This window comes from Camellia sinensis, chromosome 11 (assembly GCF_055761805.1).
Source record: "Camellia sinensis isolate YWXY chromosome 11, ASM5576180v1, whole genome shotgun sequence".
NCBI lineage: Eukaryota > Viridiplantae > Streptophyta > Magnoliopsida > Ericales > Theaceae > Camellia > Camellia sinensis.
This window is the reverse complement of record NC_138971.1, coordinates 176,838,191-176,910,279: the sequence shown is the minus strand read 5'-3', so window position 1 is coordinate 176,910,279 and position 72,089 is coordinate 176,838,191. Positions and strand designations below refer to the sequence as shown.

General features: G+C 35.0%; 4 protein-coding genes, 1 long non-coding RNA gene and 1 pseudogene across 5 annotated transcripts; 4 read left to right on the top strand and 2 right to left on the bottom strand.

The window, feature by feature from the left end:
* Nucleotides 1–31,480: 31,480 nt before the first annotated feature.
* On the top strand, nucleotides 31,481–36,272 carry LOC114283712 (beta-amylase 3, chloroplastic). Its single transcript, XM_028226594.2, has 4 exons — nucleotides 31,481–32,301; nucleotides 34,650–34,860; nucleotides 34,957–35,073; nucleotides 35,245–36,272. The coding sequence occupies exons 1-4, from the start codon at nucleotides 31,772–31,774 to the stop codon at nucleotides 36,034–36,036; spliced, it is 1,650 nt and encodes a 549-aa protein (XP_028082395.2). The 5' UTR covers nucleotides 31,481–31,771; the 3' UTR covers nucleotides 36,037–36,272.
* Nucleotides 36,273–38,047: 1,775 nt separating this feature from the next.
* KLCR1 (Tetratricopeptide repeat (TPR)-like superfamily protein) lies at nucleotides 38,048–42,338 on the top strand. The gene is made up of 3 exons (XM_028226593.2): nucleotides 38,048–39,105; nucleotides 40,200–41,108; nucleotides 41,820–42,338. The coding sequence occupies exons 1-3, from the start codon at nucleotides 38,435–38,437 to the stop codon at nucleotides 42,052–42,054; spliced, it is 1,815 nt and encodes a 604-aa protein (XP_028082394.1). The 5' UTR covers nucleotides 38,048–38,434; the 3' UTR covers nucleotides 42,055–42,338.
* Nucleotides 42,339–50,465: 8,127 nt separating this feature from the next.
* LOC114283682 (bidirectional sugar transporter SWEET4) lies at nucleotides 50,466–54,731 on the top strand. The gene is made up of 5 exons (XM_028226560.2): nucleotides 50,466–50,552; nucleotides 50,728–50,764; nucleotides 51,928–52,306; nucleotides 53,409–53,528; nucleotides 54,451–54,731. Exons 1-5 carry the CDS (start codon nucleotides 50,510–50,512, stop codon nucleotides 54,640–54,642), a joined length of 771 nt encoding a protein of 256 aa, XP_028082361.2. The 5' UTR covers nucleotides 50,466–50,509; the 3' UTR covers nucleotides 54,643–54,731.
* A 915-nt stretch (nucleotides 54,732–55,646) lies between these two features.
* On the bottom strand, nucleotides 55,647–61,245 carry LOC114283710 (protein NLP6). Its single transcript, XM_028226591.2, has 5 exons — nucleotides 60,783–61,245; nucleotides 59,664–60,238; nucleotides 58,552–58,599; nucleotides 57,509–58,460; nucleotides 55,647–57,395 (listed from the first exon to the last, which is right to left on the bottom strand). Exons 1-5 carry the CDS (start codon nucleotides 61,018–61,020, stop codon nucleotides 56,269–56,271), a joined length of 2,940 nt encoding a protein of 979 aa, XP_028082392.2. The 5' UTR covers nucleotides 61,021–61,245; the 3' UTR covers nucleotides 55,647–56,268.
* Nucleotides 61,246–65,802: 4,557 nt separating this feature from the next.
* On the top strand, nucleotides 65,803–68,007 carry LOC145803021 (uncharacterized). The gene is made up of 2 exons (XR_014345046.1): nucleotides 65,803–66,073; nucleotides 67,522–68,007. It is a non-coding gene; the product is annotated as an uncharacterized LOC145803021 (long non-coding RNA).
* Nucleotides 68,008–70,978: 2,971 nt separating this feature from the next.
* LOC145802892 (protein FAR1-RELATED SEQUENCE 5 pseudogene) lies at nucleotides 70,979–71,698 on the bottom strand (annotated as a pseudogene).
* Nucleotides 71,699–72,089: the final 391 nt, after the last annotated feature.

Below are 72,089 nucleotides of genomic sequence, written 5' to 3'. Positions count from 1 at the left end.
TGATGTTGTCAGATAAATGTGTGAACCTATGGCTCAGGGGATTCAAACTCCTGTGTTTAAGAAGCCATACCCAGAATGGGTGGATAGGGTGCATGAATACTCAAAGGGGTTTAGAATACTAGAATTTGCTTTTTTTTATGGGAATGGAAACCAGTCAACAATAAAACACATCGTTAGGTTCGCAGCGCAACGTGGTGAATTTACCAATAATGATTACATGAAATTAAGACTTTTTCCAAATTCTCTAACTAGGGCAACTTTTTTATGGTATATTAACTTTATACCTGGCTCTATCCAAACTTGGCAATAAATGGAGGAGGCATTTCATGCCCAATTCTTCCAAACAGAGCCAGAAGTTTCCATGGCAGACTTGGCAAGATTGAGTCAAAGGCTTGATGAGAAGGCTGTTCAATTTATTGCCAAATTCAAAAGAGCACAAAACAAGTGTAAGGTCATTCTACCAGAGCCTAAATTTGTGAGATTGGCTCAAAATGATTTAGAGTTTAGGCTTCGAAAGAAGTTTGACTCAACTGAGTTTCGAGACTTAGTGGAATTAACCTATAAGGTGTCTAGATATGAATCATTACTTGAGGAATAACAAGATCGAAGTAATGCATCATACAAGACTTATTATAGAGACCCTAATTACGAGATTAATGCAGCAGAGATCGTAGGAAAAGAGCCTGTGATCTGTGGGGCATTAATTCATAAGGACACTACAATAGACCAGCAGTTTAAAAAGAAAGACCTTCATAGGAAATACTCTTTTGATTTAATAAAGTCAGATGACATTTTTGATCATTTGCTTGCAGCAAATTTCCTAAAGTTATCAAAGGGACTTAACATTCATTCCCCAAAAGAACTTAAAGGGAAAATGTATTGTAAATGGCACAATTCTTGGTCTCATTCAACTAAAAACTGTATTATTTTTCAAGACAGGATCCAAGAACATATTCGAAAGGGGAGTTTAAAATTCCCAACTAAAGCAGAGAAAGCTATGGGGATTGACACTAATCCATTCATAGAGATTGGAGAAGTTACAGCCAATGTTGTTGTGCTAAACTTCCAGAACCTATCCTTGAAAGAATTGGAAGAAGTTAATGTGCAGATGCATGTTGCCAGCCAGACTACTGTTAAGAAAGATACTAGAAGTTCACCAACAAATAGGCAGAGCTTTGCAGGCCAAATGGAGGATTCTAGTGAGGAGGCACTGGATGATGACTTCCTAGAGGCAGCTGTCATGCAAAGGATGTGTCCCAAATACAGGTTAAGTTACAAATGGTTGAGAGGACTCCCAATTAATGGGAAAGAGTATTACAAGGATTTGCAGAGACGTCTTAAACTAACTAGTACCTACAACAAGAGGCCATACCCAATTGGTCCCAGACAGCAGCCATTCTTGGCTGAACCATCAACCACTAAAGTGCATTCCAAGGGCAAGAGACCTCTACATGAGTTTAGACCACCAAACTATTATAGGATGGAAGGCAATTATCCTGAGATGAGGCCTGAAGTGGGCTCAAGTTATGGAATCAGAGCCAAAGATTGGCCTCCAATATCAGCCTCAAACAAAATGCAAGGTAATTACCCTGACAGAAGGCCTAAATTAGGCTCAAGACAGGGGATCAGGGCCAAGCAGTGGCCTCCATAGGCAGCTTCGAAGCTGGCTTCAAAGGCAGAAAGATCTAGTTCAACAACTGAACTAGTAAGTTCATGGATACCTGGGGTTCCAGATTGGTTTTGTTATGCAGAATAAGCCTAAAGAATTCCTTGCCCAAAGAGGTGTTTTTGGAGAACAAGGTAGAATGGTTAAACCTTCCTTGGTGGCTCTAAATAATTGAGTGTTACTAAAGCACCCAAAAACAAAGGAACCAAATATGGTTCCAGTAATTTCTAGGTCTCAAAGGAGGAAGATCCAGCGAAGGTAAAGGATCTGAAGGAAAGTGTAGAGAGTTCTTCATTGACCTAGCCAAAAGGCCAGACAGAGGAAAGAGAAAATCCAAAATTTGATCATAGTCCAAAATTGGCTCCTCAGAATAAAAGAAGTTTCAATAAAGAACAGTTGGCTAAAGTTCACACTGAACTGAAAGCCAAGGAAAGGTCCAGCTTAGCAGGTCTTGAAAAGGCCTTGATAGAAATCAACAGTGAGACAGAAGGAGAAATGAAACTAGGTCAAAGGAAAGAAATGGCTGAGGATGAGATGTTTGAAGCCTTCATGGCTGAACAAAAATTTTTGGTCGAAAAACCAGCAAGGGCAGACCATTCGAAGGAAGTCACTAGCACTGAAGTACCAGAGTGCAATATGGAAGATGCTTCTGAAATAACTAAACAAGTTATCCTGGAAAAGAAACAAGTGCAGCCAGCAGTTGTCACGACCCAGAACCGCCCCTATGGGTTTAGCATCGTAACCGACCAGTAATCCTTGGATTATCGAAGGCCTCTGAACAGAATAATATATATAACAGGGGCTACAGAAACAAATATATAAACCTACATAGTCCATAGAGTTGTGTAGACATACATGGGACAGAGAATTTAAATTTTTCATATACATACATACATACATACATACATACAGATGTGGCGTTGTAAATACAGTAGTCTTACAACACTCAAGCCACTTACACAAGATTTCAAACGTGTTCAGACCAGACATAAACAATTAGAAGGTACAAAAGTCCCAAGGACACAAAAACTTGGGTAGATCCCAAAAAGGAACCTCCATGGGAGACGTGATGGCTGGCTGACACCAAAACTCGCCAGGCAACATCTCAGGCCTGGTCACGTGCCTGCTCACCTACAGACATACAAATAATACAGTGAGCTAGAGCCCAGTGAATAATAAGTAGGTAAAGGGTTTTAATGAATGATGTCCAACATAGAGTTAGAAATCAGAGTTTATATCAGAAACATATTCTTATCGAAAACATAGTCTTATGCATATTCAGATTTCAAATCAGAAATAGATTCAGATACATATTCATGTTCGTATTCATATTCAGATTTTACATAAGATCATACGTGGTACACCCCTTAGCTATCATATCAACTTGGTCCTGAGACCCACATATATAGTCAGTACCGGTGACCACAAAGGTCCATATCTTACACGCAAGTAGCCATGGTATTGTTACCCCCACGCAAGAGCCACGTGAACATAGGCCTCGGTATTATTACCCCAGGCAAGGGCCACGTGAATATAAGCCACAGTATTGTTACCCTTGGGCGAGGGCCACGTACATATTGGTCACGGTATTCTTACCCCCGGGCAAGGGCGTGAACTAAGAATGCTACAAATATGTTTCAGTAAAAATGGACATTTATTCATAATTCATAAATAGCATTTCAGAAAACAGATCGTATCATATCAGTTAGAAAATACTTATAATTAAACATAACTTTACAGAGTTATTACTCACAGTTAACAAATGGCTCCAAGTAAACAAGTAGAGTAGGAAACTCACTAATCCTGAGGCGCGTGACCTACATAACATGACAGTGACATACATTGAAACACACGTTCGAATTGCACATAACACATGTTCTTGTCCTAAGTGTGTTCCTAGCCTTTATCCTCATTATAGTGTGTTAATCATATTATTTAATTTTGATGATGTCTAAATATTATTTGTAAAAATCTAGATTTTTTAATATACATATTATTTGACACAAAATATCATCTGTTTAAAATATATATATATTTGTTAAATATTATTTAATTAAAAATATTTTTGAAAACTCTACTATTCACTTTTTGAAAAATTAGGCTGATCACTATTTACTTTTTGACAAAATTAAAATTGATTAATTAGATTGATTGATTAGTTGTATTATTTTGACAAATTTGATATTAATGGGTTGTCTTCTTTTGACAAAATTGATATAGAGTGGAAGGCTATATTTAATTTAAATTCTCTACAACATATACAGAAAAATAGTATATATGATCAGATCTATTATAAATATTACTTAAAGGGATTTTACTATATATGCAAATATTTGATTAGAATATTATATAGAATGCATATAATATAAATAGAATACATCACGTGAGCAATTAAATTTTTTACACTGCATTGATTATATCATATTATAATAAAACAAGAAGAAAAAGATGGAGTTATATATTATAATAAAACAAGATAGAGCAAATCATTTGCATGTTTGAAAGTGATGAACTTTGTATTAAATTGTCTACAAAAACGGTGGCTCCATGCTTGAAAAAACAAAAAAACAAAAAACAAAAAAAAAAAGAAAAAATTAGTCTTACTTTTATCTTTTTAATTATTAACATTTGCTGACTATTTAAAATCAAGGAGCGTGCTTATGTAAGCCATGACGTCAGCAAGGAGCGTTCAAAATGTATATTTTTGTGTATAAATAGAAGTGTTGGGTGTGGAGAAAAATCAAGAACTTGAAAAGAAAATTTTCTGTGAGCTCCAAAATTCTGAGTGTAATAACCCGACGCTTGTGCATGTTTTCTGATATACTTTCAGACCCTATTTTGTGTTTTGAATGCTTATTGTGAAAGCCTATGAGAAATTAAGGTTATGTAAGTGAACTCCATGTTTAAGGTTGTCTATCTGTTTAATAAGAAAAGTATCTGTTACATTAGAATGTTTGAATCATAAATTGGAAGCCTTAGGGGCTTAATTATCTGAAATTGATTTTAAATATGTGATCAGCATAATTTTTAGGTAATGTTAAGCATTTCTGGGAAATTTCAATTTCGGATGTTTAAATGATTGATTTTTGTCTTTATTCACCTATATCTATATATGTATGCTCCCTCCCTAGACAATTATTTAGCCCTAGTTATCATCTCAAATATTGTTTAAGTGGAGGAAACTAGAGAGGAAGGGGAAGTCATCAAGAAGAAAGATTGGAACCTTGTGAGGGATTGCAGAATTCAGGATCCAAGGTATGTGTGTTGCTTGAATTATGCTCTCTTGTTAAGTTCTCTTTTGAATAACTTCCTTGAAGGATTATGTAAGTTAGAGTGTGTGGGGATTTAATGAAAAGAAAATATGTTTTCTCAATATGTGATGTTGAAGTAAGTTGCTTATGCATGTATGTGAAGAGACTAGCTTTTATGTCTTATTTTCTCATGAAAGTTATGAAGGGTATATATATATATAGCTATGATGTTATATGATGTTGGATGCAAAAGAAAACTAGATTGTGGGTAAGAATTAGCTACTTCTAACTAGATTAATGTATGTATTGGAAGCTTTTATTAGCATGAGTTTTAAGTTATGGACTCCCAATTGAACATGCTAAATTGAGCCTTGTGAAGATGTACCAAAAGATGTGTTTTTGTTGCAAATTTCGGACCAAAACAGGGGAATCGCCGCACGTGCGGGAGTCACTGTCGCACATGCGGCATATGCTGAATTTTGAGGGTTTGGTTCTGCTTAAAAGGCACGTGCGGGGGAATTTTGCCGCACGTGCAAAGGAGTTTGTCGTACGTGCGGGGCTCACAGCCGCATGTGCGGCCCATGCTGAAAAACAGGGGTTGCTCCATTTTGCGTGTAGGACCCTCTAATATTGTCGGAATATATATTTGATGCCTTTTCGATGTGTATTAATTCCTTTGAAGTAAAGCGAAACAGGAAGTAATTTGATATGAAAGCTGAACTAAATTGTAAGTTTTGAATGTGTGCAGGGCACACTCCGGGAGGAACAAGCACGTCATCACAACACTGTGAGTAGTAGTACGCTTCACATATAGCTAATGATTGTCATTAGCATTCTATTCATGCATGACTATTATGTATGTAATTATGTGAATGAAGCCAAGCATGAAAAGAAATAAAGGAAAGAATGAAATACTTTCACATGACTTTAAGTATTTGTAAGACTCGAGGCCTATGGCCATTCCGTATAAGTTGTTACGATATGAAACAAAGTGCTACACGGAACTAAGTGCTACGAAGTGAGTCACCTCTAGAATCCGTGTGAGACACCTCTTGAGTTCATACAAGCATGTTCAAGGGCTTAATGCCAAATGATTCAAGGGCTTAATGCCAACTTATTGAAGGGCCTCGTGCCACCATGTTCAAGGGCTTAACGCCACCATGTTTAAGGGCCTTGTGCCACTACGTTTAAGGGCTTATAGCCATCATGTTTCAAGATATTGTGTTTCAAGCCTTTACGTTTCAAGAATGGGCCTAAGGCCGTTATGAAATTAGTACAGAATTAGACTAACTATGTGTTCATCATCTTACGCTTTGATGTATTATATTTCAAGCTAAGCATCGTTTTATTTAAGTATTACTATTCACTGAGCCTGGCTCACTCTGTGTTATGTCTGTTTCTGTAGGTAACCAACCAGGTGGTCAGTCCTAGCCATGACGCTTGTTTTTCTTTTGTCAACCTTCGTGTGTCCAGACACTGTGCAAGGCCATTTATTTTGTGAAGTCTGTTAAGATGTTGGCTTACTTTTTGATTGCCCATCTAAGGTCGAATGTATATAACTTCAATGGTTTTTGTGTATGCCCAATTATAGGGCTGGGACTGTAATTGGGCATGTATATAACCGATGCTCTGTGATATAGTTTGGGACTTTATCTATCTACTATGGTACATGTGATGTATGGGATCCTGGCATGTAGAAGTATCTCAATGGAGTTTATATGTTCCATTATTTTCATATTACGTGCTTCCGATAAGACCCCGTATGTTATGTACATCAGGTTACATGTCCATTTCTGAACGGGTCATGCCCAAACTTTTAGGGGCGGGTTTGAGGGCGTGACACTGAGTATATTTTATTCTGCTCTTTCACTTTCAAATCTAAGTCTAGCCTTTGTTCTTACACTTTCATATCTACTCTTTGTGAGAAAATTATTGTAAAAGAGGGTTTAAGTGCCACTTATTCTTATTCCTTATTTTTGTGAGAGATTTTATAAGGGTAAGACATTTATTGTTGAGTGAGACTCAATAGATAAGAGTAAGTCCTGTGCCAAATTCACAAGCTTGGTGGTGTATTTATTCAATTGATAGTAAAGAAATTCTCAAGGAGGTTCCTTGGGGAGTGGACGTAAGCCTGGCATGCCGAACCACTATAAATCTCCGTGTTTGATTTTCTCTCCCTATCTCTCTTACTTTTATATTGATAATTATTATTCTGTTTTTTTTTTATTAAAATTCTGAATATTGTGTTAATTTTAATATTGTGAAATTTTCAATAACCCAATTCACCTCCATTCTTGGGTTGCCTACCTAGGATAACAATTGGTATCAGAGCCTAAACTCTAGTTTGTGTGACTTAACCGTCTTAGAGTAGATCATGGAAACCCCTAGTTATTCTTTACCCGAGGGACAAGCATCCAATAGGCCACCACTATTTAGCGGCACAAATTTTAGCTATTGAAAAATTAGGATGACCATACATATTCAATCTAATGATTATGAATGCTGAAAAATTATTTGCAACGGTCCAAAAATTCCTACTAAAACCGTAAATGGACTTAGGGTACCAAAACCTGAAGATGAGTGGGATGAATCAGATACTAGAATGGCCCAAATTAATATCAAAACTACAAACATGTTGTAATGCGCCTTAGATGCCAACGAGTTTAACAGAATTTCCACATGTAAAATCGCAAAAGAAATTTGGGACAAGCTTATAGTAACTCATGAGAGAACCAAACAAGTTAAAGAATCTAGAGTCAGTTTGCTAGTCCATAATTATGAACTCTTTAAAATGAAGCCTGATGAGACTATACTCACTTTACTGGTATTATTAATAGTTTAACTTCTCTTGGAAAAATATATACTAATGTTGAAATTGTAAGAAAACTGCTTAGGTCATTGCCAAAAAGTTAGGAGACAAAAGTCATTGCCATTATCGAAGCCAAAAATTTATCAAAGGTAAGTCTAGATGAGTTAATTGGATCTCTCTTAACTCATGAGCTCATAATGCAAGAAGGAAAGGAAGAGGAGGACAACAACAAGATGAAATGAATAGCCTTTAAATCCACCTCGAAACATCAAGAGGATAAGGAAGATGATTTAGATGAAGATGAGGAAATGGCATTCATCACTAGAAAGTTCTAAAGGTTTGTGAGAAAGAAACAAGGCGTACGAAATTTTTTCAGAAAAGACTTCAACAACAGGGATTTTCAAAGAGGAGAAAATCACAAAAATCTGAAGTAACCTGCTACGAATGCAACAAACCTAGACACTACAAATCAGAATGTCCAGAACTTAAGAAAAAATTCAAGAAAGACAAGAAGAAAGCTATGATTGTAGCATGGAGAGAAGATAGTGATGAAAGCGACATAGAAACTGAAGTTTGCAAAAATGAGGTTGCTAACCTATGCTTAATGGCACTTGAAAACGAAAATGAGGTAAATGACGAATCATTTACATTTGATGAATTACAATTAGCTTTTGATAAATTACATGCTGAATTTAAGAAACTTAGTTTGAAAAGTAATTGTCAAAATAAAGTTATTTCAAGTTTATCAAAAGAAAATGAATCATTGACTTCCAAGATAAATGTTTTAGAAAATGAAGCTATGAAAATGAAAAAGGAAAATGAGATTTTAACTCGAAAAGAGTCTTCAATTTCTGAAAAACATTTAGTTATATTATATTGCAAAAAGAAAACGAGTCTTTAAAAAAGAAGCAAATTATTTTGAAAGAAAATATTGAAGACTTGAAAAATACTCTTTCAAAATTCACTCAAGGTAGAGAAATTTAGATAAAATTCTTAAAAATCAAAATCGTACTTTTGGTAAAGCCGGAATTGGATATAAACCTTTTTCAAAAGTAAAAATTATCAAAAATGGCTTTGTGTATGCATCTTCTAATCACTCTTATCTCACATGTCATTTTTGTGGTATAAAAGGTCATATTTCACCTTCATGTCCTGTTAAAAGAAATAATTTTACTAAAATAAAAAAAATGTGGGTCCCTAAAGACATTTCAAGAGTATCAAATCCTAACTTTTATGGACCCAAAAAAAAATGGGTACCAATAGAAAAATCAAATTTTTGTAGGTATATTTCAAAACAAAATCCAGTAACGATAGATGGTATCTCGACAATGCATGTTCGAGGCATATGACTGGAAATAAAGCTATGTTCGCCACACTTCAACCAAAGGATGGCAGATATGTGACTTTTAGCGATAATAGCAAGGATAAAATCATTGGTGTAGGAAGTATTGGTAAAAATCTCTCTCCTATTACTGAAAATATTTTATTTGTTAAAGGTTTAAAACATAACTTGCTTAGCATTAGTCAATTATGTGATAAAGGTTATAGAGTTATTTTTGAGAAAACTCATTGCACTATTAAAAACACCCTAGAAAGCAAAACTTTATTTGTAGATTATAGACATGAGAATGTATATGTGTTTGATTTACATGATTTATCTTCTCATTTTAATATTAAATGTTTATCTGCTATAAATGATAATGGTTGGCTTTGACATAGAAGATTAGGACATGTTCATTTTGATTTAATTTCCAAACTTTCAAAAAATGAGTTAGTCATAGGTTTACCAAAAATTATTTTTGAAAAATATAAACTTTGTGGTGCATGTCAATTTAGAAAACAAACTAGAATTTCTTTTAAATCCAAAAATATCATTTCAACTACTGGACTGCTTCAACTCTTGTATATTGATCTATTCGGACCATCTAGAACATTAAGTTTAGGAGGAAAATCTTATGCCCTTGTTTGTGTTGATGATTATACTAAATATACATGGGTATTATTTTTAGCACACAAAAATGAAGCTTGTTATAATTTCTCAAAACTTCGTAAAAGAATTCAAAATGAGAAAAATCTTAATATTTGTAGTATTAGAAGTGGCCATGGTATAGAATTTGAAAATGATGATTTTATTATGTTTTGTGATGACTTAGGAATAGATCATAATTTCTCAGCCCCTAGGACTCCTCAACAAAATGGTGTAGTTGAAAGAAAAAATAGAACTCTTGAAGAAATGGCCCGTACTATGCTTTGTGAAAATAATTTGCCTAAATATTTTTGGGCGGAAACTATTAACACTGCATGCTATATTATAAACCGCGCCATGATTAGACCTATTCTTAAGAAAACCCCTTATGAACTTTGGAAAGGTAGAAAACCTAATATTAGTCACTTGCATGCTTTTAGTTGTAAATGTTTTGTATTAAATAACAATAAAGATAACTTAGGAAAATTTGATACTAAATCGGATGAATCTATATTTCTTGGTTATTCTATGTCCAGTAAAGCTTATAGAGTATTCAATAAAAGAACTTTACTTGTTGAAGAATCTGTGCATGTTGTTTTTGATGAATCTAACGACATTATTTCCAAGAATCTTGTAAGTAATGATATTGTAGAAAATCAACTAAGCATGGAGAGCATTTACAAAAAGAAAAATGAAGAAAATCTATTACGCGAACATGAAGAAGAAATGACAATGGAGAAACTTCAAGAAATATATGTTCTTCCAGAAAGTGACTCAAATCTACCAAAAGAATGGAAGTATGCTCATGGCCACCCCAAAGACCTCATCATAGGTGATGTGGCGGAAGGTATAAAAACTCGTTCCTCTGTTAGAAATATTTGTGGTAACTTAGCGTTTGTTTCACAAATTGAACCAAAATCATTTTTAGAAGCTGAAAATGATGAAAAATGGATTTTAGCAATGCAAGAAGAATTAAATCAATTTAAAAGACATGAAGTTTGGTTTTTGACCCCTCGACCTAAGGATCATCCCGTTATTGGTACAAAATGGGTTTTTCAAAATAAAATGGACGAATCTGAAGTTGTTACTAGAAATAAAGCTAGATTAATAGCTCAAGGCTATAATCAAGAAGAGGGAATTGATTTTGATGAAAATTTTACATCAGTTGCTAGACTTGAAGTTATTAGAATGTTACTTGCTTTTATGTGTTTTAAAGATTTTAAATTATATCAAATGGATGTTAAAAGTGTTTTTTTAAATGGGTACATTTCGGAGAAAGTCTATGTTGAACAACCTCCCGGTTTTGAAAATCATAAATACCCGGATCATGTTTTCAAACTTTCAAAAGCCTTATATGGCTTAAAACAAGCTTCTAGAGCATGGTATGAAAGATTGAGTAATTTTCTACTTGACAAAGGTTTTTGTAGAGAAAAAATTGATACAATACTTTTTATAAAAATCAAAAAGAAAGATATGCTAATTGTTCAAATTTATGTTGATGATATCATTTTTTGTGCTACTAATGAAAATTTGTGCAAAGAATTTGCTAAAGATATGCAGGGTGAATTTGAAATGAATATGATGGGGGAGTTAAATTACTTCTTTGGTCTACAAATTAAACAAACTAATGATGGAATTCATTTAAATCAAACGAAATATATCAAGGATCTACTCAAAAGGTTTGAAATTGAATCATCAAAGCCTGCAGCAACTTCAATGAGCACATCGATAAAAATCGACAAAGATGAGCAAGGAAAACCTGTAGATGAAAAGAAATATCGAGGTATGATTGGTTCTTTACTCTACCTTACTGCAAGTAGACCCGACATAATGTTTAGTGTTTGTATGTGTGCACGTTTTCAATCCGCACCGAAAGAGTCACATATCACCGCAGTCAAACATATTTTCAGATATCTTGTCGGCCCTCCAAATTTGGGATTATGGTATCCTAAGGGAACCACCTTTGAACTTTTTGGTTACTCAAATGCCGACTTTGTGGGATGTAGACTTGACCGAAAAAGCACTAGTGGCACTTGTCATTTTCTTAGACACTCTCTCACTTCTTGGTTTTGCAAAAAACAAAACTCAGTGGCTTTGTCAACTGCTGAAACAGAATACATTACCGCCACTGAGTGTTGTGCACAATTGCTTTGGATGAAACAACAACTTCAAGATTTTGGACTTCAATATGATCATATTCCTATAAAATGTGACAACACAAGTGCCATTAACCTTTCAAAAAATCCTATTAAGCACTCATGCACTAAACACATTGAAATAAGACATCATTTTCTAAGAGATCATGTACTCAAAGGTGACATTGAACTCAAATTTGTGCCTACAAATCGTCAATTAGCTGACATATTTACCAAGCCTCTAAATGAAGAACAATTTTGTTATATTAGAACAGAACTTGGTATGATGAATTCTCCAATATAATGTTTATATTAAAAATAATTTTTTTAAATAAATAATTAAATAAAATATTTCTAATAATAATTATAAATAATAATAAAAATAAAAAATAATAATAATAAAATTATATACATATATTTTCTCTCTCTCACCCATTCTCTCATTTACTCTCTCTTTTTCTCTTTCTCTTGCTCTCTCGCTCTCTCCTTCTTCCTCATACGCTCAGTTGACTCCATCTTCACCTTCACCATAGCCTACAACCAACTCTACCATCCACCATCCCCAGAATCATCCATCACTTTCATCACTACCATCATCCACCCAAATCCCTCACCAATCTTCCGAACTCCATCACTTCTCTACCCAAAATCTACATCACCATCTTTACCGATTCATCAAGTTCTATCACCGAGCCATCAAGTTCTGTGAATGATCCATCAAGATCCGTGACTGATCCATCAAGATCCATTGCCGATCTACACTAATTCATCACCTATCTACCCAATCTTCTCCATTTCTTCCGATCATCAAGGTCTTCACCGATCAACATGTTAAAATTCTTTTTGCACTGTGTTATATTTTTGTACTTGTTGTATGTGCTCCAAACTCTCTTGGATTTAATAATGGTTGCTTCGACCTTGTTTGAAGAAATTGTTTTTATTTTTATTTTCTCCTTTTATGCTAGTGCACTTGGTGCAGTTGTTTATGGCCGGATCTTAATGACCTTTAGTATTATAGATTGGTAATTTGTTTCTTCAAATTTATATAATTTTTAATGCATTAATTTAGGGGAGGCTCATATATTTTGAGATTAACACTTATTATAAAAATATAAAAAATAAATAAATAAATAAATAATAAATAAATAAAATATAAAAAATATAAATAAATAAATAAATAAATAAAGGGGCGTGTGTACATTTTGTGCATAATTTTAGGGGGAGTATATATACATTTTTTTTTTACTCCTTATTTGCAATACTTCTTATCTCCACCAACAAACGATTTTTTTTTTTTGTGCAAAGACAGAATTTAAAAAAGATAAAATAATAACAAATAAATAAATAAGAAATGCTTGCAATTTTATTTCAGAAGAATAAAATATTACTCGATTACATGTAAATTTTCAAAAGGCTTCATAGATTTTTTTCGTTTCGCTTCTCTCAACAATTTTTCATGAGCCTCTTTTACATGCTTCTCTCTATTTTCGACTTCTGTGAGTCTCGGCATTATAACCGTTGCATAATATTGCACCACATTCTCTAACTGTGCATTTTTCCCTTTTACCTATTTCTTCTCCTTACACATATTAACCAGTTGTTATTTTAACAAGCACACATCATCTCTTCATTGCTGATTTTCTTGTACTCTTACTTATAATCGTTGCGCCATATTGGACACTGTAGTCATTGCCTGTGTACTAAGAGCCATAGTGTTATTAATAGTATCGATATCATTTCGATTACCAACAACGCTAGGACCCTCATTTACAGACATAGCATGTGCCTGCACCACTGGTATCCTCTCATTTGCTTGCATTACAGGCACTTCATGCAGGTCCGAACCATTGATGGCTAAGGTAAGGAATGACATGATTACACAAGAAGGTAAAACAATTTTTTCTCTCCAACACTTGATATTTTCGTCTCTTTGTCTATCATCCTTGTCACTTTTTATACACTCCATCGATCCAATCATCGATGCATATCTACTCAAATATTTTGTTTGTCAACATTTTGTGTGCTCAAGATGCTCCAAAATTCCACAATAATCTCGACAAGACCTATGGACCATTATTATATTTTTGGCATCTCAGATTATTTTACCAAATATGTTTGTTTCCTATCATCATATTTTATTTTAATTTTATTTTGTGTCAAATCCATACAAATATTGCCATCATCAAAAAGGGGGAGATTGTTAATCATATTATTTAATTTTGATGATATCTAAAGTATTATTTGCAAAAATCTGGATTTTTTAATATACATATTATTTTACACAAAATATTATCTGTTTAAAATATATATATTTGTTAAATATTATTTAAATAAAAATATTTTTGAAAATTTTACTATTCACTTTTTGAAAAATTAGGTTGATCACTATTTACTTTTTGACAAAATTAAAATTGATTAATTATATTGATTGATTGGTTGTATTATTTGGACAAATTTGGTATTAATGGGTTGTCTTTTTTTTGATAAAATTGATATGGAATGGAAGGCTATATTTAATTTAAATTCTCTACAACATATACAGAAAAATAGTATATATGATCAGATCTATTATAAATATTACCTAAAGAGATTTTACTATATATGCAAATATTTGATTAGAATATTATATAGAATGACTATAATATAAATAGAATACATCACGTGAACAATTAAATTTTTTACACTACATTGATTATATCATATTATAATAAAACAAGAAAAAAAAGATGGAGTTATATATTATAATAAAACAAGATAGAGCAAATCATTTGCATGTTTGAAAGTTGTGAACTTTGTATTAAATTGTCTACAAAAACGGTGGCTCCATGCTTGAAAAAACAAAAAAAAAAAAGAAAAGAAAAGAAAAAATTAGTCTTACTTTTATCTTTTTAATTATTAACATTTGCTGACTATTTAAAATCAAGGAGCATGCTTATATAAGCCATGACGTCAGCAAGGTGCGTCTAACGGGTATATTTTTGTGTATAAATAGAAGTGTTGGGTGTGGAGAAAAATCAAGAACTTGAAGAGAAAATTTTCTGTGAGCTCCAAAATTCTGAGTATATTGTATTCTGCTTTTTCACTTTCAGATCTAAGTCTAGCCTTTGTTCTTACACTTTCATATCTGCTCTTTGTGAGAGAATTATTGTAAAAGAGGGTTTAAGTACCACTTATTCTTATTCCTTATTTTTGTGAGAGATTTTGTAAGGGTAAGACATTTATTGTTGAGTGAGACTCAATAGATAAGAGTAAGTCCTATGCCAAATCCACAAGCTTGGTGGTGTATTTATTCAATTGATAGTAAAGAAATTATCAAGGAGGTTCCTTGGGGAGTGGACGTAGGCCTGGCATGTCAAACCACTATAAATCTCAGTGTTTGATTTTCTCTCCCTATCTCTCTTACTTTTATATTGATAATTATTATTCTATTTTTTTTATTAAAATTCAGAATATTGTGTTAATTTTAATATTGTGAAATTTTTAATAACCCAATTCTCCCCCCCTCTTAGGTTGCCTACCTGGGATAACATAGTGTCTTAAACATGGCCTAGGAATGCCTAGGATGGAATGAGGATGCAAAATGCATTTGAAAACATTTTCCAAAACTTGCTAAAAACAGGGTTCACGCTCGAGCGTGGCTTTCCCCGCTCGAACGGACATACAAGAAGTGAAGGTTTGCTCGAGCGTGACTTCCCTTGCTCGAACGGACTGTAAACTTTGGAAAAAGTACTGGTTGCTATTTTTCATGCTCGACGGACGTTCGATACTCGTTCGAGCGTGAGACTCAGACCCTCACTTGAGCGTGACTTCTGTCGCTCGAGCGTGCTGCAAAACATATGAACTTTTAGATATATGCATTTCACGCTCGAGCGAGCTTCCAGTCGCTCAAGCGGAAGTGCACGCACTTAGGGTGCTCGCTCGAGCGTGAACTCCTACGCTCGAGCGTGGATTCAAATTCTGGAATTTCCAGATTTGATCTCCAAGCTCCAAACTCAAACCAAACACTCCAAAACTCATCCTCTTGGGCCAAAATTCTGGAAAACACTTAGAGACTCACAAAACATCAAGCTTTAAAAATTATTTCATGAAATCAAGGCCCCAAGAGATGGCAATTGGTCACAAATCCAACTTAAACTTCATGAATGCTCTAAAACATGACATGCATGCATTTCCTTAAACTCAATCACCCCCAAAACATGATCAATTTAGACAAATTAGTAGTAAACATGGTGAGTCCTCAAAATATGATTTAAATGGACACATGCATGAAAGAATTCTTTGAAACCATGCTCAATTTGTGAAGAAAAGAACATGCATGCATGGTATGACACAATTATACTCCATTCTAATGCAATTTCTTCATGAATTCACCTAATTCACTTGAAGTCTTGTAAAATCTACTTCAATTACACCATTAAGAGTTTGATTCCTTACCTGGAGACTTGGACTCACAAAGGTTGAAGTTAGAACTCCAAAATTCTTTTCAATCTCACAACATTCCCAGCAAATCCTTTGTGTTGAGCTCAATTACTCCCAACTCTCCCTCTCTCACGTTTTCTACCAGGAAAAGCTCAAAATGTATTGTGATGAAGGAAAAAGGAGGAGTGAAAGCTTAAGTGGTGCCTTAAACAGGCTTGGATAAAAGTGTAATTATTTAAGGTTAAATAAGTGGACATTAATTTAATCCAATTTAATCATTCCAAATCGAATTTCAATTAAACCTACCATAAAATTCTATAAATTCTAAATAGCACATAAATCAAGTCAATTCCCGAATCGGATGCCGATAAGGCCTTCAATTCACAGAATAAAGTATAAACATGAACAGATCTTCCTACGACAACAGATATAGACACAATTAATACAACACGCACAAGCAATTTAGTTCAGAATTTCATCTTAATTACTTATTAAGCATAATTAATCATGGGCTAGCACTAATCATGGGTTGGGGTTGTTACAGCAGTTCAGTTTGGCTCATTTCCTCCAGTATCAGTAAATATGGTGCATATACTGCCACAGGAGTTCCAAGCTAAAGATGGAAACCAAGAAGGCCAGGAGATTGATCTTATTCTAGTTTCTAGTGAAGATTCACAAGTTAGCATGGTTCAAGATGAGTCTGAAGTAGCCACACTAATGGAAATTGAAGATGGGAGTGAGAAAGTGAGTATTAATATCTCATATCCTTTTGAGTATCCTACAAACATCCATGACACAGCATGTCAATCCCTTGTATATCAAGGCTTTTTTTGATGGGATACAAATGAATAGGGTATTGGTGGATAATGGGGCAACAATGAACCTACTTCCGAAATCCTCTTTGAAGAAACTGGGAAAAAAGATCCCCAGATTAATCCCAACCAGCACAACCATTGCTGGTTTTGCTGGGGATAAGCAGATGGCTCATGGTATTTTGCCCATCAACCTGAGTATGGGAACTAGAGATTGCATGACGACATTCTTTGTTATTGATAGTAATGCTAAGTATAATACTTTACTTGGCAGGGATTAGATTCACACCAACAAATGTGTGTCTTCCTCTCTACATCAGAAGATAATGATGGCCTTATGTAATGGAGAGACAGAAGAGATCAATGCAGATCATCAACCATTTATTTCTTGTGCTGACTTTGCAGAGGCCAAGTTGTATACTGAAGGAGTGACACCACTCAGTATATTGAGAAAACCTGATGGTTCAGCCGAAGTGACGGCTAATGAGGAAGTAGCACACTTGAAACACTTAGTGTAGGAGAGTGCTGATGAAGAATTTGTCATTAATGATGATAATGATGCCTGGTTGTAGGTAAGAAGATGAAACCCAAGAAGCCATACCCTTGGCTTTAATTAAGTTTTCAATGTTGGATATAAAATCGATAGTCCAGAAGGTTCAAGAACAAGAGAAAGAAGCCATGGTAGTTGGCCGTAAGCAGGGGCAACAACAGGTCATGTCTTTGACCTTTGATAAATACTGTGCATTAGACATCGAAACAAAGGTCCAGGAGATACAGGAGGAAGAAGCCTTATGGACAGACTTTGTCTATGAGGAAGAAGGCAAAGATGTTGAACTAGAGAAAGTGGGAGCAAAACAAAGCAAAGAAATTGCTTAGAGGATAGAAGATGTTAAAAGAGAAGCATTAGTGCGTGCTCAAGTACAAGACCCCTCGGAAGAAATCAATTTAGGGGAATGTTCTGCACATCAACCTATTTATATCAGTGCGTGGTTAAGTCCTTGAGATAGAAGCCAATTATTGGTTGTCTTAAAACAATATAAGGATTGCTTCGCTTGGTCTTATAATGAGCTACCTAGATTGGACAGATCACTAGTAGAAAATAGGTTTCCTATAAAGCCTAATTTCAAGCCATACAAGCAAAAACCAAGAAGAATGAGTCCTGAGGTGGTTCAGAAGGTCAATGAGGAAATTCTTAGGCTCCTTAAGGCAAGCTTTATTAGAACAGCCAGATATGTTGAATGGCTGTCCAATATTGTGCCTGTAGTTAAAAAGAATGGTAAAATGAGGGTATGTATCAATTTAGAAACTTGAACTTAGCAACTCCAAAAGATGAGTACCCCATGTCCATAGTAGATTTGTTGGTGAACAGTTCAGCGGGGCACAAGATTTTGTCTCTGATGAATGGGCATTCTAGTTACAACCAAATTTGCATTGCAAAGGAGGATATTTATAAGACAGCATTCAGATGTCTAGGGAACATTGGCACCTTTGAATGAGTCAAAATGTAATTTGGTTTGAAGAATGCTGGAATTGCATATCAAAGGATAATGAACACTATCTTTCATGATCTCATTGGAGGATATTTAGAGTGTCACATTGATGATATTATAGTAAAATCCTAGTCCATGAAAGAACACTTTGGTACACTTGAAAGCAACTTTCGAAAGAATGAAAAAGTTCAAATTGAAGCTTAATCCTCTCAAATGTGCGTTTGGCGTATCAGCTGGAAACTTCTTGGGCTATGTAGTACACAAAAAGAGAATACAGATTGATCAGAATAAAGCCAAAGCCATCATTGAGGCCAAGCCTCCATCAAGTAAGAAAGAAGTACAAAAGTTCCTTGGTTAGGTTAATTTTCTTCAAAAATTTATTTCTAACACTGCAGGGAAAACTAAAGTATTTTCTTCTTTATTAAAGCTGAAAAATGAAGAGGAGTTTGTGTGGACAACAAAGTATCAAATTGCTTTCAAAGGAATTAAAGCCTACTTGGCCAAGCCTCTAGTGCTGATGCCACCAAAGAGTGACAAGCCCTTGAAATTGTACATTGCTGCAGCAGAAGATTCATTGGGAGTTTTCTTAGCCCAGGATAATGAAGAAGGCAAGGAGCAAGCAGTTTATTACCTTAGTAGGTTTTTAAATTCTTGTGAATGTAAATATTCAGCTGTAGAAAAGTTGTGTCTTACATTGTATTTTGCTGCAATGAAATTAAGATACTATCTTTTACCTACAGTCGTCTTGGTAATTGCAACCACAGATTTGGTTAAGTATATGCTATCTAGACCTATGTTAAAAGGAAGAATTGGCAAATGGATACTAGTCTTATCAGAATTTCATCTAGAATATGTCCTCCAAAAGGCAGTAAAAAGACAAGTTTTAGCTAATTTCTTGGCAGATCATCCATGTCAGACAAAAAGCCAAAAGATAATGGATCTTGGTATAGTTAATATTGAGTCATGGCAAATGTGGTTTTATGGATTAAAAACCAATGTTCTAATTGGAATTGGTGTGGTGATTAGTCACCACAGGGAGTAGAAACCACACATGGTTTCAGAGTTAATGAAATTACTTGTTTCAATAATCAAGCTGAATATGAAGCTTTAATAATGGGATTGGAAATACTTATTGGATTACAAGTTCATGCATAGGGGTGTAATTTTGGCCCGTGGCCCGTGGGAGGCCAGAAGCCCGCCCACGGCTTGAGGTGGGCCCGGCCTGTTAAGGCCCGTTTAGGCCCGGGCCCAAGCCCAGCCCGAGGCCTTGGGCTAGGGCCTAGGCCATCGTTTTGAAGCCCAGCCCGACCTATGGGCCCACTCGACTGAATGTTATTTTTAATGGAAAATAACAAAATTTTAGTGGAAAAAATAAAAAAAATAAATAAAAAAAATTGTTTAGGCCCCCCTAAGCCTGCCCAAAGCCCAAGCCCAGGCCTAAGCCCAGGGGCCTGGCCCGAGGCTCGGCCCATTGGCCCGTCCAAAGCCTGAATACCCCTAGGCTTAGGCTTGGGCTTGGGCCTGGGCCTAGTTTTCTGGCCCATGGGCCAGGCCGACCTGGCCCGATTTTTGGTGAAAACCCGCAAGGCCCGACATGGGCCGGGCCGGGCCAGCCAAAATTACACCTCTACTCATGCAGTTGATATATTTAGAGATTCTCAATTGGTGGTCAACCAAGTGAAGAGAATTTTCAAATATCAAAGTGCAAGCATGTTGCCATACTCCTATGTTTGGAAAGTGGGTTTTGTGGCTTTTTTGGCTAAAATAGCCACAAAAAATAAAATAGGTTTTTTAGTCTAATAAGACAAAATATCACACCTAACCCATAATCATTATATTTTTTCTCTTACAAAAAAGTCAAAAAAGCCAAAAAAGCCAAAAGCCCTTTCCAAACCAGGCTTTTTAGCCCCGGGCTAAAATAGCTAAAAAAGCCAAAAAGCCAACCCACTTCCCAAACGAATATGTTGTTGCATTACATTTGTTTTCTCAGTTTCAGATAGCAAATGTGACTTATATCCCAAGGGTCATGAATAACAAAGCCAATGATATAGCTCAGAAAGTTTCGAATTTCAGAAAAAGGGATGGCACTCAAATGAACATAAGTCAAGCAATATATCAAAAACTAATACCACCTTTAGCTAAAATGAATGTGGTGTTAGAAGTCAATCATAATGACTTACAAGATCAAGATTGGAGGCATCCAATAATGCAGTACCTAACTAGCCCATCATCGAAAGCCAGCAGAAAGATCAAATTACAATCTATGCAATACATAGTGTATGGTAATGCTCTTTACAAAAAGGGAGTAGATGGGTTGTTATTAGAATGTCTAGGGCTAAAGGAGGCATTGACAGCCATGGCTGAAGTCCATAAAGGCATTTGTGGTGCTCATCAGCCTAGTGTGAAGATAAGATGGTTGTTTCGAAGGCATTCTTACTATTGGCCCACCATCCTTAAATATTGTATAGAATATGCTAGAGGTTGCCAAGCAAACCAAAAGCATGGCATGATAAGACATGTGTCAATAACTGATTTGCATGCAGTTGTAAAATCTTGGTCATTTAGAGGTTGGGCTATGGATATGATAGGGAAAATACAACAACCCTCTTCAAAGCACCATTGTTTCATCTTAGTGGCCACAGACTACTTCACTAAGTGGGTCAAAGCTAAACCATATAAAACTGTAGACCAAACAGAAGTTATTGGATTTATTAAAGATCTGATTCACAGGTTTGGCATCCCACAGACCATAACTGTGGATAATGGGACTGTGTTTGATGGAAAGATAGTAAAGTCTTTCACGACAGAGTTAGGAATTAGCCTTGTTAATTCCATCCCTTATTATGCACAAGCAAATGGTCAGGTAGAATCATCCAATAAGTCTTTGAAAAAAGGAATACAGAGAGTTGTGAAAAACAATCCTAGGGATTGACATAACTTGTTGTTGGATGTACTGTGGGCTTATAGGACTTCTCCAAGGTCAAGTACAGGAGTTACTCTTTATGCCTTAGTATATGGGCATGATGCAGTGTTATCTGTAGAGATTAACATTAAGTCCTTAAGGGTGAGCTGTCAAGACCAGTTAGGCCCTGAGCAATACTATCAAAGCATGTTCTTGGAATTAGAAAATGTGGATGAAGTTAGAATTTTGGCATTAACTAGCATTCTCTTTCAAAAGAAGAAAGCAGCCAAAAACTATAATAAGAAAGTCAAGCACATTAGTTTTGATGATGGTGATTTGGTATGGAAAACAATACTCCTAATAGGAATTAAAAATCATAAGTTTGGCAAATGGTCACCTAATTGGAAAGGACCATATCAAGTTCATAGAGTATTGCCTGGGGGAACATATCACTTGAGGAATTTGAATGGGTATGTACACCCTAAGAAAATTAATGACAGGTACTTGAAACCTGATTATCCAACTATATGGGAAACACAAGAGGTGTAGAAAATGCTAAAATAGAGAAGTATGAAAACACTCAAATAGTAAATAAAGATTCTATTTCATAAAGAGTTAAGTACATGAAGCCATAGATTGGCCCAAAAGTCAATACAATGTTTCAGTTATTCCCTTACAATTGATTCTCTACTCCTAAAAGATAGGAACAACTGAATGGCTGTAGCCATGTCCTGCCTTTGATCAGCCAGCCCTTGGTTGGTGATATGAAGCTTTGTAGCAGTTCGATCCAAAGCCAAGTTAACTGCTGATAACTCTTTCTCTAATTGAGCTTTCTTCTACAAAAGCTGGGTCCGAAATTGAGAAGCAGAAGAATGTTGTCCTTTCAATTCAGACACCTCAGTATGTATATGAGAAATAAATTCCTTGTCTTTTGATAGCTTCTCCTCTGCAGCTTTGGCAATATGACAAATGTTGACATAAAAATCTATGGTAACTGCTACCTGGGACAAGTGACTTGAAATAGCCATGTTGGATTGCTCAAGGATCTTGCAGCACTGGAGGAAACCATTCTTGATAATACGTCTTTGCAAGGCTTCGAATGGAGTCCTTGAGAATAATGTTAACAATTCCAAACAGGTATCCAAGTCCAGTGAAGGTAAAGAAGCCCTACTGGTGGTGGAAGAGCTCTAAAAAATTTCCAAGAAAGAGTCAGCCAGAACCAATGGCTCAACTTCATTATTGGCTGATGAAATGGTAGAAGGTATGTCAAAAAGGCTAGCCAGCCTAGCTTCAAAAATGTCCATCTCTTCCACTGACATTGGTGGCGCAGAAAGGGCTTTAGTGAAAAGAAGAGATGGCTGCATAGGGATAGGAGACGAGAATGAAGTGTCCCTAGCAATTTCCATAGTCCTAGCCACTAGTAAGTCAAGAGAAGAAGGACTGGAGCTGAATAGTGATGGTGGACAAATAATTGGTGAGTTACCAGTATCTTTACTGGGAGTATCAGTTATTACTGAAGATGAAGTGATAACTGGGATCTCTTCAGGTGGAGAATGAGCAGCCAGGATTGTAGGAAGAGTAAATTGGGCTGAGGTAAAGGTTAGATGAGGAAGATATGGAGTTAAGTCAAAGGATAAGGATATAGGAATACCCTGCTTCAAAAAAGGTATGGAGAATGTAGAGCTAGGGAGTGAAAGTATTGTTTGGATCGCCTCTACATTCAAGGGCGTATTAATGTCGACCTTTTTTCTCTTTTTCGAGGCTGCCTCTGATGGTTTTTTAACTTTAGATAAGACTAAGGAAACCTTTGTCGAAGGAGAATGTAGAATAACTATTGCTGCAAATCAGAACGTAAGAAGCAACGGTAAGTTTTATTGCTAAAACTTTGGGAAAAGGACTTGTCAAAACAAAAACGAAAACTGAAGGAAATTACCAGTGTCAAAAGTAGTAGCTGGAGAACTGCGAAGAGCATAACGTTCAACAGTTTGTTGCCTTCTTGCAGTTTCTCTTTGAAGTGCATCCGCAGCAGCTGTCTCATTCCTTATTATTTACTGCTGTCTTCTTTTCTAAGACCTTTGAAAAACCACTAATTCTTTGGATTGCTCTTCCTCGACTGCCTTGGCAGCCGCTTGATGAGCAGGGTCATTATTGAAATTCGAGGGAGAGATTGTTATTTTCTTTTTCCTCTTAAGTAGTGGTTCTTCAGATACTTCCTTCTCTTCAGGTACTTTATCATCTTCAAGACTAAGCACAAGTTTTCTCTTCTTTTGTTGTTGATGTTGTTTGTCCTTAAGAATGTTTAGGGATTGAGCCCTTTGAGGAGAATCTACTTGTGAAGCTCCTACATGAAAAGAAAGCTATAAATAAAAGAGTTAAGCATTATAAAAAAAAAAAAAGAGAAAAGAAAGATAAGGAATATATGCATTTCTTCGAAGCAGCCCTAGTAACTCTAGGAGAAGGATGAGAGGTAGAAGGAGCTCTCTTTGTGTCAGTAGGAGCAAAACCTGGGATAGCAGGAACTGTAGAAGGAGTGATGGGCCCAGTTCCCTTAGGCTAGGTCTGAGAAGGCAAGTCCAGTCCCACTGGTAGGTCTTTGGGAGGTATTGCTAGAAGCACCTCCATATTTGCTAACCACCAGTTTTGATATCTCTTCAGTACAGTGCCTTGTGGGATGAAGGAAGTGAACTAAAATTTGATTAAGTCCTGAATGAGTTTGGAGGTTGCTTTCTCTAGCCTGGGTTTTTTTACCTTCAGCTCTCTAGAGGTAAGATTGGAGTTGGTTTGACTGCAGAGAGGAATAGGGATCCCTTGGGTAAGCCCAAATTGCCTGGCAAATTGAGCAAGGCAGTAGGCTTCTGTTATGCACTTGTAAGCCCTAGGATTTAAAGTGCCAATAAAAAGCTCTCTTTGAGTTAAAATAGAATCCAACATATCCTTGTGCTGAGGCTCGGAACAGTTTCTATCAGCCAAGAAAGTCCTCAACCAGGCTGGGCCAATATTAGTTTCGAAAGGACAGAAGAAGGTGTAAGAAGAAGGAGAAGCTGAAAGTTGATGAAAGAAAGTAAAATAGAAGGCAAATGTGGAAGGATAAAGTGAAACTCTGGCATATTTTATTCCATAAGAGGTAGGGTTTGATAGCAAAAATTTCAAACACCTAGAATGCAAAGCAGTGAAATAAGCAAAAAAACAGAACTGTAATATCTAGAGTAGTCCCCCTTGATTGGCATTTAAAGTTTTTTCACAAAACTGGGAGCAAGCTCTATACACATGGCCTAGAACATATGGAGCTAATGCTATTTTCTTCCCCAAAGCCAGAGCCTTAACAATGGAAGCAAACTCAGGCATAATTCTCTGAGAGGAAGTACAAAACAAGAATTTACAAAGCCAATACAAAAGAAATGAGAAGAACTCTCTGCCTGACACAGGGCCTTCCCTTGGGTTTTCAGAATGTACAAAACCACTAAAGGAGGAGTTCAAAGGAGGGATGAAAAATGGCACGTTAAGGTCGAGGTAGTCAGGACCAAAAGGAGTGCCAATAGGGGATAACCCTAAGAGATGACATACATCCAGAATGATAGGGGCCATTATACCGCATCGCAATTGAAAAAAGTTAAAAGAAGAATTCCAAAAACATAATGCAGCAGGTATAAGGAAAGGGTCTTCAGGAATAGGACTGGCCAGTCAAAGAGCATCAAAGAGGCAGAGTTCCTGAAGGTCAAATGTCCTAGCGGGGACAACTCGATCATACCATTCTTCAATTTAGGTCTCATTGTAGGCCAGCAGTGGTGGGGTCGATTTAAGCTCTAGTTTTCCCAGTCAAGGCCCCCCTCATAGAGTAAGCAATGATCCTCCAGACGAGCGTATAAGGCAGGGAGTTGAGCAGGGGCCTCCCTGAAAATGGGTCCATGTACATACTCCCCTTGAGCATGACGGCGATGAATAAGAATGCGCCCATCAACAGCACACCGTTCACCACCTTTGTACTTTTCACATTCTTCATTGATGAGTCTCCTTAAAGCTACAGAGCGACTCAGACGCTCAATGGTTTGCACTTTCAGAGAAGCCATTACTGAAGGGGTGAAAAAGGAAGGTGAGTAAGAAGCGAAAGTTGCAGATGAGTTCAAAAGGAAGAGAAAGGAATTTTTGGGCAAGTAGGTAAGTGGAGTACGAAAGAAAGGGGTTTTTAAATCTTTTTGTCCAAAAGTTACCCGAACAAGTTGAGTGGGTCAGGTGGATCTGAAATGATTATTTTATGATTTGGGTCCATGTGAAATTAAAACCCTTATTTTAAAATATGGAGGGTTCCAAGTTTAAAATGAAGAAAAGTTTCTAGAGGGAAACATATGTCGAGTATCCGGATCGGTTTCGAAAAGCAAGTATTTGGCTTCGAAATTAAGATTTGGCTTTAAAGCCAGATGTCCAACATCTTGCAAGGTCTTCAAAAGCAGGTAGTTGACTTTGAAGCACGTTTCATACCTAAGAGTATAAGAATGCTTAGGTTTTTGTTTGCTTCAAGAGGATTAAAAACTTGTTTTTAGGTTTCTTGTTGAAAATAAAATCCTTCGAAGTAAACTTTGAAATACTCTGCAGCTAGAATTTGTTTGTTTTAGACCTCAAAGTTACAAAAAATCAATAATTGGTTAAGCAGTGAAAGAACCCAAAGGGACTCACTCCTTAAGAATAAAGCAGTGTAAATCCCTAAGGGAAGTTTCCATACTTCGAAACACGTAGACTATTTTTTCGAAGCAAAGATAGTTAATTCGAAGCTGTTGATTGTGTTAACCATATTATTGGAATGAGAAGACCGAAGGCAAAGATTGTCAGTTATACTCCATATGTTTGGAGATATTTAAATTAGGTTTCAAGTATTCCATTGGAAATGTTCAAATCAAGTTTCGAAGAACAAAATTGGTAAATTCGAAGCTCTAATTTTGTTTGATTTAGGCAAATAGAATGGTCACAAGTATGCAATTAGAATATAAAATCAGACAATGCCGAACAAACAAAGAAAAACCTAGCTTTATTGATATGAAAATAATTACATTAAAAAGCCTTATTGGCTACAAATTCAATCTCACAAAAATAAGAAATAGAGAGAATAACAAGGTCATGAAATTTGTCCCAACAGTGGTCAATGAATTTATGTTCCTTATTTATTCTGTCATCTGTCCTATCCAAGCTGGGTTGTTGTAGCTAATATGTTCTTATTTGATAGAAAAGTTGTTCAGCTTTCATTTCGAACTCCATTTCCTTCAATCCTTGTTCCATCTCATCCATATCTAGATTATCCCAGTATGCAGAATCCTTATTCTTGAAGTTATTATATTCATCAATGAGATTCTCTGCTTCATACTGAGTTTGAATTCGATGGGTCGAGATTTTGTCCAAAGAATTAGTGGTAGCCAAAGAAATTTGGTACCTATGGAGAAGAAGTGGGAGTTGATCTAGAAACATCTGAAGTTCTGCTTGAGCAATCGGGTTGAGGACATGACCCCGAGTCATAATGTCATAGGCCCATCAAAAGTTCTTAAGAGGAATACCATCTTCAAGAACATTGAAGCGCAAGTGAGAAAAGGTTGCAAGCAAAAGTTGAGCTTGGTATCGCTCAAATGTAGTGGGAAGATCTGGAGGTTGGTAGGAAGGAAGGAATTGATTCTCGAAAAGAGTAAGTTTCAGTTCCTCCATCCAGTGAGGATTTTGAGGAAGAGGAGGTGTAGGAGGGTCCATCCCAAAAGAAGGAGGGAGCTGGGGGTTATTGTCACAACCCAAACCCGCCCCTATGGGTTTAGCATCGCAACCGGCCAGTAATCCGTGATTACTGAAGGCCTGCTTAACAGTAATGACAGTAATACAGAGTAAAGGGGCTGGCGGAAGCCAAAACAGTAAATAAAAGATGTCCAATGAGCTGTAATAGTCTGAATGCAAAAAGACTTTTTATAAACATGCCACATTGATAACCAAAACATATGTACATGCGACATATACACAAACATCTATGTCAGGGGCTAAATCCCTAACTATAACTGCACAGTTAAGTCTTAAACATTTATTACAAAACAGAGACAGGAGGGTGAAACTGAGACACCCCAAAACAACCTTAGGTTGAACGAACTTGGAACCTCGAAGTGAGGCGCGGTGGGTGGCTTGACAAAACAAGAGCTTAACCTGACACTCATAGCATCGGTCTGATGCCTGGACACCTACATATATATATATATATATATGAACAGTGAGCTAAAGTCCAGTGAATAACAAATGCATAAAAGGGTTAAGAATGAATGTCCTTTCACTAATTAAAACAGTCATTTAGAATTCATAACAGTTATACGTGGTACGTCCAATAACAAAACAGTACAATAGGTCTTAACAGACCGAACAGTCAGTTGATGGCCATCACAGCAGTAAACAGTAGTGGTCCCGACGTTGGAACCGACAGAGATCTCTGTAACAGTAACAGAAACAGTAACAATAGATTGCTATGAATACCACGAGTACAGTTTACAAATAGGACAAATATTCATTCATTGAATAATAGCATTTCAGTAAGCAGTACAGTTGATCACTCAGAAAATAATCATAATTGAACATATCTTTACAACATTGTTACTCACAGAGTACTGGGCTACAGGCAGCTAATGAGCGTCCTCGGATGCCAACCCTACAGTTGCAGAACGAACACACACTCGGGATTAATAACTTAGTTCCTAACTATACTGGTGTGGTTCTATAACATTATCCTCATTAAGATGCCTTAAACATGGCCTAGGAATGCGTAAGATGGAATGAGGATGCAAAAATGTACCTTAAAACACTTTTCAAAATTTTGCTGAAACAGGGGTCTCGCTCGAGCGTGGCTTTCTACGCTCGAGCGGACATGCAGAGAAAGAAGCTCCGCTCGAGCGTGACTTCCCTCACTCGAGTGGACTGTAAACTCATGAAAAAGTACTGGATGCATGATTTTCACGTTCGACGGACGCTCGACCTCCGCTCGAGCGTGAGACTCAGACCCTCGCTCGAGCGTGAATTTTCTCGCTCAAGCGGACTGCAAAACATATGAACTTCTAGGCATATGCATTTCACGCTCGAGTGTGACTTCCTACGCTCGAGCGGAAGTGCATGTGCTCAGAGTGTACGCTCGAGCGTGAAGTCCTCCGCTCGAGTGTGGATCCAAAATCTGGAATTTCCAAATTGATCCACAAGCACAAAATTCAACTTCTAAAGCTTCAAACTCGATTCTTTTGGGCTAATTTTCTGGAAAACACTTGAAGACTCATAGTACAACATATTTCAAAGATCAATTTATGAAATCAAGCCCAAAAGTAAGCCAATTGAACATAAAATTAAGTGTAAATACGAAGAATAATGCAAAATCATAAATGCATGAGTTTCCAAGAGCTCTAGTGTTCCAAAACAAGATCAAATGCAATGTTGAGCTCAAAATCATGGTGAATTTATGGACCTCTACCAAAATATGAACATGCATGTAAGAGTTTTCATAAAAACAACCTCAAAATGCAAGAATATGTACATGCATGCATGAGTTAGCTCACAATTCAAGTCTTTCAAATTAATTCTTGACTTTAAACTCCAAATCTCCATGAACCATGCAAGAAACAACTTAATTTCATAATGAAGAAGGTGAATTCCTACCTTATGTCTTGAATTCTAGATGTGGAAGCTCAAATATGCAAATTCCCTTCAATTCTTCTAAGTTCAAACAATTCTTGATGAATTCAATCTCCTACCAAGTCTCTCTCTCTATCTCTCACAGTTTTGGTCTAGGAAAAGTGATGAAGAGTGATGCCAAGCATATATAAATCAAGACTAAATAAAGGGCCTAGCATTGTCCACTTAATGGCAATAAGGTAATTACTTGAACTAATGCGATTTAACATTATTTAATCTAATTTAAACGTTCCAAATCAAATTTCAATTAAACCTACCATAAAATCACATAAATTCTAATTAGTATAAAATATCAATCAATTTCTGAATCGGTCGTCGATAAAACTTTCAATTCGCAGTTTGCAATTAAAACACGAACAGACAGACAGATAGAAATGCTATTAAAGTAGTACATTCATGCAATCAATTCAGAATTTCAGTTTGATCAATTACTTATCATGCTTAATCAGAGATTAACACTAATTAGAGGTGAGGGTTGTCACAATTATTCACACATTCAAGCCAGTCAGAAGAGCAAAATTTTGCCTTCTTGACTAAGAATGACAGATTGTATCCTTGTGCTTCCTCTGGACGAGGAGTTGCTCGCACTATCATCGTAGGCATGGAAGATGTGTACCACACTACAAGTAAGTTGTCCTCCAGATTGCATCAGCGATCGATGGATGCATAGGGGTACACCACCGAGCTCCGAGCAAAATGTGGGATAGACAGAGGATCAGCGAATTCGACGAATCGATGGCGAATTCGACGAATCGATGGTGAATTCTCTCTCTTAGTTTGGATTTATCAAGTTCTGGCCAACTTCCTCAACCAGTAGACTTGGAGGAAGAATGAGCAACTGTGTCCCATGCAGAGGTTGGTGGGGTAGAGGAAGAAATAATTGTGTCCCATGCAGAAGATGGTGAGGCAAAAGAAGAGTTTTCAAGATCCATTTTTGCAAATGCATAATCCAAGGGTTCGTAATTGGCAAACTTTGGGTCTAAAGGCTGGTACGTTACAAAAGTTTCCATAACTTTCATAAATAGAGGTGGATAGGTGTAATCAGTAAATGCATTGAGATTCTTTCGAGGCCTATAATTATCTTCCATAGACTCATCGTCTGCTCGATCAATGTAAGAAAAGGTTTGCTTGGCCATAAAGATTGTATCAGCCTTTTCGAATGCTCAGATAGTGAGAAATGTTCAAGGCGTAGAAGAGAATTTAATGAAGTACAAGCATTGCAATGATGGACGTTGGTTGCATTTCTAAGAAGATACAAAGCCCATGCACGTCGTAGGACGTGGATAAAGTGCCTTGATCCACTAATATCAACAAGTATTAGGTATATTAATGCGGGGGGTAATGTTGGCTGTATAATTTGTAAAAGCCAATCACAATTCAACACGTAGCATGAAGAAGGTAATTTAGGGAGTTAATATAGGATGCCAACCAAAGTTAGACACGTGTCAGCCTGTATTGATAATAATGGATCTGCATAGCACTGGAACAATCGAGAGATATAAGGTGATATGGTCTAACGGTTACGCACAAAGTTCAAATTCAAAATCAAGAGGGAAGCCTAACTGCAAAGGTGGCTTAGTGGGACTTACTGTGAGAGAGCATGTTTAGCAATCATGGGAGGACATTTCGATGATTAGAAGCCCACTTCGGTGGTTATCATTGAGAAGTATAAATAGCAGAGAAGGCCCCAGAATGAAGGATCTAGACTCAGATCAAAAAACCATTTTATTTACTTTGTTTTCCCTTCTAGATTTTATAGTTCTTTACATTTTTGTACTTCGATTCCTGTTCTGTACTATACTTCATTCATAAGAATAGTTTCAAATAGCTTGTTGTTATAAACCTTTACGAGACTGGATCAGCTCATTGTAAGTTTTTCATTTTTACTTAATGAAATTCTGAAATTATTCTTTACTTGTTGTTATTTACCAAATTCTCCTAAACAAGTCACCAGTAAAAGTCATTTTCATTGAGGTTGAGAGAACTAAAACATAATCATCTGATAAATGGTTGGCACTTAATCTTCTTTAAGGACTAATTGATCCTTACTGACACGCTTAAAATTACAATATTAATCTTTGAAAGTCAAAAAGCCAACACGGCCCCTTAAACATTTTAATTTCATAATAAATGATCTATTTTATTAATAAATCATTAAATCAATCAATAATTTTTTAATTATATCAAAAATTTATTTCAATTATTAATTCAAATAATTTTATTATTTTATAGGAGAACAGCTAATAATTTTATTTTTTTAAATAAAAAATTATGACAAATTACATTTTTTTTTTTTTTTTTCATAATTTGCCTTCTAACATTTTTCCTCAAATTTATACAAATCAATTCGATTGGTTGCTAATTTTCTACGTGCACGCTAAACTCTGATCCGCCCAACCCAAGTATTTATTTGTGTCCGCAACGCAACCGCAATCAACTCCTTTCCCATTTCCAATGTAGTTCGTTCCTCAGGCAACTGAATCCATAGTTGACTGTACTACACACACTCTCTCTCTGTCTCCAACACATTTCCTAACTAACTCCCCAATCACCCACGGCCCTCCCTCCATCTCTCTCTTGCTCTCTTCTGTAACACAAAGCATTTTGAATCCCTAACCCTAAAATCTCAACCATAATGGCAATCGCATCGCCTTCCGCTCCGACCTTCTCAGCTTTCTTCTGCTCTAGCTGGACCGAGTCAACTCGCTCTATCCGTTTCTCCACTGTCCCATCTCACCGGATTCGCCCTCCTCCTCATCGACTCCTCACGATCACAGCTCGTCTCAACTCTTCGATTCCCTCCAATGGCTTCGTCTCCCCCGATAATGGTGATCTCCAGTACGAGCTCCAGCACGGTGTCTCGCTCTCGCATCACCGCCGGAATGGCTCGCCGGTGTTCGTGACGCTTCCGGTCGACGCCGTGAACGCCTCCGGCCAGATGCGGCGGCGGAAGGCCATGACTCAGTCGTTCCGTGCTCTCGTGGCCGCCGGGGTTGAGGGCGTGGTGATGGAGGTCTGGTGGGGGCTCGTGGAGAGGGACGCCCCTGGGGTTTACAATTGGCAAGGCTATGCGGAAATTGTATCGCTGGCCAGGCGTTGTGGATTGAAGGTTCGAGCTGTTATGGCGTTTCATCAGTGCGGTACAGGACCTGGCGATCCCTTCTGGTTGGTTTAATTTGATCTTGTTAAATTTTAATTTCTCGTTTACTGTCCCACACAAAATAGGAATTTACTACCATTTTAGGTTGAATATAAATATCCATAGAGATATACATGTGCTTGCCTTTATGTGGATATGTTTATGCTGCTGCTTCGTATAGGTTAGGCGAAATGTTCAGACTCTGATAAATAAACACATCAATTTCAGAGTATGGTAATTGATAAGTAAACAGACCAGTACTGTTTATAGTGTAAAGTATATCTGGGGACTATGATTGGTAAGTCTTCCATTGCATTTGTGCATAATATATGAGAACATGGGTATTTAGATAATAACAGTTCTTCGGTTCTTCAAATAATTTAGAATTAGTTTCTTTTAAATTTTGGGATGTATCTTTCAGGGAAATGGGATTGTGTGCCATTTCCAATTTACTCATTTTTAGCCTCCAGTTATTACATTAAAAATACTTTGTAGCATCATCCAATAGCATTTCAGCATTAGTACGGCTGTTTTTTCTTTCTAGTTCAATAAATGAAGTTTTGATGGATTTTTGAGACATTTTATTTTATTTTTTGTTCTTGATGTTCATATTTTATGCTATTGGAATATGTTGTGTTTTGGGGCTCCATCCTGCCATATCCATCTTCCCCTCAAATAGAAATCATGGGCAACCCATAGGGTGTTAATTTTAAAGAACAAATTGTCTTTCAAATGATTTTAGGTGTGGATTACTTGGCAAGAGTAAAATTTAGCTGCAAACTTAAACCATTTAGTTCCCAAGTGTTTATTTTGGAGTGTCCATACTTCGAAACTAAAAATGAATGTACGGAGTTTTGTGATCGAAATTTCTACTATCCAGTTAAGGAACTCATGAGTGGCTCTGTTGCACCATTGAATTAGCTTTTGTGAAAAGTAGAGAAAAAAAAAGTGGTGGGAGGTGGGGATTGGAGTATAGCTTGTAGTACAGTCTTAGGGATGATATGGATACTTCTGAAATTTTCTGTATTTGAATGATTTAAACAAAAGTTGCATTATTTCTTCACTTTCTTAGAAATTTCCTTTTTTTGTCTTTATCTACTTGTTTTTCTTCTTGCGGCCGCCTTCTAGGATTATCTCATAAAATGTAAGTGTGGAGCTTGCCCAATAAATGTTTTTGTTTGATTTGTTGATGTCCACTTGTGTTTTATTATTCTTTTGAGGAAGTTTGATTGGTGAATTAAAAATTCAATTGGGCAATTCTTTGGCATTTCAGTTTTCTTTTTATTAGCATGCTTTCGTGTTATGGATGTGTTGTGTTCATTTATTTATTTTGAACAACTATTGTTGTGTTTATTTGTTCGAATATTTTTTTTGAATGGCTTCCACAAGTGTTGTCATTCTTTATTGACTTTCTTAAAAATTTCTGCCTTTTTTGTGTCTTTATTTGTTTGCTTCTCATTTTTTTTTTTGGATTTCCTCCTAGGATTTTCTTCTTCTTCTCTTCTTCTTCTTTTTCTGGTGCCTTTGTGACTTTCTTTCATGGATGTTCTTGCTCGATTCTCATTTGTTGAGGTAGACTTGCATTTTAGTATTCATTTGAGGGCATTTCAGTTTTTATTAGCACACTTTTGTGTTATGGTTGTGCTTATTTGTTCAACTCTTTTCCTTCTTAGTATGTGAATTCCGGACTGGGGATGCGAGGGGAGAGATACAAAAGTTATTATTGAGATCCAAGAATGCTTGGTAATCTCAAACAAATTAGCTTCCTTTCATTTTAAGTTGGTCTTCCAAACTCTAGAATTGCCCATCTCTTTGTTTGCTTCTGCGTGTGTCCGTGTTTGTGATTTGGGGATCAAATCACATGCATGTAGGTGTGCCACTGTCTGCTGTGCAGTCATGTGTAATTGCATATTTATTGAAAGTAAAATCAAAGTTATATGCTGTGTATACACATCACACGTACTAAAATTCAAATGCATGCCTGAGGTGTTCATTTATCACATTAAAAACCAAAAAGGAAAAAAATGGATACAAAAGACCTAATAAAGTTGACACTCACAAAAAAGCAAGATAACATACACCCACCCACATGCTGACACGCGGATGCACAAGTAATACATTTTGGCTTTGTTTATACAATATCAAGGGTCACGATGTCTTGTAATGTCTAGGACCATATTTGCTTGAATCAAATTGTTCTATGAGATATCTGAATCTTAGTTGAGGTTCGAAATTTCTTTAAAGTCACGTTTATATTATATTTTTCTATAGAATGATTGTTCCCTCTTTTAAGAATCCATCCATTCAATTTTCCTCTGCAAGCCTTTCTTTTCATGTGTTATTGGCTCTGAAGTCTTTCTATCTTACGCTGAAGGATTCCTCTTCCTCAATGGGTGCTTGAAGAAATGGATAAAAATCCAGATTTAGCATATTCTGACAGGTTCGGAAGAAGAAATATGGAATACATTTCCCTAGGATGCGACATTCTTCCTGTTCTGCGTGGACGATCACCAATCCAAGCATACGCAGATTTCATGAGGAACTTTAGAGAGACTTTCAATCCTTTCCTTGGTGGCATCATAACAGTAAGATGATTGGGTATTATGCTTTTAGTCATTTCATATGTCTTTATTGTTCAACACTGAAATCAGGTTTTCATGGTTTTTGTTGTTTAATTGTAGGGAATTCAAGTTGGAATGGGTCCTGCCGGTGAACTAAGATACCCTTCATGCCCTTCTCATAAGCTTACCTGGGCTTGGCGCTCTCGTGAGCTTGGAGAGTTTCAGTGCTATGATAAGGTAGGTAGAAGGTTCTTGGCTTTTATCAATAAGCATGTCATTGAATCTCTCCAAGTGCATGAGGAATTATACAAATCATTTTTGCTCTTTTGCCTTGTCATTTTTGCTTTTGGACATGTTGTCTATCCTGATCTCTGTTTTAATTAGATTGTTTTTTTTTCTTCTGCCCAGTATATGCTTGCATCTTTGAATGCTTGTGCACGTGAGGTTGGAATGCGAGAGTGGGCAAATGGTGGCCCTATTGGTGCTAGCAACTTGATGCATGATCCGGAAAGCACTGAATTTTTCAGGACTGATGGTTCATGGAATACACCATATGGTAAGTTTTTTCTTGAATGGTACTCGGGGATGTTGCTTCTGCACGGGGAGAGGATATGTTTGGAAACAGAGACCATTTTTAGGGGTACTGAAGTTAATACATCAGGAAAAGTGGCTGCAATTCACTGGCATTATGGCACGCAATCTCATCCATCTGAGTTAACTGCTGGCTATTACAATACTTCATTCCGAGATGGATACGTACCCATTACTCGCATGTTTGGTAGGTATGGATTTACCTTATGTTGTACGTGTTTTGAAATGCAAGATGCAGATGAGCAGCAGATGAACACTGTCAGTAGTCCAGAAGGTTTTCTTCGACAACTTCTACTGGCTGCAAGGATTTGTGATGTTCCCCTGGAGGGTGAAAATTCTGCAGCTAGTTTGGATGATGATTCGTTTCGACAAGTGCTAAAGATGTCGAAGTTCTACTCAGATGGCCGAGAAACACCATCCTTTTCATTCAACTATGTCAGAATGGACAAAAACTTATTCGAATATCGTAACTGGGTCACTTTTACTAGTTTTGTGAAGCAAATGTCAGATACAAATAGTTTTCGAGCCAAACTAGATTTTGGAGGAGGTGGTGATACTCGCATGTCTTCTAAATCAGCTGCGGATGTTGGTGTAGTTCTTGCGTACTAGATGGAAGTATGTTTTCACTCCCACCATTCAATGTGTATAATTGATACCTAATGACCACTTCTGATCAATTGTTGTGAAGTGTGTAGTAATGCTTCATTTTTTTTTTGAAGAGTTTCTTATTTTTCTATTTGGAAGTAGTGTTTTGATGTATTATAGATATTTCCTTCTTCATATTTGACTCTACATCAGTTTATATGTCTTCCCACTTGGAATGAAGTTCATTCATCCCACTCAAATGTTAACTTGTTTGAAGTTTCATTGCCCCTCTCTGGATAAGAAGAAAACGCGCCATCACCTACAGCCCTTTCCTCTGCGGGCTACTTGTGTTTCTGCAATCCAAATACCTTGGTGACTCTAACCACTTTTTCTTTCTTTTTTCCTTTTACCATTTCTAGTGCCCACTTTTATGCATTAAAAGGTGTGATCTTGTTTTAGCTTGTTTTCACAAACCATAACTCCCGGTGCTTTCTGATTCAGAAATTCATTAATGTCTTTACTGCTACGAGTTTGTATATGAAATGTCGCTATGATATGTTGCGAATAAGATGAGTGTTTTTATTATCATCTAACATTGCATGGGGAAAACAATAATAATAATAATAATAATAATAAGTCTTAAGTGCGTTTTGTTTGAGTTTTTTGGATTAAGTTTTTTGAAAATTGAATTTTTTAATTTTTGTATTTTGTTGTTTTTAGTGAATATTTTTAAAATTTTAAACATTTTTTTTAATTTTTTAGATGCACGTTACTTAGATGTATTTAAAAAAGAAAAAATATTTTAAAAAATTAATAAAGACATAAAAATATAAAAAATGTACTAAATTTTTGTATTTTTTTGTATTTATTGAATTTTTAAAAGATTTTTTTCATAAATTTTTTATTTTTTAGGCATATTTATGTTAGGTATGTTTAAAAAGTAAAAAAAAAAATATTTAAAATATTAAGAAAATTCAGTAAAAATAAAAAAATAAGAAAAACAAGAAAAAAGAATTTTAAAAAAAATATTTTTTGAAAAACCTAACCAAGCAAGCTATAAAAGTATGTAGAATGTTAAATTTAGAAAGTCAGCAATGAACAAAACCCATCCATAACCTCCCTAGGGGTTGCAATTTCAATAGGACTGGAAGTTCAGGGGACACGCCGGGCACAACAAATCATTCGACTCATTTGGATTGAAGGGTTAATTATTCAATAGTCAGAATTTATGTAATACACTTAATCAATAACTTAGTAAAAAAATTATAAACGAAACAATATTAAAGAGTTGTTTGGGATGACTTAAATAAGTGTATTTTTTATCTTTTTATGAAAAGATGTGCAAAAAAGTAGAGAGGTGATGTGATAAAAAAAAGATAAAAAGATAGATTATTTGAGGGAATAAAGCTTTGGACCCCCAGTGGGGGTACTGGGGTCCCTTCCCATTGGTCAAAAAAAACAAAACAATTTTTTTTTTTTTTTTTGAGTTTCCAGCCACCCCTAGGCCGACACGTGGCACTGGGGTCACCCCAACTGGGGGTCTGTAGCATTACTGTTATTTGAGGTATGCCAAACTTGACCTAACTCATATTTGTTAAGTAATTGAAATATAATAAATGACTCACCTAATATATTTTGACATTCTTCATTTGACGGAAGTTTTAAATAACTAATGTCATATGTTATTTCAAGAAAATTAAAACTAAAAAAAAATTGAATTGAAGATTAGATTGAAAAATTTCCGGGTTCACCTTGGGAAGGAGATAATTTGCTTGAAAGTTGTTTCATCCATGTAATTATGCAAAACTAAAACTCCGAGTTAGTAAATTCGAATTAAGAAACTAACGGTCCATTTACGCACATACACAAAAATAAATAAATAAAAATAATACGGGATTTTTTTTAAACGTGTTCAAAAGTTTTCCACCGTTGGATTTCATCTGTGTGAATATTATATTTTGAATCCAACGGTTGCGAGAGTTTGCACTCCTGTCACGGCAGGTATCAACTTTTACTGTGGCTGGTGATCCAACGAAATCATGTGTGGTCTCTCCAGCCAAAAATTATCGGGTGCTCTCGAAGCACTCAATATTCGTTCCAGCGAGACCCTCGTTGGCCCCCACAATCTCAATACACACACACACACACACTCTCTCTCTCTCTCTGTCTCTCACATTGTCTTCCTCTATCTGAAGCTAACCACAACAGTAATAACGCACACCTCACGGTTCTCTCACCTCACACAAACACACCATTATCGACAGTTGAGAATGGTGGCAAGTTCTAATCTTTAGCTTAGTCCTCCCTCTTAATGCCGTCTCCATAACACTTTGTCTCTCTCTCTCTCTCTCTCTCTCTATCCATATATATATATATATATAGGTTGATCTTATCTGGGTTCTGCATTTCTTGAGTAGTAACCATGCCGGGTCTAGTTTCAGTCAAAACGCCACCGGAAGCTCCGCCGCTCCGAATCGCAGTTCCCGATGAAAACAACCACCAGATCCGAACCAATTCCGACCGATCCGAACCCATAAACCCCAAAACAACATCGCCGATCCCTCGCCGTCCTCCCTCTCCTTCCCCATCAACTTCTCGGGCCAAGCCATCTCCAGATCGGAGCTCCGGCAAGAAAAAATCGCCTGAAAAACCGCTCATCGACGAGTCCTCGCTCGACAACCCAGATCTCGGTCCATTCCTCCTAAAACTCGCGCGCGACACGATCGCGTCCGGCGATGGGCCGAGCAAGGCGTTGGACTACGCGCTCCGAGCTTCGAAATCGTTCGAGCGCTGCACCGTCGATGGCGAGCCGAGCTTGGATCTGGCGATGAGCTTGCACGTCGTCGCGGCGATTTATTGTAGTTTGGGAAGGTTTGAGGAGGCGATTCCAGTGCTCGAGAGAGCAATTAGCGTTCCTACAGTGTCTAGAGGTGCAGATCATGCTCTCGCGGCATTTTCAGGGTATATGCAGCTCGGCGACACGCATTCAATGCTTGGGCAGCTGGATCGATCGATCGATTGTTATAAAGAGGGGTTGAAAATTCAGATGGAGGCTTTGGGAGACACAGATCCGAGAGTTGCAGAGACTTGCAGGTGAAATCATCGTCTTTTTACTCCATTTATGGTGAATATTACTCTGTTTTGTGTTGATCGGTCTAACATTTTATGAAAATTTATATGAATTATATAATTTAGCCCCTAATCGAGCTGAACTGTACTTTACTAGTAGTTTCATTGGACACAGGAACTTAAAAATCTGATCTTTCTCATAAATTGTTAATTTGGTTTTATATATAATTCAACTCAGATATTCTAAGCTGTTTGCCAAAATTGAATGGCTCAGTTATTTGTTCCATGGCTTTCAAAATAGAAATTCATGGATGTGAAAGGGTCTCTTTCAAATGCTACGTGGAGCACAAAGGTGCCATGGATTAAGAATATTATACATTTTGAAAATGTTGGCTTAAAAATTGGATTGATGAAATTCCAAGTTTGGAGATTTGAAGTATCTCAGTTGTAGTCTAGCGAACATTAAAATGAATTTAATACAGGGAGTTAGAAGCAATAAGGGTTGAGCTACCGTAACAATTTGTCCTTCATTCTTGCAGTCAATATGTAGGATGATTGATATTGCTGGAAAATAGCTGACCTCTAGATAATGACATGAACCTTCCTTTTCCAGCATATGTTTGTTTTTGTTTTTTTTTGTAGTTGTCTTTATTGGTTTTGATAGCCAACTTCAATTTGTTCTATTAAGACTTCCTTGAGTTCATTTAAAGTTTCATGCTTTCATATTGATATGTGTAACATACTATTTTTAGTTTGTTTTGTGTTCCTTTAAATTTTCATGCTTATGTGGACTTGCCTTAAGGTGTTTTGGGTTGGCTGTAAACTTCATATTACTCTCTTAGTCTATTTATTCATCTAGACTTGTCGCTGGCAATGTGTAAGTTCACAAATCTATTCCAATGAAATTATTATTATTATTTTTTTGTGTCTGGAGTTTGTAAATTTACAGTTCAGTCACTACCATGATTCTTCTAATCTGGTGTTTGAAACTGATGGTTATTTTTTATATTTACCTGGTGGGCCATAATGTTATTTACAATTTTCTTTTCAAACTCATATTGTTTCTTCTTCAATGAACTGAAGAACTTAATTCTGTATAACTGCATAAAAACTGACAGGTATTTGGCTGAGGCCCATGTTCAAGCAATGCAATTTGATGAAGCAGAAAATTTGAGCAAGAAGACTCTTGAAATCCATCGTGTGCACAGTCCACCAGCATCTCTTGAGGAAGCGGCAGACCGCAGGTTGATGGCCCTCATATGTGAGGCTAAAGGAGATTACGAATCAGCTCTTGAACACCTTGTCCTTGCCAGCATGGCAATGATTGCCAATGGACAAGAAAATGAGGTTGCTTCAATTGATGTCAGCATTGGCAACATCTACATGTCCCTATCTCGCTTTGATGAGGCTGTCTTCTCCTACCAGAAGGCACTCACTGTCTTCAAATCATCAAAGGGTGACAACCACCCTTCAGTTGCCTCTGTTTTTGTACGTCTTGCTGACCTATACTACAAGACAGGGAAGCTGCGAGAGTCCAGATCCTATTGTGAAAATGCCCTTAGGATATATGCAAAACCTGTGCCTGGAACCACTGCAGAAGAGATTGCAAGTGGGATGACAGAAATTTCAGCCATTTATGAATCTTTTAATGAACCTGAGGAGGCACTGAAGCTCTTGCAGAAGGCAATGAAATTGTTGGAGGATAAACCAGGGCAGCAAACTACAATTGCAGGAATAGAAGCTAGAATGGGTGTTATGTTTTATATGGTTGGGAGATACGAAGAAGCACGGAACTCTTTCGAGAGCGCTGTAGCAAAACTTAGAGCTAGTGGTGAAAGGAAATCAGCATTTTTTGGGGTTTTGTTGAACCAAATGGGGTTGGCCTGCGTACAGTTGTTCAAGATAGATGAGGCTTGTGAGTTGTTTGAAGAGGCAAGAGAAATACTGGAACAGGAGTGCGGACCGTGTCATCAAGATACCCTTGGCGTGTATAGCAATCTTGCAGCAACTTATGATGCCATGGGAAGGTAATAATATCTCATTTCATACTACATTAAAATAGATATTTCTCGAGTTTTGATGATTGGATAATTTTTTTGGGTTTTCCACTTTAGAAGTAGTACATGGTTTTGCACTTGCTTTGGTTATTGGCTTTGTTTTCCTGTTCTTTTAGTGCTGCTCTATGCTTCCCTTATCTTTAAAGTCTGTCTGTTGACAATTGTGACCAGGAAAAGTTTAGAACCTCATAGATGCACTTAAGATCATGATTAATATTAGAACTATAAATGAGTCGAGTTGTGATATGCTCAAGCCCATCTAGAATGATGCAGGTTGTTGGTTGAGCCAAGAAACATGATTTTTGAGCTCAGCTTGTACAAGCTTGCATTACTCGAAGTAAATGATTGAAAATTTTGGAATTCAAAGGATGGATGAGCTTTTATAGTGTTGCTGCCACCTTCATATTGGTGCCGCCTTGCACAAATGTGCCTGACTTACTTATTCTGGACAAAGCCATATAATACAGCTAAATGAAAACAAATAATTCATTGATGTGAATTCATTAGAATTCTGGAAGTACTTTTCTTTCAATGTTGATCCTTTTGTAATTTCTTAGTATTTGCTCTCAAAAGCACTAATAATGCTTCTCAAAAACTAATCTAAGGGTGGCTAAATAGTCCCCTGATGTTGGTCACTGCCTTTTTTTTTTTCTTCCTCATGTGCGTCTTGTATTATTACAGAGTAGAAGATGCAATTGAGATTTTGGAGTATGTTCTCAAATTGAGAGAGGAGAAGCTTGGAACAGCGAATCCTGATTTTGATGATGAGAAGAAAAGGCTGGCTGATCTTCTCAAAGAAGCAGGCAGGTCTCGAAACAAAAAGGCAAAATCATTGGAAAACCTCATTGACCCCAACTCCAAGAGGACGAAGAAAGAGTCATCAAAGAAGTGGTCAGCGTTTGGATTCAGAACTTGATAGTATTTCTTCCACATTTGTCCATTTTCTTACACACCCCACATTCTGTAACATAGAGATCATGTATAGGTTTAATTTGTAATTTGGTGAGGCTTCTTGTATCTTGTGCTTTGAATTTCGACTGTTTTCCATTTTCATTTTTGTCTGTCATTTGTTTGATCTGATTTCTATTTGACCTGGAAGTTGTCACTGGAAAAGAAAATTGCTTTGTCCCTTTCTTCCATTAGGTGAAAATGTTTTGACTTTTGAGTGAATAAGTTAATATATGTTGGTATTTGTTGTGATGTTGCATACTTTTTTTCCCAATATTTTTTTGACTTTTTCACCCTTAAAGATATTCTGTGTAAGTATCATTTTGATTGCTTTCCAAACTGAGTTTTAATTTTTCTTTTTTCTTTTTTCTTTTTTCTTTTTTCTTTTTTCTTTTTGTCAGTTTCAACTAATTCAAAATCGAGAGTTCAACTTGAAGGTTATTGTTATGATTCCCTTCTCAGGATCAGCCTTTTAGCCACGATTTACTGTGATATACACATTTGAGTTAGAATAATGCTTGGACCCCCTTTTGGGGGTCACCCCTTTGCCACGTGGCGGGTGGTGATTGGAGGAGCAGGAAAAAAAAGAAAAAAAGAAAAATGTAACTAATGAGAGAGAGAGGGGGTCAAAGGGGGTGGGCGAAAAAGGGGGATGAATCATTGTTGTTTGAGTTATATCAAAGACAAGTGTACCAATTATGTTTTTATAGTGGAATGTGCTTTTTTAACTAATAAACTGACTTGTTAATCAGTGCTAAATGAAACCTAGTGAAAATCTGCCTCAGGCAATCCAATCCCATAATCATGCTTTCAATTAAATTTAAAATAATTTTATTTCAGTGTATATTTAGAAAAATATTTATAGATTAGTGATAAATTTTATCCATATTAAAAAATAAAATTATAAATTTTGTCATGCATTTGTAATTATTTTTTAAAGACATGTTATTTTCCCTTTAAATTTTAAGTTTGTGAGAGGGAGAGGACGGGTGATTATTCAGTATTTTAGGAGTATGCACACAACATGTTTCATAAGATTTTGATTAGTAAAAAGGGATAGGTACTCACAATTTATGTTGGGGATGGAGAACAACATAGAATTAAGTAAATGATGATTGACTTAAAATATGATCACATAATATTTCAAAATTATTGAATAATTTTCTGGGGAGGACCCATCCTATGGGGGGGGGGGGGGGGGGAGAGAGAAGCATCCAAATCAGATGGATAAATTCCCATAAATCAAAAGGATTCTATATATATGCTTTGATAAAAACTGCTAAATGATGAGAGCGAATTTAAAAAAGAAAAAAAGGTGGTCAAATTAAAACTTTTAAAGTCCTGATTAAAAGTGGAAGAAAACAGAAAAAAATGATCACCCCTGTTGCCAGAAAAAAATTAATAAATAAATGACAGCGTGTTCACATGTAAGCCGCGTGCCTCGTGATTTCGTTGATAAAATGCATATCCTAGTGTGGGTGAAACACAGTATTGGATCAATTTTTTTTAAAAAATAATTGAAGATATTAGAATTTATAGTTCATTTCAAGATAAATTTATTGGCATTGTTTAGGAATGGATTATTTTAATAATTTTTTATTTTTTTTACAAAAAAAAAATGTATAAAAAAAAAATAATATAATAATTTATAGTAATTTTTTAATTTTTTAACTGAAACTAAAAGTTACCAAACAAAACTTATATTTAATTTATTTAAATGATTTTAAAATTTACTCTTTTTTTTTTGTTTTTATCAAATCAAAAGAATGTATATTGTGACAAAATCACTATTTATTTTAACTTTTATTCGAGTGGATCAACCACTGCCAAATTAAAAGGACTTTCATTTACAAGTAATTGCATCGCATGCGTCACATCCTCATCTGCATTAAGGGTCTGTTTGTTGGATTTGTGAGGTTGATTATGGTTCTATTTTAATAAATTCAATCATTTATTTTCAAATTTTTTGGGTTTAGATTATTCATTAAAAAAAAATCGATAATTATAGTCGCATAATTTTATCAATGTCTTTAGAAAAAATAGACATCAAGTATGATTTTAGAATAGATGTATATTTTTGTGTAAACAAATCTGATGAAATTATTTAATTATATTATTGGGTTGAGTTCATTTTTATTTTATTTTATTTATGAATAATCTATATACAAAAACTTAAAAAAATAAACAATTTACAGTATTAAAAATACAACGGCAATGAGTTTTATAGACCAACACTACCAAATTGAACTTGGGTCCAACATAGGAGAAGTGCATTCAGGGGATGTTTGGTGCGGATTATGGGGTGATTATAACTTATTTTAATTTAGAAATTTATGCTACACTGGTCCCGTTTGGTAGAGTTGTGGGAAAGTGATTATAGATTATAGCTTAACAGATTATAACTTACAGCTGTGAGCATAAGCTGGTAACCTGTTTAGTATAGCTGTGGGATTATAGATTTAAGTAGCAGAATAGTGTTTGGTAAATAAACTGTAAAATAATTTTTTCTGTGTAATTGACCTTTTTGCCCTTATATGATATAAAAATGATAATTTTGCCATTTTTTTTTCAATTTTAATTTAAAAAAATTATTTCATTAATAAAAGTTAATATAATTAGTATTAATTAATATTAATAATTAATTTTTATTAGTATCAAATAATATTAATAATCAACCATTGTTATTAATTTGTATCAATTAATAATTAATTCATTATAAAAATATACAATAATCGACAATTGTTATTAAATTTTCTGATTCTGTTTTTATTAAATTTTTTTATTACAATTAATAATATAACAATTGTTATTTTTTTAATTTATTATTCTTTTTCATTACAATTAAATTGTGTAATTTATTTAATGGATATAAATTGCACAATTATTTCAATATTAATATATTATTTTTATTATTATTTTGTTTAATTTAGTTTTTTTTATTTTTATTTCATTTATTTTGTTCAATATTATTTTTATTATTTTGTTTTTAATTATTATTTTTGTTTTATTAATTTAATTTTTTTTTCCCCTTCTCTTCCTTCTTGAGCTATTCGTACGCCGTCGGTGGCTGCAACCCTCGCCACTGTCATGACCTGGAATGGTAGAGAGAGAGTGTTGTCGCTTGTCAGCGTTCACCCGCCTGAACAACGTCGGATATTTTCATTTTCATCAACGAGAGAAAGATGACGCTCACCATCGCGCTTTCAAACCCTATCTTCATCTTCATTTGCCGTCGTCACTGTTTACGATCTGGAACTGGTTCGTGAGAAACACAGAGAGAGAGAAAGAGAGAGAGAGAGAGAAAGACGACGGCAGATCTTCATCTTCATCAATGAGCAACCCAGACTCCGTCGTGTCGTCGTCCTCATCACCATCGCGCTTCCAAACCCTATTGACCCAACCATGCGCAGAGAGAGAGTGAGATTGCAGATCGAGAGAGAGAACCCAGATCTTCATCAGATCGAGTGCGATTGCAGATCGAGCAACCCAGATCTTCATCTTCATCGAGAGAGAAAGAGAGCACCACGCCAGAAATCGCCAATCACTCTTTGAGAGGAGTGAACAGTGTTTTCATTGTTGTTTATATAGTGGCATTTTCGTAAATAATGGAGATTAGGAGGGACATTTAAGTCATTTCACCCCCAATAGAGCAGTTGTGCGCTTAAGCACAATTAATAAGCATTCCCTAACCAACTTCTCAAATAAGTTGAAAATTAGCTTTATTTAAGCTATAAGTTGGTCAAATAAGCTGAACCAAACACATGTTTTTAGCTTAAATTAAGTTAAAAACTGAAATAAGCTGCTTATAAGTTCTACCAAACGGGACCAGTGTTTGGTGTAGCTTCTGCTTATAACTTTTTAGACAGAAATAGCTTAAATAAGCTAAAAAAAGTTGATTATTTAGAAGCTGGGGAAGAGGTGCTTTTAATTTCTGCTTTTTAATTATCAATTTTTAACTTATAATAAGTTGTATCAAACAGCACCTTAGACAACTCTACCATGCTACGCTCTCAATAGAGCTCAAATTGGTTTAAAGTGTGAATTTTGAAATTCAATTTTGTTCATACACTTATAAAGCCTTCGTTTGAGATATGGGTTAGTTTTTTTTTAGTTTTTGGCTATTTTAGCTTGGGGCTAAAAAGTCTCGTTTGTAATGGCTTTTTGATTTTTTTAACTTTTGTAAAAGAAAAAATAAAATAATTATAGTTTGAATGTGACATTTTATCTTATTAGCTTTTTAGTCTATTTTATCTTTTTATAACTAAAATAGTCTCAACCCAACATCCCAAACATAGGCTAAAATAGTCACAACCCAACATCCCAATTTTTTTTAATGAATAATATATACTTTTTGATTATACAAAATAGTTAAATTTATAATTTTAAATCGGATCAATACATTTTTAAATATGAAATCTATATTTTTAGACCATTATATCTTATATTTTGCTCACATGATCAAAAAATTTGTAAATAAATTTATTTTATGAATTTAGACTTGGATTCTCATTATTACATCCCTAGTAATAATATTCATTAATAAAAGGGACGATTTGTTATAAAATTAAAAATCTCAAGGGGTGGAACGTAATTTCCATAACCACAAGGAGTGATTCGTATTTTATTCAAATCTCAGGAGGTGTGTTTATAATTTATTCAAAATTTTAAAATGTACAATTTTAAAATAATAAATTTTAAATTTGATCTTATACATATCAAACTTATTTTTCATTCAGCACTTAAATTTTTATCAAATAACTTTTTAACTTAACAAATTTAATATTCAATTTTCAATAATTAATTTTTAATTTTTAACTTTATCAAATACCATTTCAGATGGGTTTTTGCTTACTTAATGCCAGGTATCATGAAAAAAATATCATGAAAATGATCATAAAAAATTCTCCACCGTTAGATTATACATATAAAAAAACACCACACACTAATCAAAGGATGAAAAATCTTCATGAAACATTTCATGATATTTTTTTTATGATCCCTAATATTATTGAATAATTATTGATAGTTTATTTAACAAGTGCTCGAAACATTGATTACCAAAATATTATATTTCTCAGCTGCTTAGGGATTTTTTGGTTAAAATAATCACAAAAAAATAAAATAGGCTTTTTAGTTCAATAAGACAAAGCATCACATTCAACTCATAATCATTACATTTTTTTTTTCTCATAAAAAGTCAAAAAAACCAAAAAATCTTTTCCAAACAAGACTTTTTAATCTCAAGCTAAAAACAAAAACTAAAAACACTAAAAAGCCAACTCACTCTCCAAACGAACCCCTTACTTTTATAACAGAAATGTGCAATCATTTGAAATGTTTTAACAAATGTCTCAAAAACTTTGTTAAATAAACCTATCTTCTTATTTACATAATTTTATAATTTTTTTGTATATAATATTTTTATTTGTATGGTGAGTGGCTGAAATATAAGTCAATGGATTCAAAATTGACTTGATCCTCATTATAGTTGAACATATGGCAAGTTAATTAATTTAACACCATTTTTTATTTGATATTAATCAAGGAATGAAATACCAAATACCAAGAGAGAAAATTCTTGAAAAGCTCAACCTAAAAAGGTATAAAATATTAAATTCAGTAGATATTTTTTTATTGGTGAGAGATTTATCAATTGTAAAATAGTTTGGTGATAAATCTGTTCATTCATATTATGTGTTCTAATCAATTTACATATGTGTAAAGATATCGACATTAACTCATTTCTTTTTTTTTATTGGGTATCATAACACAATCTCAATTTCACCAATATTATGTGTACGGGAAAGAAATACACCTTCTCGTATAATCCTGTTGATCAAGTTCGTGCTCCTCCGTACGACGTCGCTTTATCACCTGAAAACACAAATGTGAGCTAGCCGGCGGGTGTGTGCCGGAAACCTCTCCGATGCCTAAGTCAGTAAGCTTGACAAATAGACAAAAGCTCTGTGTATTCAGAAAGCAAAGTTGTGTGTTACCTCTCCAAAGGTAATATTTGTGAGCTTTTATAGGTTTCGTGTGGCACAATCCTAATAGGACTTCTACTCCTCCATGTAGAGTCCTCCTAGGATTCATACTCCTGTTGGATAATGCTTATCCTTTAACACCCTCACTGCTTAAACCAAGTGGGATGGTTTTTACTATGGCCGAACTACCATATGACCGAAATAAAACTACCATACTATACAGGCAGGTATGGCCGATCTGACTACTAGTTCGGCTCTTTCCTTCCTTGCTTCTATCCTGGCTGCGAATGCTAAGACCGAGCTATCCATAGAAGTGTCAAGCCGAACTAACTCAAACTTCCCTGAAGTTCTCTCACTCTGGTTAGAGGAGATGACCGGGCTAATCCGTAATATGCCGCAACCGAGCTACCCCAAAGCCTATCTGACAACCGAACTAACCGTAGTACTCCTTTTGACCGGTATATCCACTGCCTTTCGTATTTGGACCTATCTCAGCCCAACACCCAACTCAGCCCAATTTATATACATAAATTACCCTCTCATTATATATATAGAAAATCTATATACAAAATGATAAATGAGACCCACACATATATAAAAATTTATACGTATTCTGCACACATATTCTGTGAAAATAGTATTTCTCTTTTAATTTTTAAACAAATCTTATAAATGGTGATTTGCAGCACCAAATGAATGACAAGCACATATCTTAATAATGACCAACCTGTCAGACCATCGATCAGCAAGATTCACAATTTGATGGAACAAATGGTCTGGATCGCTTCATAGTTATCCAATAAACCATCACTAATAATTTTTTAACAACCCCGCCCGCGTATAAATGTAACAATCTCTATTATGGATTGGGAAAATTATCCGAAAAAATTGACTTTATTTTTATTTTTAAATTGATTTTCTAACTACCTTTTTACCATAAAATTTGCATTGGCACAACTGTACATCGTATCACTTGTGAAAGTTTCGATCACCGAAATAATTGACGTGGAACAAAATGTTCACATGTATACGTATAAACATTTTTTCTCACATCAATAACTATGGTGATTGAGTACTGCTATATCATTTACAACATAAAATAAAAAATATTTTGTTAACAGATTAAAAATGAGTGCAAAATTTTCATGTCACACATTTAAAAAAATAATAATAATCAATTTGTTTGGTTTTGATTTTTAAAAAACACTTTTAAAAAATTCTACTTTTTTATTTTTCTTATTTTTTTTTGTTTTCAATGATTTTTTTAAAAGTATAATATTTGTAAAAAAAGTCTATTTTTTCACAAATATTTTACTGTTTAGATATATCTAAGTAATGTGCATCTAAAAAAATAAAAGAATTGCTTAAAATTTTAAAAATATTCACTAAAAATAAAAAAATATGAAAAATAAAAAACTTAATTTTTAAAAAATTAAAACCAAACACACTGAATATTATTTTAAACTTATTAAAAAGTAAATTAAAAATAATAAGAATTTATGGAGTTACTTTATATGGATGTAGTGTAGTAAAAAATTGACTATAAATTGTAAATTAATGGGGATATTACAATTAATTTTTAAAAAAATAATTAAAATTATAAAAAAAATTCATGTATGTAAAATTATTTTATGAATGTGTCAATGAATTGTAAATGAGCAATGGTAGAGGGCCCAAATTCTGTGGCTCAAATGTGGTTCAAATGGTCAAAACGACGTTATTTTGAGTACAAAACAACATTTGAGCCAAAGAATTAGGCCCCCAAACATTTTTCATTGTAAATTCTTGTAAATTGATTGGGTTGCTACCTGAGAAATGCCAACGTAACGTGCACTGTAATGGATCAGTGGCTTGGCTGGTTGTCTGAAACCTGTGAGAAACCTTGGACCCAGTGCCAACACCCAACCCAACCCCACTCATTGACTCTCTCTCTCTCTCTCTCTCTCTCTCTCTCTATATATATATATATATATATCTCTCTCTATAGAACATATATCCGAGCAAGGATTTTTTTTTTCCAAAAATTCAGGTCTCCTTGTCCTCAATCACTCATAATTATTAAATTATTTGATAATCTCATGACTTAAGAATTTTAAAACAATCTAAAAATTGTAAGTGATTTGAGACACGAGGACAGAAATTTTTTAGGACAAGAGATCTTTGGATTATATATCCTATATCCTTATCTATATTCATTAATTGATTTATTTCCGAGTGTAGCTGTGAAATGTTACTGCCGAATACATGTTATGCAGGTGCCCGATTGTGTATATATAGATACTACTAGGTGTTGTATGAGATAAGACCAAACCGAACCTCTATTGCCTCCTTTAATATATTTATTATCTACTCTGTCTTTCACTACCCTACTTCTTAACAAACTCTTCTTCCTCTCTATCTTTACCTCTCTCTCTCTCTCTCATATTCCAATTTACAGCCATGGTTTCTACAGATGCCGCTCGAACCGCCGTCGGTGTTTTAGGTACGTGGATGAGTTAATTTGATCTTTTTACAAACACAATGAACATGTTTTTTCTTTTTTCTTTTCTTAACACTTTCATTTACATTACACATATAAACTTCTATGAGTGAGCGAGATGTTTTGGGTTTTGTCTTTTGATGTAATGGGGAACTGATGTGGTTTTGTTTTGTTTCAGGAAACATCATTTCAATCATCTTGTTCATGTCACCAGTGTAAGCTCTACTCAAATTTTTATGGGAAGTGATACAAGCCTAGATTTTTTTAACATTTATCTCTATTTTGCTTGGGAGAGAAAGGATTGATAGAAATAATTTTTCTCTATTTTGTTTGCTTAAATTTCACAAGAAAAAATAAAATAGAAAATGAAAGAAAGATTTCTTATGTTTTATTGAAATAATGACGTGACATTAAAATTTTCAAAAATATAAATTACTTTAATTTGTCTTCTTTTATTAAAAATAATAATAAAAAGTCTAATGACACAGAAAAAATTTAGAGAATCAAACACATACGGATGTGAAGAGGTGAGTCCCACATATGTGGGGTTCACATACGAGCCCCACCTTTTTAGCTTACATCTATCTGTAAAATTTAGCACTCACTAAATGATAAAATTAAATTTTATCAATTTATTATCCATTAATTTAACCTACATTTTTCTTCTATGTATAACATTATCTTTATCACAATAACTTCGATCAAAGTCTTTTCTTTTTATAATACCTAACTTGGATAGTGAGAAAAGAAACAGCTATAGCTTTTCGTAATATCAAAACTACTCATCTAATTTTTTCTTCTTCTTTGCATTTACTAAATCCAAACAACTAATTAATGCTAACTAATTTTCATTTCTTTCTTTTCAATTCAAATGGCCCATTCCAAACGGGATGAAAGGGTAATCCTAGATTTTTGACATTATCTCGGTGGTGAAAATAAATCTATTCACATGCATTTTTAATGTGTAAATAATATACAAAATATAATTGGTTCAAGATAGACTCTGTCATTTTACACCAATTAAATATATATATATATATATATATTATTTACATAAATGTGTGAACAAAACCTGACTCATTAGTGGTCAACTAGTTTTGTTGTGTCCCAGCCCTATACAAAAGGGATGTCGCATTTAAATGCCATCATTGAACTCAGATTATGAGAATGTATTGAACGAAAATTTAGTCGCACACCAATTACTCTCCCAATTACAAATAATTTTTTTTTATAAAGTGAACCCTACTTACTTTCTAAAATCTAATCAATTCATGTGTTATCTATCTTATTGTATGCAAGTGATCAATAAAATTTTTAGAAGGAGATCTTACTAATACACTTTTGTAATAATACAAAAATGATATATTTGATTATTCAGGCCAACTTTTGTTCAAATATGCAAGAAAGGGTCAGTTGAGCAGTACTCAGCAGCCCCATACCTAGCAACCCTAATCAACTGTGGACTCTGGGTCCTGTATGGACTGCCCATGGTGCACCCACATAGCTTGCTGGTCATAACCATTAATGGGTCAGGCTTGGTGATAGAGCTAGTTTATCTCCTCCTTTTCCTCACCTACACCGATCGGAAGAAGAGACTGAGAGTGCTACTGATAATACTGGGTGAGTTTGTAGTACTCGGCGCCCTCGGCGTTCTGGTTATGACTCTGGCTCACACCACCAAGCTCCGGTCGCTCATTGTCGGAAGTGTGGCCATGCTTGGTAATGTTATGATGTATGCTTCCCCGTTGTCCGTCATGGTTTGTCTCTCTCTCTCACCATCCATCATAATAGATATTTTGATTAATCCAAGAAATCACGTTATTTTATATAAGGGACATTATATTTTACTGTAAGTTTAAAAATAAAAAATAGATTAGATATAAATTTCATAAATATTAATAATTAAAATTTTAATTTTTTTTTAATTTTTTAATTTTTTATAAATTTGTAATTCTTTTTTTATTGAATTATAATTTTTTTTTAAAAAAATACTACCTTCATTAATAGCATTTGTCTTTTGTGTTTATGATGACGTATATACATCAGACATGTATCATGAAAATGGATAGATTCTCTCATGTTGCCCAACCGTAGATGTGTCGTCAAGTTAATTGTCTAATCTCAATCCATCATTTTGTAAGATTTAATTTGCATATTATTTACGTAAAAAAATTAAATTAATCAAATATCATTAATTATATAATCAAATGATGTTTATCTTAAAAATATATGGACCACAACCTTGATTTAAAAAATATGTTGTTCATTTTTTCAAGATAAATATGATTTAATCATATAATTATCGATATATAATTATTTTTATACTTATACTGTTCAATAAATCTTATAACATGAATGATTTAAATAGGCCTTACAATAAATCCATTGTGGTTGAACAATACCTCTTCAATTGAATGTCCAACCATATAGTCCATTGCCTATATCAACTCACACACTCTACTTAATTTGTGAAGAAAATTACATGAGCCCATTTGTTTTCGAGACAAATTCAATTATTACAAATTTTGAAATATATCGAAATTTAATGTGCTATGGTGGGATCTAAATTGAGTTATATTAGGGATTCCAAATAAGCTGTTGAATTTTTTATCAAATTTCTTACATTAGTGTGGGACCTACACACATGTAGGTTTGTGTGGATTCCACACTCATGTGAAAGGTTTTGTAGATTATTTGAGGTCTATAGCATTTTTCATCTAAATTTAAAATGAATATAATTTTTATATATATTTGGTACAAATTTGGATGTACCAATTGTGGGTAGGTAGGACCATAGCATTGCTCTTTAATTTGTTTAATAACTTGACAATTAACAAAATCTAAAATTTGGGAATGCAGAGAATGGTAATTTCGACAAAAAGTGTGGAGTACATGCCATTAACTCTTTCCCTGGCTTCCTGTGCTAATGGCATTTGCTGGACTACTTATGCCCTCATCCGTTTTGACCCCTTTCTCGCTGTAATCTATAGTCTCTCTCTCTCTCTCTCTCTCTCTAGAATGAAGTTATCTGGTTATATTTGCGAAAATCTAAGTACACATATAGTGCTAAGCACAGAATGAACACAAATGTTTCATTAAAAATGGGATCTACATGATGTGAGACTCATATGTGAAACCATTCCACTTTTTATGAGACACAAAATGATACATTATGATAATAACTATTACAAAAAATATCATCTTCCTATCCTAGTTGTATAATCAATTGAAAGAATTGAAACAATCTTTGCCTTTCATGGTTGCACTTTATAATGATGTTATACTAGTCATTTTTTATTTTTATTTTTTATTTGCTATTTAATAATAATGTTACACCTCTTAAGTTTTAGTTTTTATTTATTTATTTATAATTATATACTCCATCTGTTCCAAAATAATGGTCTCTTTTGGGGGAATCCAACTTTTTTTGATAGTACAATTATTGCATTTGAAAAAAAGTTGATTTTCCAAAATTAGCCTTTGGATAGTTCATTTTTTGAGAATATCAATGCCATAATTGTACTTTTTATATTGTTTATTAATTTAAAAGAAGGGAAAAATAAGAAATTTATATTATTTTTGTACTTGATTTTTGAAGAGGGACTAATATTTTGGGACAATGAAAAATGAAATAAGAGACAAATATTTTGGGACGGAGGGAGTATATATTTTAGATATAGCAAATTCAAGTGAGGCCTATTACTACTGTTGAATATTTGTGAAACTATTTTATCATGTGAAAAAAAAAAAAAAAAAAAAAAAAAAAAAGTGGTGAAGAAAATTTGGTAAAGTTGACATTGTTGTTAGAATATAAAATATTTTCAATTTAATTAGCTAGTTAGATAAGCAAATCTGAGCTTGCATCCTTCTTTAATGGGCCGATGGTTCTTCATTTTTTCAGGCTCCTAATGGGTTGGGCACGTTGTTTGGGTTGGCCCAGCTTATACTCTATGCGACATTTTACAAATCCACGAAGAAACAGATGTTGGAAAAGCAAGGCAAAGGTATTGAGATGGGCTTGGCTGAGCCCACCAATTCTGCAGAAGAGGCCGAAAAGATAAGCACTGCAGCTTCTGAGATCCACAGGACTTGATTTGGACACCTATCTGGTTTTCCTAAATGGGCCTAGGCCCATAAATAGCCCTATCAAAGTTTAATTTCTTGTTCGTCAATTTGAAGTATAAAAATAAAAATAAATAGTAAAGAAATTAATATCATAATATGTATGCTGTTTAAATAGTAAGGTCTTGGGTTTGAATTTTACTCACTTCTTTAAATAATATATTTTTATTTTATGATGGGAAAATTTGCCATGTGACAGATGTAGAAGTTATCACATTATTACATACCAAGTCATGTAGTCACATATATAATAATATAGATATATATTAGAAGTCACGGCACATGCTATGCATGCATATATGATCCCTTAATTTCAAAAAAATAAAAGTATAAACTATACAATAAAATTCAAAATCCAAAAATTAAAATGATTTTGAAAAAATCAGAAGTTGAGAGATTTGAAAGAAAGGAAGACGTCAACACTAAAAAATCTAAAAGGAAGACGTCAGAAGTTGACATTGCCCATTTTGCATATATGATTTTGAAATATTTTTAAAAAATCTAAAAGGAAGACGTCAACACTAATTCTAACATTCATATATATATATATATATATATATTAGCATAAATAGATATATTTAAAACTATTTACTTCATGATCCTGGAAATCAAATTTTTATAAATAAATCTAATGATAGTGATATTTTTAAGATCAACAATGTGATTAATCAAGAATTTTGGTGTAGTATATTTTACCGTTAAAATTATAAGCTATAAAAAAGATGGTATTTGATGTGAAACAAATTATCCTAAAATTTGTTTGTATACACATTACTTGTATTTCTTACTTTGTTCAGGTTCTAAACATGTTGTTTTGGCATAGAGGTTCTTCTCAACTCCACTGGCGTGCTTAGTTAAAAGTTGAGAAGAATTCTTTGAAGTTTATCTTAATTAGTGTGCTATTCTCAATGTCAAAATTTGACAAGAACTCTTCTTTCTATCTCTCACATGTGAGACCCACAGATGAAATTTAAATTTGACTTGTATGTAAAATACATGTTTATTATTATTATGAAATTAGCATGCTGACATGTGCAAGTGTTTTTGATTTTGTTATTTTGAGGAGGAGGGGGAATATGGTATACAAGTGTTACCAATATGACACAGAAAATGGAACTGCTGACAACCACCTTACCCTCAAAAACAATATACATTTTCTACCATCAAAACCTCTAGTTTTTAGGTACTCACTAACTTGGCCACTATAAGATTGCAGCATCCAACCTATCATATCTATTGATCTATCTCTTCAATCCACAGCTTTTGAGTAAGTTCTTGGAATCGACAACCTTTTCAAAAATCAATAGTCTGCCTAGTTGACTGACTGCCCAAACGAACTTGCAAATTTCACAATCTTGTAGATCTACAGTTCAGGCTACTAATACCCACTCTCTCTCGACATTGAAAGTCGTCAAGCTCCGACTCCAGCCTCTTTGCCAATTCTTCCTTCAACTCAACAAATCCTGTTTCTTGATCTCGAAGAGATTTGAAATTTCACAATATCTACCCCATAACCAAAAATCTACAACTTCACCCTATAATCTAACTCTACAAGAAGGGTGCTAGGAGGTTACCATATTTACAACCAAGTTCTTTCTCATTCCTCCGAGCTCTCACAGGAGCTCCCCAGATTGACCATTACATCATGAACTGACAGTCTGATTATATTGCTGCTTGAAGATTTTGATATATCCAGACACTCTTGCAGGTCCGCATCGCAGGCTATTAAAACCCATTCATGATCATCATCTAGATATTTGACATCAAAAGTACCTATCTCCAATTTCAGCCTTTTTGCCACTTCATCCTTCAGTCTGTGAATACCAGCATCTAAAGAAAGCCGAAATCTTATAATATCTTCTCTGTAGGTTGCTTTTATGGTCACAGTATTCATTTCTGGCCTGGCTGAAAAACATGGCGTTCTGTCAGTAGGAGTAGCCATGGTATCTCGAGGAACCAACTCAGAACATCGTAGGTTTGTCAAACCGTATTCTGGGACCTGTCCATCCAAAAGAAGCCCAGGACACAGATTTTTCAAATCATGTGAGCTTCCAGCATCCTCAATCAACATTCCGCCAAATGGCTCTTGGGGTTGTATTGTGGCAAGGGCATTGGGGATTGAAAATGAGGGTGAGAAATTCAATTCTTTTGCTGGTTGACACACCAGTTCAGGTGAGCCGCCTACTATGTATGTTTCATCAATAGGAATAACAGCCAGATCGTTTTGGGGCAAGGATTCATTTCCAGGACGAGGGCTACCTTGGCACGAACCATGGGAAGTAGGGGTCCCAGCACTCTCCTCTCTTGAGTAACTCCCTGTTTTGGACTGGCTTGAGCCTTCAACCAACTCGGGCATAAACTCATTTTGCTCATGAACAACATCTCCAAGCATTTTATTTGTTGTTGCAGCCTGTCCCTGAATTTCAGGTATCTTAGAGGCCATTGATTCATTTTTCCCCTCCACAACGTCAGTTGGTTTAGAGCCTGCTGAATTCTGTAGATTGGGTCCATTCAAACTGGCAGGCTGCGAGATGTGACTAACAGCAACAGGAAGTGAACTGGTGGTAGCAAGCGAAGTAAGAGTAAATGCTCCTTCAGCACCTTGTACAGATTCAATTACACGCTTTAGCTTCGAAAGTGAACGGTTAACCTTGTTGATCTTGCGAGATGGCCAACGAGAGATCCCATGCTGCCTACATATGCGCTTCATCGTAGTAGGGCAAACTGTAAATTTAAGTATCTTGATAAGAAAGTTCCATCTTCAAAACAAAAATCCAACAAAGTGGAAATGAAACAAGCAAATGATAAGAAAATGACTATTGAGTGTATATGCTTACCGCCAAGACTCTTTGCAGCATCTTTGAGACTTCCAGCAAAATATTTCTGTAGAACCTCTAAGCTGATTGATTTCTCCGCTTTTCCACGCTTTCTCTCTGATTTTTTTCTTGTGTCTTTACGCTCTGGAAGAGAAACAGCATTTTGGACTCCGTCTGCCCCACCAACACTCCCTTGAGTCCCTTTATTGTTTATAGCATCAGATTCAATCCTCAATTGCTCCTCCAGTGAATCAACAAGTACAATCTCTGGATCAGTTGGTAAGGTATTAGGGGCAGGTGGAAATAATGAACTTTGTGACATTTGAACAGATTCAAGTCCTGAATCAAGTTTCTCATCCATTGATTCTTCAATTATTTCAACACATGTCCCCTCCTCTTCAAGTTCTTTACCAGAAGCAACCTTAAGACTTCGGAAATGCTGCTTCATTGTTAAAAATATTGAGTCCAACAATGTATGTTGTTCTCTGTTGTCCCTGATGTCAGGTGGCAGAAAGAACTCTAAAATGTAATCATCACTTCCAGTGTGAGTGCTCCGTAAGCAGATTGCAAAAGAGCTAGTTAATCCAAACATGCGTGCATAATGTACTAACGGGTATTCAGTTTTGCAAAATTGGGTAATATCTTTACAGAAGCACGAGTTGAGAGACTCAAAGGCCCTCCCAGCAACCCCTTGTCCCTTTTGTAAGTGATGCTCGGAACAGGCCTCCCGGAATCCCCACATGCGAGCGTCTACAACATAAAAAGCTACATCCGTTGTGGACATGCAAACTTGTTCCATGCAGCCTCCATCAAAGCTACTGCAAGTCTTCTTCAAACCACCCCCATAGGCCAGAACACTGCGATGCCTACATGGAACCCAGGTCTGAGCCAAAGGTAATTTGTGAGTTTCACACACCACTGTCAGTATCTCCAAGATTTCAACCAGCGCTTCTTGGCGACCTTCATTACAAATCTGGTTCACAAGTAAATGGAGTGCATAAATATGTGAGAATACAAAATGAAAGAACACTACAATGGCTCTTCAAAGTATTGTTGCTGTTTACCTGTGTGCTTGGATGATCCAAAATCTCTGAACTTCTCAAATTTACTGCCTGCAGAGAAAATGAAATTATGTAAACTAAGGAATCTTGAAAGCCTTTTTTTGTTTGATAAATAGAATCTTGAAAGCTTTAATGGAAGAGCTAGACATGGAAAAAATATAGAAAGTAGGTTGTGAGAATAACGTTTACACAAAGCTCTGGCTACATTAAACTCGTTAAAGATGATGTATATGCAATCTTGTAGAATATTACAATGAAAGAGCATCTTCCAGCGATTTTAGTATTAGTATGATTACAAGAATATCCAAGATTCTTATGAATAAAAACATGTTCAATAGAGGACATAAGAACTTGGGCAATTGGAACCCCATGCCTATTTCTTAAATATTGAAATCAAAATATAGGATCATTAGTGGTGACATGACCTGGGACTGTATCCAGCCTTCATCCAAGTTGGGGAGTTATGGGCAGAAGGTGGGCCACTCCTTGTGTAGCACATTACAATTGACGCCACTCCATCACCCTCCCCACACACACAAAAAAAGGAAAAAAAAAGTAGTCTTCCACGATTATTTGTTTTCACATTCATATAATTTTATATCATAATCAATAACCGGAAATGAAATATTGTTTGGATGTGTCAACCATAACACATGAGAGAAAAAAAATATAAAATACACATATGGTCCCCAAAGTAAGCATTCCATGTCGTTTTGGAGCCCAAAGTTTTAACTTTGTCAATTTCATCGCTGAAGTATCCAATTTGAGTTTAAATTGTCTAATTTCAAACATCCCGTCTAAATCATTAAGACAATGATAATAAAAGCATAGTGAATTGTCCTACCATTCTCAAACACTCACCATGTATATCTAGGAATGACAAAGTAGGGTGATATTAGCATCAAACATTTATGATTTTTTTTTTTAGGAAATTGCAAAACCTACAGCCATGCATGGGCCATGAGCAGTATAATTCAAAATTTGATAAATAATCATAATAAGCAACACAATTTCTGAAAAGGATACCTATAATGACACGTACATCACTTGGTGCTTAGTATAGAACATAACATGAAACTGGACCTGCATTATATAAGAAGGGATGGTGAACCAACCTCAAGTGCTTTGCAGACTTTATCAACTTCAGGAGCATAGTTAATCTTTGGTGAAGTCATGATGAGCTCAAATACACCAACACAGGACTGCCCAGAAGGTTCAAAAACTGGCAAAGCTAAGGATCCCTGAACATTGTAATTCAGAGCATAAGTAAGCCGTGGATACTCTTTACTGGAGTAATACTGCACATTTGGAGTCCATTCCGGCATTTTTTGCTGGAAAACACGCCCAGGAAGCCCAAGGGCTCCGCCCCTCTCCCCACCTGCAGAAAACATGTACATCACAGAGGCCATTCTATACTGATAAAGCCCATTACTACGTGGGTCGAGAACAAAGGGTTGCCCAGAAGTTGTGAGTACATATCGATCCCCACTCTTCACAGGCGCCCAAACCTGAACTAGAACATTTTGGTCAGTTGATTCTTTGAAACATCGGAGTGCTTGTGCCATTCTTCCCTTAATGGCACAAGACCAATCTGGATAATCTAGTCGTGTCAATCTCAGTGGAGGAGGAAGCCTTCTATTATCACCACTTTCAGCCGGACTTTCATTTATCGAATCAGGATTGCCCGTATCTAGTAAAAAATTTTCAATTTAATAATAAATAATAAAGGGGATAATTCCGCAATTATAAAGGTAATATAGGCATGTAAATTTAAAGTCAAAGGACTAGTGAAGGGAAAAGGGAAAGCATCTACTAGGGTGTTTCACTTGTTTGGTTGTCTGGAAACTGAAGAAAAAGAAAAGAAAAACAAAATTAAAGATTCATAACCACCAACCCCCAACTAATTTCTTTTGTCGCTGTTGTGTGTTCCTAAAGAAAAAACTCAAATGAATACATAACTCTACAAAGCTCTCATCAGAGACCAAATTAAGGAAAGTTATAGGGTCTCATACTCCATTTTGCTCTTAATTAGTAATAAAGCAACCTATTTAATCAACAAGAACCACAAAACAACCTAATTACAGTAAAAAAATATACAAAAAATTAAATAAAACTTCATCGAAAATCGATTCATACAAAGCAAAAATGAGCTGAAATTAGACTAAAAAACGATCTAAGCAATAGAATTTCAGACTAGGCATTCTCAGAACAAAAACAATCGAAGAGACGATGACCTGTGACTAGCGTTGACGTGGTACTTCGGGCGTTATCATCGGGAAAAAACCACATAGAAGAGCAAGGTTGGTTGGAGGGCGGTAGACAAATCAGCGACGTCGGATTGGAGGAGATCTGATCGAACGGCCAGGAACCGTCGAGATCGAGATCCATGTCCGCCGCCGTGTGCGGTGGTGGTGTGATCAACGCTCTTGAGTTGGGAGAGAAATCCTGATTTTCTTCCTCGGAATCAGACATTTTCTCGAATGATTTTCCCAGGAATTTCTGAAGGGAGAAAAGATTGAGAAAGAAAGAAAGGGCAGTTGGTTAATAGCAGTCTGTGATTCCATAGAATCGGAATCCAATAGTCGCACTTACAAGTTGCAATTATTGTGAATAAAATAATAAAGAGGGATATAATCCTGTGGCTCACGCTTGTCATCTTTTCCTGCAAAACATATTTGTTATAAAACTTCCAACTTTTTGCTTTGTTGAAAACGTTCTGTTTTTTTTTTTTTTTTTTCCTTTTTTGTTGTTAAAATTTTAAGTTTTAATTTTAATTTTAGTTTTTTTTTTTTTAATAAAAATAACTCTCTTCTTTCCACGAAAAGAATTCATTTTACCTCTAATTCAATACAATTACACAATTAAATTTAATAATGAAAAAATTAGTGTAAAGTCCCTCTCTTATATTTAGTAATGGAAGAGATCCACAATTTTATTTTATAATGTCTAAGGTCCTCAACTTCCACACCCATATATGACAGAGAAATTTTTTTTCTTTTTTTTTTTTTTTTTTTTTTTTTTGTCTCTCACTCTAAACTTCTCCCTCTCCAAATTTGAAACAATTTCACTTCATTCCAATTCCAATACCAATTCATCAAAAAATAGATTTGAGGCTACACTCTCCAGTACATGATGGATGTAACTGAAGCATTCGAAGCTTCCGCCGACGCAGCAACGCAGCGTCGTGCAACTACGTTCACGATGCCAAGGCCATGGCGGCGACACATGCGGACATGAAGGAGTACCCGAACTCGTACGTGTTCATCATCGACATGCCTGGGCTGAAGTCAGGGGGAGAGGATCTTGATTCCTGGCCACGCTTCTGGAGGCCTTGTCCTCATGGCTCTGCAAACCATGAATAAAAGTAAACTGATGACCAGTGAATACCCTTAAACTTCTCAACTTCTCTCTCTCTCGTAATAGAAATAGTGGAAGTGAAGAATGGTTATGGTGGTGGTGGTGGAACCATCGTGTGCGTGACCGGAGCTTCAGGTTTCATCGGTTCATGGCTCGTTATGCGTCTTCTTCAACGTGGCTACTATGTCCGAGCCACAGTTCGCGATCGTGGTCTCCATCATCGTCTTCATCAAGGTTCAGGCGGAGGATTGGGAAGTTGATGAGGAAGTTTTTGTTGCCTGAGAATGCTAATCAGATCTCTGTTGTTTGTCAGGATGGTGTGTTCACTGAATTTCTCTGGAGAGAGAATCTAAAGTCCAGAGAAATTTAGTTAAAACACAGAGAATCTATAATTTCTCCGGAGAGAAATTCCGAAGTCCAGAGAAATTTTCAGGAGAAATTTTTTGGATTGAATTTTCTTTGTATCAATGTTGAGGGACCTTAGATATTATAAAAATATTTAGTGTCATTTATGCTATAAAATCTTAATATCAAGGACCTTAAAAAAAATCCCCTTTAATAATCTGTTTAATTGTTACTTTAATTGCACTTTTTATGTTAAAATTTTTCAATCTATATTTACTTGTGTTTAATTACCCCCTTAATTGCAAATTTTTATATTTAACTAATAACTATGGACAAAACACACAAAACATGGATATAAACATGATTACAACCAAACTTGGTAGTTCTTTTTTTTGGGTGAACAACTTGGTAGTTCATACCGTTCTCCAAACCTAAGTTCATATTTAAGTGTGCACAATTACACAATTAGCTGTGCACCAATACAAAGTGAAGCAAAATAATAAACAATCAGTAATGGAACAGAAACATCTCATTTATACTTAATTAAATTTATCATTCTCAAGAGGGGCTCGGCGAAATGACAATTTAAAATAAAAATTCCAAGATTATTTTGTTTTGTCATGAATACAGAGAACATGGAAACTAGTGATACCCACATTTTAAACTAAAAAACAAAATGGATATATATTTATAAATATTACAATCACAGCGACTTAGCTGCTATGGGAATACATCGAACTTTTCGCGTGTCTCTGCAGCTTTGTTGGATATTTTTAGAATTGACAACCTTATCAAGAACCAATAGTTTGATAACTTGATTGCCCATTGAAGTTTAGGATGTCACACAATCATACAAGTCTGCATCACATGCAATTAGAATCCATCCACTCAAGATCTTCATCATGATAATTGACATTGAAGCTACCATGCTCTAACTTCAGTTTCTTTGCCAATTCTTCCTTCAACTCAACAATTCCTGATGCTGACGAAAGCTTCAATTTCACGATAATTTTCTATAAGTTGCCCTTAGAGTCACAATCCTTGCATCTTGCCTATGAAGGTGAAACCTATTTTGTTATTGAAGCTGTCCCTCATGGGCTGAGAGATTTCTTACAAGCATTTGATCCTCTATCTTAGCTTGTCCACCAAACGATGACGACATCTTTTTTTTTATCCGTGGTTCAGGGGGTTTAGAACCTTGCGAGTTTGGATAACTGGATCCAACAACATCAGTATGTGAACTTGTAGGGGGGCTAAATGATCCTACTGCACCATGGACAAATTCAGTTACAAGCTTCGGCTCAAAGAGAGAACATTCAATTTTTTTGTTGCGAAATGGCCACAGATGGATCCCATGCTTCTGCATGATGCGCTTCAATGTAGATACGCTAACTACATCAACAAGAATTTACATTTGAGTATATTGAATTGTTGTAATCGTAATTCAAAGAAATTTATCTTCACTTGAGCAAAATAGCTAAGCATGTTATAGAACCAAGGACAAGGCTGCAAGAAAGACATTTGAATGTATAAGCTTACCACCAAGTTTCTTCGCAACATCCAAACGTTTGCGGTCAAAATGTTGCTGGAGAACTTCTAAACTAATTTCATCCTCAGCTATTCTACATTTTCTCTCTAGTGTCTTGATTGTATTTCTATTCTCTTGGTGAGAGATAGTAGTGCAACTCTTGTCTGCACCAACTACTTTTCCTATAATGTTTGTAGCATCAAATTCTTCAAAGGACTGTGTTTCTGATGAATCAATCTATATAATCTCCCCTTCATTTGAAAAGGCTTCAAGGTGCGATGAAGATCTAACGGATTGGGGCATTTCAATACATTGAAACATCGATTCAAGTTTCTCATCCATTGTTGGATTGACAGTTTCAACAAATCTTCTCTCTTCTAGAAAATGCACCTTCATTGTTGCCAATTGGAAGTTCAACAAGGAAAATCAGTAAATACGGATTTCACTACAAATTAAAAACATCAGTAAGAATTTTATCTACATAAACAACAATATTGATGAGATTCTAACCTCATATGAGTCCTGCATATTACATAAAACTAGGAAACATATATTGGCCATTAAGATTACTAGCATTTTGTAATACATTTGGGAATGTTTTCGGGTTTAAGTAATGTTTCTCGAAGTGAACTAAAGGCTAATCAGATAGGGAAAAGTTGGTTGAAAAGTTAAAGAGACCAAAATGAACGATATGGATAATTTTGGAAACCTAACTACTCCAAAATATTTGTCAAAATGCCCATAAATTTGGACAAATAAGCTTGCAAATTATATTGAAACCGATGGTTGTATGCACAGATACTACATCCAATAAAAATTGAAATAGAAACCATGGATATGTATTTGCTTTCTTTGCTATATCTATTGCTTGGCCATTTTTAATACCAAAATTCTAACATTTCCGTAATGACATCAATAACTAGCTAGTGACTTTCTTATCTTGGGATGTAAACTTTGGCAAAAAAGGAATTCCAAGTAATCTTTAGCAGTGAAATCAAAATGTATAACATTTTACTCATTTTCATATTTCTTTAGCTTTTCCAAACTATCAATTTTAAATAGTTGACCAATTTTACTGGGAAAAATGGAAATAAATTAACTTGTACAAAATGGAACAGAAAAACAAGTTTGCTGCTGAAGAATTCCCACTTATAATTGAAGATTTGACATTACACACGACATGAGATTGACAAACAGAACAGGGAAAGGACAAACCTGAGCAAGATCGTCCTGTGAAGTTGATTCTGTTAAGCATTGAAGTGACTGTGCCCCTCTCTCTTCAGCCACAAGAGGAGGTTGAGTTGGTGCATGTAGGCTTGGTGAATATACTTGTAATTCACTCGCTGAACACATCGAGTTGTCATTAATTTTAACTCTGGTCATAAAAATTCAGCTGTAATCTTGCGACTTCTCATGACAGGGATGAACCCAGATAGTATGCTCGTAATAACTGCATGTGTAAGAAACTAGATAAGAAAACTGCATGTTTTTGTACAGCTACTGACACACAACCAGCAATTAACTCATTTCTAACTAGCAAAAGAAATTAGCATAAAAGTTTTGACACAAGAAATTAGCATACAAGTTAAGTGTCAATTTCATCTTTCTTCAATATATAAACAGTAATGCTAGGTATCATGAAAAACCTTTCATGAAAATAATTATGAAAACTTTGTGACCCTTGGATTACATTTACAATAAAACACTACACACTAATCAAGGTAATCCAAAGATCATAAATCTTTCATGAAAATTTTTTCATGATCCCTAATTTTTCTCATATATAAATGGGCAGTTTTAAAATCATCATTAAAAAAAAGAAAAGAAAAAAGAAAAAGAAAGAGTAAATTGTTGGTTTATTTTCTTTTCTAATCTCTCTCTATTTCACTCCATTTATATTATGAAAAATAACACGAATTTAATTAGGTCTTGTTTGTCAATTATACATTTTAGTCAAAAAGTTAAAAAATCATTATAAATTATTGAGTCCGAATCCTCTGCCATTGTTTCTCGCAGTGGTTCAAGAACTTTTTTTTCTTTTTTTTTCCTCTGCTCTTATATTTTGCTTTTCAGCCTCTTTTTGTTTTGTCTGGTGTTTAACCTAGCCCCCTCTCAGTAAGACGCACAGAGGCGACGAACGGAGAGGCCGACGCGGCTCCTACAGCGAGGCGACGGAGGCGAAGAGAAGAGAGACAGCGGTGAGGTGACGGAGGAGATGAGAGGAGAGGAGAGGTAACGGTGAAGCGAGGGGAAGCAACAGTAGACAGATAGAGAGGGAGAGGCGACGACAACGAGGTCCGTTTCATCCCTTTCGTCTTCATTCTCATTTTTTTTACTCATATATATATATATATATATATGATTTGTTGCCATAGTTTGATTTGTTGTTCAAAAAATAGATGTGTTTGATTTGTTTTTTCTGGCGTTTGATTTATATATAGGGTTTGTTGTGGAAATAGATTTGTTGTTGATTTGAATTTTTTTCCCAATTTTTTTGATGATCTAGGGTTTGTTGTAGAAACAGATTTGTTGTTGAGTTGAATTTTTTTTCAATTTTTTTTGTTTCATTAGCATTTGATTTTTTTCCTCTGAGATTGAGCTTGCTTACATCCTGAGATAGAGAGTAGAGAATGTAAGACATTGTAATCAATTTCTCTATGATTAATTGAACACTGAATTTGAACACTGACATTAATAATCAAATTTAGTTGGAATAATGACATTAATAATCAATTTCTCTGTGATTAATTGAACATTGAATTTTCCATATGGTTTCTATTACTGATAACTGAATTCACCAAGGACATTGTGAAACCTGCACTTGGTGTGTTTGGTGTAGGTGGTGCTATGGCTGTGTATGGGGCTTTTGATGCAATTGTAAGTATGGCAACGTACAAATGAGTAGCTTTATGGGATGTTTTCAATGAATTAGCTCACAATAACAGTTCATTTTCTCTATTTTATGTGCATCAATTTTGACAATGCATCTTTTCTTTATCTCTTATATTTTTTTGATTTGGGGAAATAAGAATAAATTATGAGTTTACTACTTTCATTTTCATCAACCCTTATCTTCTGAGGGAAAAAGGAAAAAATAAAAGATATAAGTTTTTCTGTAGTTCTTTTTTTTTTAATTTTTATTAGTTGTGTTTGAAATAAGACAATTATATTTATTGTTGTGGTACTATGTTTGTGCTTTCTTCTATGATCTTATTTTCCCGTGGTTTGTGCTATCCAATTGTGGGAAGTTTTTACCCACAATCTTAATCATCATATTTAGTCTCATATGTTGGAGAGGAAAATGTTCAATACTAATGTGTCATAGCACGTAGGTACTGTAACAAGACCATCTTTGTTGTATAATTTGTTTGTTTGAGTCATCGAGTTTTTTGTACTCAGTTTATGCTTGCAATTTGTGTCAGTGTTCACTAGCTGTAGATCGGCTTACCTCTGGTCTGAAGTCAGTCACTCTAAGAATTTATGATGGAGTTTTTATTCAGATTATTGTACTGATCTGGTTTTGTATTATTGATAACTGAATTTTCCATTTGGTCTCTCTTTATGACTTGTGCTTGCTTGCTTTGATAGTTGATTAATTTCTGCTGTAGTGGTTGTTGACAGAAAACAGATTGTTTGAATGTATGGACTAAACAAAGCATTGATTATTATTTTATTTTACATCTTTGTTTGAATGTTGTCTTAAGTTGTAATAGACTGATTGTGTCATAAAATGCTCTTACTAGGATTAACATGTCAATGGGTTCAAACATTGATGTTGGATATTTGCAAAATAAAAGATGCAATTGTGGAAAAAAGGCAACAGTGTACATATTAGAATCAAAGAAAAATCCCGGGAGGCTGTATTTCAACTGTGTAGATAAGATATGTGAGTACTTTGCGTGGAGAACGGCTCCTACTGGGAATGCATCAAATATCCAAAGAAGAAGTAAAGCTATTCATATGAAGAATGAAGATGAGAGAGGGTATGATTATGATTTTAACAAAATCAATGAAATCATAAATAGATTGGAACGAGTTGAGGCAAACCAAGAAGCTATGAAACTGATTATGTTAACAATCATAGTGTTGGTTGGTTTTACCATGCTAATAGCACTACTGAAGTGAATGTAACCTTTTTTTTTTTTTGGTGGTTGTATTTGGATTTTGAATTTAGTAAACCTTAAACTATGTGTTTTGATATGAAAAGCTTAATGAAATTACCTATGCTATGTTAATAGTGATGTGCTTCTTTTTGTTTCTGTCAATGATAGTTGTACAGCTTTGAACCTATGGGTTTTGAAGTTGCTTTCTGATTTAATCTTTTCATTCATTCTTTTATATTGTTATTGTTGGTCATACTTGTTCTTATCAAGATAGGCCTTTGCTTTCTGCACTTGTGAAATGAAGCTATGCCCTCTGTTGTTTGCAATACAAATAGGATTTGGTAGTTCATTTGTACAAATGGCCTTGGACACACTACTGTTGCATATCTAATGATATGGGAAGACCAGAACTGTCCATCAAATAGAGGAAACATCCCTTCAAACTGGACTTCTTTACAAGGGTTTTAGAAATCTAAGATTTACTCAAGCTAAGGAACATATGACAATATGACATTCAAATATGACATATGACATTCAAATAACACCTGGTGGCAGCAACTTGAAGCATAATTACAATATTCTACAAGCATAATTACAATATTCTAGATTTGAATCCAGAAGTATAATTACAATATTCTACAACCTCTAATTTCAAACATTATCAATCTGTCCAAATTTGTCCAAAACAAAATAAATCTGTCCAAAAAAAATAGATAAAATAAACCTGAAGCATAATTACAATATTCTACAAGCATAATTACAATATTCTAGATTTGAATCTAGAAGTATAATTACAATATTCTACAACCTCTAATTTCAAACATTATCAATTTGTCCAAATTTGTCCAAAACAAAATAAATCTGTCAAAAAAAAATAGATAAAATAAATCTGTCCAAAACAAATAGATAAAATAAATGTGTCCAAAACAAAATAAATCTGTCTAAATCTATCCTAAACAAAATAAATTTGTCCAACATAGATAAAATCAACTTCTCAGGGATGTTCATCTACATGACTGTCAGCAAGATTGTGTGATGCTTGCGAGACTTGGATTGCAAAGTGTTGCACACTTGTACCTCAAAGCAACTCCTGAAAAGATCTTTGAGTGGGATAGACAGAAGGCATTGATTGAGGAGTGTTATTTCCCTGCAATAGAGCTAAATTTATTAAACTTTGATTACAATGTCAACTACCCTTTTAATGTAAACTATGTAACCAATAATAACTCACATCATATGTACCATCCATAAGAGGAGGACCACTTGTACCACCCATGAGAACTTGAGGTCGATGTTAAGATTGAGAAATATAGACACTATGACGATGATCCTAAATACAACCAATATAAAGTATGTAAACAAAAATTTTGAAAAAAAAAAAGAAACATTATTCAACATTAATATTACCTGATTAGAATTACTACCCATGACAAAATGAGGTTGTGATTGAGAAATATAGACACCAAGACCATGATCCTAAGTAAAACCAATATAAAGTATGTAAACAAAAAATTTGAAAAAAAAAGAAACATTATTCAACATTTTCTTAAAAGCTTGCACATAAATAAATATTACCTTATTAGAATTACTATCCGTGATGAAACGAGATTGTGATTGACCTTGGGAAATATAAACAACAGCACCCAACTACATTGCCAGGCAAACCAATTAAAGATAACAAAATTAAATGTCATCCGGATAGTCATAATTACATACTAGTGAACAGACTCAATAAAAGGAATTCATAAAATTAACCATACAAAGACCATATTACTATTAAATATTACCTGAATAGAATTACTATCCATGACGAAACGAGGTTGTGATTCATCTTGGGAAGTATAAACAGCAGCACCTGACTACATTGCCAGGCAAACCAATTAAAGATAACAAAAATTAAATGCCATCCGGATAGTTCATAATTTCATACTAGTGAATGGACTCAATGAAAGGAATTCATAAAACTAACCATACAAAGACCACATTACTATTAAATATTACTTGAATAGAATTACTACCCATGACGAAACGAGGTTGCGATTCACCTTGGGAAGTATAAACAGCAGCACCCGACTACATTGCCAGGAAAATAAATTAAAGATAACAAAAATTAAATGCCATCCAGATAGTTCATAATTTAAGACTGGTGAACGGACTCAATGAAAGGAATTCATAAAACTAACTATACAAAGACCACATTACTATTAAATATTACCTTAATAAAATTATTACCCATGCCGAAAGGAGGCTGAGATTCATATTGGGGAGTATAATCAGCAGCACCTTACATACAATGAAAAACCATAATGAAAGTGGGTCGTTAATAAAAAAAAAAAATCATTGTTTTAGTTTATTAATCTAATGCATTTTAATCATATGCAATTGTTCATGTAATTAACTGAATAGATTGCATCATTTTCTTCTTTGTAATAGATTTTTCCATCCCGCCTTTGATCCTCCTTCTTCCCTTACTAGTTGATTCTCTTTTCTTGAGTCCTTTAGCTTAAATTGGACAATCTACTTCATCACTCTGTGGGCATGTGTTGCTTGACGAATTTCTCAAATTAGTTACCTCCACTTGACCACAAATGTGGACACTTAATTTGTCTTCAACCATTACACTCAATTCTTCACCTTTTGAAACTGACAACTGATAAGTTTCTTCACTTTCAGCGGCTCTACTCGTTATTGCTCTAAACATGGTCATTAATGACCGATATCGGTCGCTTTGATGTAGTTTCACATCAGCCTTCACTTCATACCCACATCTATCTTTCATACTTTCAACCCTTGCTTTTTTAGTCCATCGTTTGAGTATATATTGTGGAAGAAGTTCCGTTGCGTTGAATATATCTCTAAGCACCTTCACACAATGTCAACACAATATGCCTTTCACTTCAAACTTCCTGCAACTACAACTCAAAGAACCACCTTTATCCATTGTCACATTCTTATCTTTTTTTCCATCTACCATTGTTCTTATTGTGAATATGGTACTCTCACTATCATTAATAGTGTCTATAATGGATGTTTTAATGGACTGCATGTACTCATTTTGGAATTCCTTAAAAAATATTTTCATGTAAATCTCTGCCACTTACTTTAACATCAAAGTTGGAATTAAAACCCTCGGTAATTTTTTAGACAAATTATACTCGACTTCCAATTCTTTATACCTCTTCTCATAAAGCACCCTCTCAAAATGCATGAAGAACTCCATCAAGTTATGGTCACAATTCAGATAATCCTTTAAAAATGCATTGAAGGATTCACTAAGTTGAGTAGTACTCATTCCAACTGCCCAAGAATTCATAATATAAGGCCATCCCCATTTCTCCTTCATGCGAAAAGTCTGCTCCAACCAATGATTGTCGTGTGTATCATACTTATCAAGCATTTGGTCCCACTGTATTTGGAATTCTTTTTCGTTATCAATGTCATGCATAAATTTTGAAAACACAGCCTTGACCCCTACATCATTGAAAACAGAACTTACATGCTTGACAGTATTTTGCATCAAATGCCATGTACAAAGTCGGTGGTTTGTATTGGGCATGACAATTGGAATGGCCTTAGCCATTGCGGCATCTTGATCTGTGAAAATAGTTTCCGGAGCTTTGTTTGACATTGCCTCCAAAAAAATTTGAAACAACCATGTAAAAGATTCACTAGTCTCATCATACATTAACGCTGCACCGAATATAACTGTTTCTCGATGATGATTAAATCCAACAAATGATCCAAAAGGTCTATGCTCGTTATTTAATTTGTAAGTAGTGTCAAAGGTCACTACATCACCGAACTGAGCATAGTTCATGATCATTTGAGCATCGGCCCAAAATATATTACTTATTTGCTCTTCACAATCTAATTGGACTGTATAAAAAAGGATGGATTTTCTATAGTTTTCTTACGAAAGTAATGCATCACACTACTCGCTTCTCCATATTCCAAATCTTTTGTCTCCTCGATGTTAAGTAATTTTTTTTGTCCAATTTCGTGAAACCAAGTGATGCTCTTCCACCAGATTCCCTACCAAATAGCTCACAAGTAGACCTAAGAGGAATTCTAGATTCTGAAGCCAATTCTGCTTCTATTGCTTGGGTGGTAGATATTTTTCTTTGGGATGGCAACATATGAATGCAATCTTGAGGCACAAGGTCATGATTATGGTGTTTAACAAAATCACAAGCAATATATTTTCTTGA

Excerpts from the sequence above, each read along its gene's own strand:
- LOC114283712 (XM_028226594.2), top strand. The coding sequence starts at position 31,772 with ATGGCAATCGCATCGCCTTCCGCTCCGACCTTCTCAGCTTTCTTCTGC. Across the intron at positions 32,302-34,649 it reads GGACCTGGCGATCCCTTCTG|GATTCCTCTTCCTCAATGGG; the intron begins GTTGGTTTAATT and ends CTTACGCTGAAG. Across the intron at positions 35,074-35,244 it reads AGTTTCAGTGCTATGATAAG|TATATGCTTGCATCTTTGAA; the intron begins GTAGGTAGAAGG and ends TCTTCTGCCCAG.
- LOC114283682 (XM_028226560.2), top strand. The coding sequence starts at position 50,510 with ATGGTTTCTACAGATGCCGCTCGAACCGCCGTCGGTGTTTTAG. Across the intron at positions 50,765-51,927 it reads ATCTTGTTCATGTCACCAGT|GCCAACTTTTGTTCAAATAT; the intron begins GTAAGCTCTACT and ends TTGATTATTCAG. Across the intron at positions 53,529-54,450 it reads GTTTTGACCCCTTTCTCGCT|GCTCCTAATGGGTTGGGCAC; the intron begins GTAATCTATAGT and ends TCATTTTTTCAG.
- KLCR1 (XM_028226593.2), top strand. The coding sequence starts at position 38,435 with ATGCCGGGTCTAGTTTCAGTCAAAACGCCACCGGAAGCTCCGCCGCTC. Across the intron at positions 39,106-40,199 it reads AGAGTTGCAGAGACTTGCAG|GTATTTGGCTGAGGCCCATG; the intron begins GTGAAATCATCG and ends AAAAACTGACAG. Across the intron at positions 41,109-41,819 it reads ACTTATGATGCCATGGGAAG|AGTAGAAGATGCAATTGAGA; the intron begins GTAATAATATCT and ends GTATTATTACAG.
- LOC114283710 (XM_028226591.2), bottom strand. The coding sequence starts at position 61,020 with ATGTCTGATTCCGAGGAAGAAAATCAGGATTTCTCTCCCAACTCAAGA. Across the intron at positions 60,239-60,782 it reads CACGTCAACGCTAGTCACAG|ATACGGGCAATCCTGATTCG; the intron begins GTCATCGTCTCT and ends ATTTTTTACTAG. Across the intron at positions 58,600-59,663 it reads AAGTCTGCAAAGCACTTGAG|GCAGTAAATTTGAGAAGTTC; the intron begins GTTGGTTCACCA and ends TTTTCTCTGCAG.